The 72,089-nt window shown below is 39.5% G+C and overlaps 1 protein-coding gene across 3 annotated transcripts; it reads left to right on the forward strand.

The window, feature by feature from the left end:
• The first annotated feature begins 20,738 nt into the window (after nucleotides 1-20,738).
• On the forward strand, nucleotides 20,739-31,767 carry LOC147438121 (uncharacterized). Of its 3 annotated transcripts, none has more exons than XM_086487467.1 (5): nucleotides 20,739-20,889; nucleotides 20,962-21,103; nucleotides 21,377-21,653; nucleotides 31,087-31,333; nucleotides 31,418-31,767. In XM_086487467.1, the coding sequence occupies exons 1-3, from the start codon at nucleotides 20,822-20,824 to the stop codon at nucleotides 21,647-21,649; spliced, it is 483 nt and encodes a 160-aa protein (XP_086343593.1). In that variant the 5' UTR covers nucleotides 20,739-20,821; the 3' UTR covers nucleotides 21,650-21,653; nucleotides 31,087-31,333; nucleotides 31,418-31,767. The 3 variants fall into 3 exon arrangements, with proteins under 3 accessions (XP_086343593.1, XP_086343594.1, XP_086343595.1); XM_086487468.1 differs by having other exon boundaries at nucleotides 31,087-31,315; XM_086487469.1 differs by lacking the exon at nucleotides 21,377-21,653.
• Nucleotides 31,768-72,089: the final 40,322 nt, after the last annotated feature.

A 72,089-nucleotide genomic window follows, 5' to 3' on the forward strand; every position in this document is an offset into this window, starting at 1 on the left:
ACTAATACACTACTAATTGATGATACTCCTGAAAAGGGAGAACTTAATCCGCCGGGAACAACTATCTCACCACCTTCTTTCGAGGGGCGTTCCTTTGATTTTTACCTTGAAGACATTCTGATTCCATACTTACAAAAATTGTATCTCAGTCCATTGTTCACGGACGAGTTTGTACTTTCTAATGAATTAAGATGATTCTTCTATCATGTCTTTGTCTTGTCTAACATATATATATATCTATATATATATATATATATATATATATATAGAGAGAGAGAGAGAGAGAGAGATTTGACGTGGTAAAGAAATGTATTTCAAGCACACTTTTTCACAGGGCACAATTGAAAAATGAGATCAATAAACTTCATGTCTTGAAAGTCATTTGTATACACTTGGGTTCACAAGAATATCTGTTACATTGACACTACTTCAACCCGACCATCCAACTCTTTGCACAAAATATCTTTTTCCCTTCGCCGCATCACCTTACGGCCAGCTAAGAAAAAGGAAAAATCTGATAGGTCCTTGTCCATTGACTCTTCAATGATGTCATTTCGCAAATGCTGAAGACTGCATAGCTCCCTTATTGTAACCACCAATAGTAGGCCATGCTCTTTATCAATCACTTCCACATCCACAGTAGGATTATCTTCCAAACCTGCAGAAACCTGGTCCATAGGAATGTACTTACCATTTAGCATTTGTGATCGCATATACCAAAATGAGAGTAACAGTGATTGGCTTGCAATCATGTACTTGACAACTAGAGTATCAAGCGCGACCTCGCACCGTAAACCAATCTCTTCCTTTGCATACCATCCTTTGTCAAGAAGTTTGTCACAGGATGAATGCTGAAATGACTTGCACATGAACATAGTTTTTGTAACTCGGATGTTGTAGCTATGAAACAGCTCTATGAAGAGTGCAACAGGACAAAAGTTTGCAATTCTAACCAGTTTGGTAGGAATAGAGCTACGTAGAGACCTTTGTATATCCTTGTAGAGCTTACTTCGCATTGCCTCCACCATTGTTTCCTTGGGAACTGGCCAGTCCACAGTGTTCCAATCGGTTGGTAGAGCACTTTCACCAACATGCCATTCTTATTCCCTGAGCTGAGTTGGTAAAAGTGGTCATAAAAAAAGATTCCCTCATCAGCCAGTCTTTTGCTGCTCCTCTCTGAGTACTGTAGAGAACCAATGTGGGCATGAACAACATGAAAGAGGCCTATTATGCACTCCGCAGGTTCCCATTGCTCATAAGAAGAGGGATAAACATCTGCAATATATATAAGAAGAGTTAAACTAAGAGTATCAATAAGTACAAATGACATATCTAATGTAATTGAGCTGTGAAGAATGGAGACATTACTCATAACAAGCGGGAGAAACATTGCAAACATAACAAGCGGGAGAAACATTGCAAAATATATAAGAAAAGTTATAATGAGAGCATCAGTAAGTTCACATGTCAAGAGTACTTACAATTGCAACGTGGTTGATGTATATCTGATACATTTCCACCGTTTGCTATCACCTCTGGATGGGTAAACACATGCTGAACAAGAACTTCCTTTACAGATCTTTTGCCGATTTCAACTTTGAAATCCAACACCCTGGCCTTCCATGCTGAGCGGTAAACGTTGATACCACTAGACCTCTTGGGTCTTCTTGGTTGCATGAGGACCCATGAACCTTTGTTTATCCTTTGTCCAACCCATTGGTTCTCTGCACTTATTGAAGCTGGTATTGTAATTGAGGATATGCTACTACTTGGCCTTCTAGGCAAAGTGCAGTTGTTGGTTGTTGGTGTGAGAGACAGTAAACACCTGGAGGCTCTTGGGCGAGAAGACGTGGACGCCATAACTCTCAGAGAAAAGCTTTAGTGGAGGGAGATTCACTTTGAAAGCATTCTAATGGAGGGAAAGTGTTTTAGAATTCCAATATCTTGTGCGGGCTTAATGGTCACCCTCCAGTACGTTAATGACCATAAGAGAATATCAGAAGTGGGACCACATGCAAGCACCTAAAAGCTCGGTAAAAGGAAGGAAATTACTATGCTACAATCCTAGTTTCGTGAAAGTTTTATGCTATTTTCCTATTTTTTGAGTCTTTCCACGTACTTTCCTACGTAACGTAGCCTTCATGCTCATTGGACGCGCTCTATTTTTCTCTCTCTTCATATGGCCCTCCAAATGACCTCTGAAATTTCCTAATGGAGCATTGGATGCTCTATGTGGTGGACCATGGGAAGTAGATAAATAATGCCGCATGAGTAATGTCCAGAGCTGTGGCTTTGTCCTTGACCTGCTGATCCACTGTGGTTCCATGCAAGTGGACTTTGAAGATTTTTGCCGCATACAGTGTCTCTTTAAATGCAAGGTGTGTGGTACCTACATGCTTCACATGTGCCCATCTCCCTTCTCCCAGTTGTGGAGCATGTATGTTGAAGATTGCATTTTCTAGCAAAAGATGTAATACAGGGTGGAGATGAGATTGATCGAGAGCAAGAGTGGCACTAGCAGGAGACTCTATTCTAAGCGTAGTTTCTGGCTCTGTAGTAGCATCGAACGATCTGAATTCCAATCTCGTGCGCTTTGCTGCTCTTTCCAGCTTTCCCTTGCTCTTAGACTCAATATACAACTGTTGCACAAGTTGTATGCAAGTAGCTATGCCTAACAAAGTAATGATTTCAGGATTTTTTAGATCTTGAGAAATCTTTGCAATCTATCCAATAGACTGCTTGACCATCTTCAATAATAAACTTGATGTCATTAGAGATATGCCAAAAGCAGAAGGCGTAAATGCGTGATGAAGCTGCTCAAAGACATAGTTCACTAAGGCCTCTGTGAATTGGTAATAATGTTCCGAAGCAGAGGGGTTTAGGCAACACTGAAGCTCAGGCTCTGACTAACATAAACGTTGTCAGAGGAGAGGGAAAAATATCAAAATTGTGTTATGATCCTAATGCTTCACAATTTGACATAATTCATTGCAAATGATGATAAATTATGATTGTAATACATACATTATACAATAGAGATGAGAATACACAAAGAGAGAGATGGAGGGAGGTGAACACGCCACCAGGAGTGTGAGGTGCGCTCATCACAAGAACTGGACCCTATTATGTGTGTTACGTAATACACATAAATGACAGAGCATGAATGTGAACCAACCCAGCTTGTGTGAGGTATGCTCAACACAAGTCGTGGACATTGTTGTAATGTTAAATGATAGTTTAACTAATCTTTGATGAAGTGTGTGGAATGCACAACACAACCATCAACGGACAATTTAGAAATCTGAGATTGTGGTCAAACATTGTACATATTTACATCCAAGGCAACACCAAGTCATTTACTAATGAGTGGTGTATCTAAAGATCAAAAAGTACAAGGCGTGTCATGCTAAGATGAAGAGGGTATAGGTCTCTCCACTCTTAGGTAGACAAACGTATCCCTCATATTTCTATGTAGTAAGAACGATGTGACTTAATTCAATCCCTGATGAAGTGTGTGGAACTCACAACACAAACATCAGCGAACAACTTTACAATCTCAGATGCATGCCAAATATCATATGTATCTGCATCCAGGACAACACCAAGTCATCTAGTGATGAACAATGACGTGTCTTTGGAGTTTAAAACACAAGAGTAAATAGTGAATCACACAAAGATGAAGAGGGCATAAAGTATGCATCTCTCTACTCTCAATTTGACGAACAGAACTCTTGCATTTCTACGTGATACAAACGATAATTTGATTGATCTAAAATTCAGCAGCCTATAGGTCACTCTAAAGTGAGAGGTGTAGCATCATGCCTACTGAACTCCACAACTCGACCACCAAATTTGGCTACACAACACGAGAAAAGTGACTAGTTTCTACACACTTTTGGAGTGAGCCGCATGGCTACACACCACAAAGTGGCCTATAACCTGCAAGCCAACTCTGTGGTGAGAGAAAAAAAACTGCACCACACGAGTCTGGCACAACACACAAAAATGAGCTAGAAAAAAAGATGACACCTTTAATATTACATCTCAAGCTCCAAATATCCAGTGGTCTTCTCCTGCAGGTGCTGCTTTCGATCGAAACCGGTGACGGTTTCTATAACTATTTTTTCAATCGAAAAGACTTTCGATCGAAATATATTTTGATGGATTTACCTTTCGATCAAAAAGAAATAAAACGGCTATTCTGTGATTATTCGGGATTTTGGTGTATAATGACGTTCTATCCGTATGTTTTTCTTGGTACGGGCGTATAAATGCAATGCACATTGGGACAATACTTTGAAGGCGATGAATCCAATGCGACCATACCAATCACTACCAAGGGATTAACTGTGAAGGGAATACTTGATGGTGGCATTGGGGTTAGCATTGTAACTAAAAATTGATGGGAATCTATGGGAAGACCTCACCTTGGGACTACAAACATAGTGGTAAAGATAGCCAATGGACTATTGTTAAACCTATTGAAATGCTAGAAGATCTCAAAATCAATCCTTGGCATGCCTTCATTGTTATAGATTTTTCCAAGCACACTATGTCATTTGAGATGATATTAGGACGTCCTTTCATGAGGGAAGCAAAAATGGTGCATGACTGATCTAAAAACCATGTCTACTTATAATTCCAAGACTCTATCATTCGAGTTGATCTTGTGATTGGTTGGGCACATCCTCTAGGAAACATATTTTAATTGACCATCGATCTGACACCACAACTCACTCGGCCCCATTGCACTATTATTACATGTGTAAAAAGGACACTGATGTTGGAGAAGATTCCCCTTATATGGATGTTCTACCTAGAATGCCTGAGTCTGAGAATGTAGATTGGGTCCACCTAGCAGCAACCATAGATACTTTGGGAAATAGGGGGATGACCTGGGTAGCACCTGAGGGGGATGAAATGCCACAAGTTGTACCTTCAAATATGATAGGATCAATGCATATAGCTCGCGGGGACATACAAGGTGAAGGCTTGATTGACACTGAAACCAGTTGCATCTCAAAAGACTATAGCTCACATGATTTGGATTCTGGATCATTAGTTGGAATGGACTCTGAGGATGAAGGATGAATTGAGTATTGGGACAAATATGGAAACGAACCATACGGAGCCCAATCGTGCCCTAATTGACAATCTATCCAGGAGAGGAGAAGACACGAGTAGCGATTCATCTAGTGACTCTTCACTGGAGGAAGGTCGTAATATAAAATTAAACAAGAGAAGTAAGAGACATTAGAGGTGACGATATCAAGCAAATGTGCGTGCTAGGATAAAAATGAAAATAAATTTACCGTAGAAGGGCTTAATTATGTGGGGGCATGTGATACTCATCAAAAGTTGGTAAATAATTGGATTAAATATCTTCAAAATTTCATGTGGTGCAATTCACAGCCCATTGACATCGCACAGTTAGAAGCTACACATAAGCCAAAGTTGAGCCATACTGTAAGGAGACAACAAAATCGGGATCTACCTCAACAACAAAAGGAAGCAAAAGAGAAATTACAGTCCACATAACAACAAGACCCTGCATATTTACATCCTACACCTGAGCATTTCAAATCCTACACCATGGAGGAGCGTAAGGTTGTGTATACAAAGGCTCAGAGAACACCTATTGATGGAAGTCATGGAGTCTATGATGGTACAACAATAGTTAAGAAAATAGAGTTAGCAGACCCAGGTGAGGAGTCCAAACCTGTTTTCATTGCCCAAGATTTGACAGAGACTGAGGAATATGTACTTAAGGATCTTCTCAAGGAATTCAAGGAGATATTTTCTTGGACATATCATGATATCAAAGGTGTTCCACCTTCCATGGTTCAACACACAATTCCCATGAAAAGCATGGCTAAACCAGTCCAACAACGACCCTACCCAATGAATACTAAGTATGAAAAGATTGTTCAAGAAGAGATTGAATAGCTTGTCAGATGCGGATTCATATACCCTATTGAGCACTCAAAATGGGTGTCTCCAATATTTATTGTGCCAAAAAACAATGGAAAACACAAAGTGTGCGTGGATCTCAAGAAGGTCAATGCCGCCACTAGGAGAGACCATTATCCCTTGCCATATTTGAACATGTGCTTAAAAGAGTTGCAGGAAAGGCAGCTTATAACTTTTTAGATGGATACTCTCGCTACAATCAAATCACAATTGCACTAGAGGACCAAGCTAAAACTACTTTTATAACGAAATTTGGAGTGTTTGCATTGCGTGTTATGGATTTTGGCTTAACCAATTGTTAACTGAGTCAACGTCAGTTAACAAAAGCTGCTAAAGATTGAAGACGCACGATTGCACATCGAGGATGAATACCAAGAAGCAGTGAAGATTGGAACTACATATTTTTCACAATTTCCCAAAATGGTCACGTATTGTAAATTCCCGATCTGTCTCAAGCCATTGTAATATTCTTAATGTGTTCCAGGTTCAATGGGAGTTCCAAGTTGTAAAGAACAGGTGATTTAGTGTGTCTAGGTTCAATGGGAGTTCCAAGTTGTAAAGAACAGGTGATTTAGTGTGTCTAGGTAGCAGATTCAGTAAGTGGCGGAGTCCTAAAGGCCTTGGGTGCTCGGACATTGCATATTTTTACACTAGGTATATAAGGTAGTGTGTAAAAGAACTTAGGGTTTTCAAGCTCATTTGTTGAGAGCACTCTTTGGTGAGAGCTCTTGAGGTGTGTGGCTATGGAGTCCTAGAGCTTCTCCTTGCTCATGTGACTTGGTTAACACTAATCAATGTTTAATTCTCTTTCACTATGCCTCTCTCATGTTTCTTATGATTGCCTATGATGCTTTGATTAGCTAGATCTTAACTAATTAGTGGTTAATCCCTCTCTAATCTTGTGTGATTTTCCTCTTTTTCTTGTGTGTCCATGTAGGTTTGATTGGAATGTGGTGCTCAATAGATCTATGTGTGTGCTTGTGATTAGTGTGTTGCATGATAGGATTAGTGTTGTGTGGGTTTGCCAACCGTTAGTGTGTGTGATTGGGTTGATTGAAGGTGAAGGGAAGTGGATGTGGAGATGGCCAACCATTCTGGTTTAGCTCCTCCATAGGCCTAGAAGCTCACCTCATCAAGTCACCATCCATGTTGCCATGATTAGCTCACTAATTGTGTGAGTGTTTCCATGCCCTAGCCGGGTAGCTCATCCCCCCGGATTGATAATTTTGTTGGTCATTGGAGCTATGCAACAATGGAACCCCCTACATTTGGCACCGTTGCTGGGGACGATGGCCTACGCTAGTGTAATTGTGGCATAATCGGATGTATTTTCTAACTAATTTGTAAGGTTTCCAATCCCGCCGACACCAAAAACGGGATGGTACCATTGACAGGTCTCTAGGCCTACTAAAGTTAGAGTCCTTAAACAAGAAAAGTTCCAGGGAATTCACCCTTACCATTGACAATGGTTTAGGTTTATAGCCCTAGAAAGAGACCTACTCGTGTCTCGTAGTGGAAACGAGACCATAAAAAAAAATTTCCAGCCCTATAACTTCATCATTCAGATTATGGTTTCCTTAGCCAACGCTTTTTTTTCCCTAACATATGTGAGAGCACAGCCGTTGGTGGATTCCTCTTCCAAGTGAAGAAGTTTCTAAATGTTTTAGCACACCGGAATGGATAGTTACCTGACTTATCAGGTCCACCCGTCCATGACTAACAACCTTAATCAATCCCCACTTACCACCCCGCACTCACACATGATTTTTGTGTTGTTTAATTACTACCACATTCTTTTCACAATTAAAACAATGATTCCTTTTAACTTTCACAACTGCATTTCATTAAGACAACCTTTGAAAATAGTATTGAAGACATTCTTTCAGCAAACAAACATCTTTAGACTTAAGACAAAGTACTGTCATTCTGAAGTATCTCTGACGAGTACTGGCTTGTCTCAAGACCATCTATACAGGGGTGAAAAGACGGCACCCATTCCTTAAAACCGGGGTGGAAAAAGCCATCACCCAAAGTCCGGGCACCCATACGCCAACCGGCTGCCCATACAACCGGGCGGTTTCTCTAGGATAAACTTGAAAGTAATATCCACAAACACAAACAAGCACGGGGTAAAGACTCCACGCATGCTGAGGAAACCGACTCATCCATGATGGTATCGCCATCATTACTCATTACCTGGAGTAAAATATTTCCAAGGAATCAGAGGTGTCTTGAGACAAGCTGTCTTAAGGATGGTCAAACATTTCTTTCCTATTTACAATCATTCCTAGGTCAATCAGTCATAACCCAATCAGTTCTTTCCTATTTACAATCATTGCTCGTTGGTTTCGTGGAAGTTACCTTTCAGTTACAGCCAGTTTATCCTTCCTAACCATACGTATGCAGTGTTAACTTAAAATGAACTTAAAAAGATTTTAAGTGAACAAAATAGAAATCCACCTCAGACTGTTTGTCCATGCGCTGTGGGGCGGGAGCCCGTAGACTTTCCTCCGTTGGCCTATGGCTAGGCCCAGCCTCATGGTTATTAGTGGCTTTGTTTCTTTTGTTGCTAACATCCTCTTTCTCAGTAAGAGGATTTCCCCTGGTTCTCTTTGGAGCCATGTTGGCAGCCTTATAAAAAGACTTAATCGATTAGAAGTTTAATTGAATAATCTTCTTTTTCCTTTTTTCTACCCAAAAATAAAGATTTTTGGAGTAAGTAGGTATCTTTAATAGTCAATTTGATGAGATATTCCTCATGTAACTTATTTATGCTATAAGTAATTTCCCATAATTACCATTTAATTTGGGAAGCCCTTTTACTAGGTTTATCCTTAGTCTATATTCCATTTTAACCTTAGTAAATTATAAATTTATATCGGCTAATGGATTACTCCCCCTAAATTGTATTTGAATATGTTCTATCTTTAGGAATTTTCATAAATTTGATTTATAACCTTTCCCTCCTATACTTATGGTCTAATTTAGGCAGAGTTTTACTGATAGTAATTTATTATACCAAACATTTATGTTGAGCTAATTTTTCCACCCTTCAATAGTGATTTTGGACCTCAGGTACTTATTTGGTAATTAAATAAATTCATTTACTAATTTCCTTTCTTTATTTTATACGCAAAATCGGTTACTTTTATTGAAGATAAATACCTAAACTATTTATCTGAGGTTGGGGTATTTATCACGGCTTTCTCAAGATGTGTTCTACCTCTGATATTTATATCAAAGGTTTTTGGATTAATTTATTATATTCCCTCTTTTATTTTCTTCCTAAAAATAATATAATTTTCTAGAATAATTAGGTAAACTAATTATCTGAGGGTAATATAATTATCACGGGTTCTCTAAGGTGTAATTAACCTATGATAAATAACTCAAAGCATTTGGAATCAATTTGGTAATTTCTCCCTTTTAATTTTTCCTAAAAAGAGAGTAATTCTGCTAAAGTAATTAAGTAGATTAATTATCTGAGCTTGATATAATTATCATGATTTTCCTAACATATAATTAACCTCTAATAAATAACACAAAGCATTTTGAATCAATTTGTTATTGTCCTCTTTTAATTTGTCCTACAAACAGAGTAATTCTACTAAAGTAATTAATTAAATTAATTATCTGAGATTGAAATAATTATCACAGGTTTCTTAGCATATAATTAACCTTTGATAAATAACTCAAAGAATTTTGAATCAATTTACTAATTTCTCCCTTTTAATTTGTTCTAAAAACAGAGTAATTCTGCTAAAGTAATTAGGTAAATTATTTATCTGAGCTTGACATAATTATCACGGGTTTCCTAACATGTAAACAACCTTTGACAAATAACTTAAAGCAATTTGAATCAATTTACTAATTTTTCCTTTTTAATTTTGCTAAAGTGATTATGTAAATTAATTATTTGAGCTCGACATAATTATCACGGTTTTTCTAACATGTAATTAACCTCTAATAAATAACTCAAAGCAATTTGAATCAATTCGCTAACTAATCAGGTCCACCCGTCCATGATTGACAACCTTAGTCAATCCCTACTTACCACCCCGCACTCACACATGATTTCTGTGTTGTTTAATTACTACCACATTCTTTTCACAATTAAAATAATGATTTCTTTTAACTTTCACAACTGCATTTCATTAAGACAACCTTTGAAAACAATATTGAAGACATTCTTTCAGCAAACAAACATCTTTAGACTTAAGACAAGTACTGTCATTCTGAAGTATCTCTGACCAGTAATGGCTTGTCTCAAGACCACCTAGACAGGGGTGAAAAAACGGCACCCATTCCTTATTGATAAAAACCGTGGTGGAAAAAGCCATCACCCAAAGTCCGGGCGCCCATACGCCAACCGGTTGCCCATACAACCGGGCGGTTTCTCTAGGATAAACTTGAAAGTAATATCCACAAACACAAACAAGCACGGGGTAAAGACTCCACGCATGCTGAGGAAACCGACTCATCCATGATGGTATCGCCATCATTACTCATTACCTGGAGTAAAATATTTCCAAGGAATCAGAGGTGTCTTGAGACAATCTGTCTTAAGGATGGTCAAACATTTCTTTCCTAAGTCAATCAGTCATAACCCAATCATTTCTTTCCTATTTACAATCATTGCTCGTTGATTTCATGAAATTTACCTTCCATTTACAGCCAGTTTATCCTTCCTAACCTTACGTATGCAATGTTAACTTAAAATGAATATTAAAAGATTTTAAGTGAACAAAATAGAAATCCACCTGAGACTGCTCGCCCATGTGCTGTGGGGCGAGAGCCCGTAGACTTTCCTCCGTTGGCCTATGGCTAGGCCCAACCTCATGGTCATTAGTGGCCTTGTTTCTTTTGTTGCTAACATCCTCTTCCTCGGTAAGAAAATTTCCCCTGGTTCGCTTTGGAGCCATGTCGACAGCCTTATAAAAAGACTTAATCGATCAGAAGTTTAATTGAATAATCTTCTTTTTCCTTTTTATTATCAAAAAATAAAGATTTTTGGAGTAAGTAGGTTCTTTAATAGTCAATTTGATGAGATATTCCTCCTGTAACTTATTTATGCTATAAGTAACTTCTCATAATTACCATTTAATTTGGGAAGCCTTTTTACTAGGTTTATCCTTAGTCTTAGTAAATTATAAATTTCTATCGGCTAATGGACAACAACACATGGAGCTGGCGAGTTAGCCTGCTAGGTGGCACAACATGGTCCTTGGCTCACGAGAGTGTATACTTAACACATCCCACGATCTGGGGTCGAGGATTTTGCTCATGGAAAGGCTTGAAGAACTGAACTAGAGTTCTGGTGGAATCTGCGAAGATTCTACATTGAAAATTAGAAACCAATAAGTTGGTCTAATTTTGAGCAATTTCCAGCAAAATTAATTTGTAGCGAATTAGGAAAGGACACACAAGCAAAATTCCAAGAAAATTTTGTCTCTAAATTGAGGGGCCGGTTCATGTCCTTGCAGGGCACAAGATGATGAGCAGGCTGAGCTTCACCAGGCGCTTCACTTCACCAGGTCGTGGAAAGCAGAACTGGCTCAGGTTCGGATGTTTCACAACTGACGCTTAGCCTTTGTGTTCAATTTACCGATTCAGGTTCAATGAACTCAGGCATCTATCCGAAAGAAAGAAAGACCCATCTGTCCGAGAAAGACGAAACAGATCAGAAAGAGGAAAAGACTTGCCAGAGAAATTAGAAAAGGTGCTGGTGAACGAAAAAAAATTCCAAAGGAGAGGTCTTCAAAGTTATCGAGGTACAATATTATCACAGAGAGAGATTATGAAAATTATTCTGAAAATTGTAAGATAATGTTTATAGCTTAATGATTGTATGATGCAGTTTTGATAATTACCTCATCTTAATCTAAACTTAATTAATATATTTTCTATTAATTTATGGATAATTTGGATAATTTAAGCCCTAATATGATAGGATAACTAATTAGCTTAATATTCCCAAGCTTAATTATAACAATTAGCATAGAATATTTAATTAAGAGAGGATTTATGAGTATACATAGGTCTAATATTTAATTTATTAAGAAAATAGTTTAATCTAGCCTTGTTAATTAAGCAGGATTAGATTAATTACCGTTTAAGTTAATCAACTAGAGCTTAATCTCTAGTGATTTCCGCGTAGCGGTCTCTCTAGATGAGAGGGAGTGTGCCAAGGCTCCGAGTCTAAATTTTTATGAAGGGAAGGGGGTCTTTTTATAGTTTTTCTGGGCCCCGAGCTGTTCTTGGTAGGTTTTGACACCCCAAGCAAGCCCCCAGCTTGAAGATGGCACCAATTGCTGCTATATTAGTCTCTAGCAGGTTCCCCCCCAGCTCCACACTACCCCCATCCCTTCCAGAATCGATTTTGGTTGATTTTACTGATTTCTAATGATGAAAATTGGAATATCAGTTAATTCTAGAACCCTGGGATAAGAAAGTCTTTGTTAATAATTATTACTGAAACCATCCAATTTTTATTAACTAATTGAATTCCTAGTGTAACCTTCCAGGGCCTGTAACTTTTCCAGTTTTTATCGGATTCTGATTCTGAAAATTACTAACCATAGTAAACCTCTGCTTATGATTCCAAAAATACCAATATTAGCCATGATTGAATCCTTCAACAATGGTTTTCAAAGTTAATTTTATAAGGTTTGTACAATTTTTAAGGTTTCGGAAATTGGAAACCTTACATAATTTCACTACTAATTTCACTAGTGTGTTTATGGTTTTATGAATTCTGGATGTGTGTGCATGAAGCAATGTGTTCATTATTTTCTAATTTGTCACCGTATCTTGCCAATTGTGTGTTTACACACTCTAATTTCACATTAACCTCTTGCTAATTTCGCTAATTTGGCTAACTTACAACCTAATTTGTTTCTACGGATTGGAGCTTTCAACCGTTCAATCGATCTTTATTGGAAAGGTAATCAAGGTGGTATTCTCAACCTCCCTAAAATCTAAAGATGTGTAGAATTATAGAGACTCCACTATGATGCAATGTAATGTCAATGCAATGTTGTTGCAATGCAATGTTGATGCTATGAAATTTTTGGATTGTTTGTTTTCATGCCGTCGTAATGCCGAAATGTTCCAGATTTGGTGGCGTATGAAATTGACAATTTCAATTGCTAATTGGTGATTGTAGATTGCTAATTGGGTGTCTAATTGGTCTAATTGCAAGTGTGTGCGCATTCTAATTGAGTGTGTGTATGCCTAATTTTAGGTGTGTGTGCACTATTTTACCCTTGATTGTGCACCTAAAAATCAATGCGTACTTAATGATTTTTCAATTGTGATGATTGATGTGTGAAATCACATAGCAATTTCGACAAGATTTACCCTTTTGTGTGCGCACCAAAAGATTGGTAAAAACTGTCAATTATTAGTGTGTGTGCGCCTAAAAAGTGCTTAATGTGCATGATTAATTCAATTTTGATTGCATATTTGATGTGTGTAATGGTTAATTGCTGCATTTTTGAGCTCAAAACAGGGATTTACACACTCCAAATGCATCAAATTTTGACCTAATTTTGCCACTAATACGGTTTTGGGGATTAGTGGACCTACATTGCTAAGTGGAGGTTAGGGGGGTGTACCATTTTTGTTTTTTGATGAAAAATTGAACTACACTACTATGGGGGTCATTACTTTCTACGTTGCTTAATATGTCTTGGTGTTCCCAATTCACTGTGCTAGGCTCTACACCACAAAGGAAGAGTTTGGGGGACTATACTATGTGTAGCACTATAGTCTACTCCCCTTAGTGTAGATCTTGGAGGACTTTGCCTTGGCTTATGCCTAAACACACAAAGTGGTCTCCAAAGGGGTGTGATTGGCTAGACTGGTTCGATTGATGTCGAGTACCTACCACAAGCTGGTATTTGGACCCCTTTCAAATCTTGGGACATCAAGAGGTTCGAAGCAACTCTCATAAACACTAATGTCAAGGTATGTTGGGTGGACATGCTCGTTCTCAATGTGCTAAACTTTGTCCATAAGTGAGCGGGAGGATGGGTGGAGTGATCAATCCCTCACAGTTTGGATATTACCCTACTATATATTTTTAGATCATGTAAACATTTCATTTCAATTATGACTATACAGTTGCCTATTCATTCATAGAAAGGCCATTTACATTCCAAGATTGATCTCATGTGCCCACTTAAGCACACCATGCACTATTCTCTCTCTTCCCTCTTTCTCACATATACTTTACCATACACAATTGGCTTTCGCACATTGATATTGAAATGGATTTTTAATATGTGCAATGTATAAATGTTGAAATAATGTAATGTTTTATTTATTAGTTTCGCATAGATCCATGAGGGGGGATCTGTCAACTAATATTAGAGCCTAAAGTTGGTGGCAACCTTAGTAGTTCATACTATTATGGGTAGGAAAGTGCAATATGTAAAAATATTATAAGCATTGTGAATGCTAATTAGAGAAGAATGTCTTCTTATACTATCTTAAAGTGTGAGGATTGGCTGCAATGTTTGGGGTTTTCTTGCTCACAATTAAAGGCGGGATTCGTGCCAATTGTTTTTGGGGATGAAAGTAATATGCTTAGCGAAGTATTTGACCACTTAGCTCAAGGAGAAATTTTATGAGGAAATTGTAGAGAAACGTAACCCAACTATGCCATTTATACAAGCTTGGAGAATAGTCTTGAGTCACTCAAAAAGGGATCTGCCATCAAATCTAATATCTAACTATCCCAAATGATTTTGTCATACTGAATTGATCATTTAATGTGGAATTATGAATGGGATAGGAGTTACAATATAGATATGTGCTTTTAGATCTATCTCAACACGGGACCAAAAAGGAGAGAAGGCTACCTCTCAGAAAAGGCCCAAAAGGGAGATGATCTATCAAAGAGCAATGAGCAGATAATGGAGTTCAAAAAATCTTAGGGTTAGCTTCATTAAAGACCTCCAAATATTAGTGTTAAAAGTCCTTAGACGTAGGACCTTTATGTACTTTAGACCTTAGGCAAGCTAGGCATGTGCTTGAGGTGCTTGTCATGTTTGAGTTGACTAAGGTGCTTGGGATGCTTGTCGTGCTTGAGCTGACTAAGGTGCTTGAGGTGATTGTCATGCTTGATGACCAAGGTCCTTGAGGTGCTTGATGACTAAGACGCTTGAGGAGCTTGAAGTCAAAAAGGTGCCTACAAACGAAGGGGCGAGCCCAAGAAGTAGGAGAGGAGAGAGAACACACATGCACCCTCTCAAGGGTCACCCCTTCCACAAGAGGCATATAGGACACATATCAAACCCCTAGCAAGGTTGCCCTCATATTGTGGCTAAAGCCTATTGGATGACCTTTAGAGAGGTTCAATGAAAATTTAGGTTAATTAAATAATTATTTAAGCATTATTCAAGCCCTCTCTCTCAAAGGGGAAAGGAGAACACTTGTCCAAATGCTACCCTATTGCTTGAAATGACCATAGTTTGTAATTGGTCAGGCATGGCAAGGGCCAATAGTGATCAAGCATGAGTAAAGAGAGAGAGGTCGACCTAGGCAAGGAGGAGACTCATTTTGGTACATTCTCTACACTCACACACTCAAGTAGAGAACCTACACCAACACCTCTTGGATATGGAGTGCAAATCCAACCAATATCCATACTTCAAATCATTTCTTTTCATCTTCTTCATCTCCATTACTATGCTATGCTATGCTATGCTCTAAGAGTAATGATAAGTGAGAAGAATATTTCTTTCTCGTATGCTACTTCTTCTTCCTCTTCCCTTCCCTCACTTCCTGCTAGATCTCTCCACCTTTGAAGGTGTTTGAGGTCTTGAGATTGAGGCCAGTAACAATTTAATATTTTTGTAAGGTAGTTACGGGCATAATCTTTGTGCATGAAGCTTAGTACCGTCTTCATCGCACAAAAAGGTCTCAAGGAATACAAAGCATGTATTCTACCAAGTCTCTCTTCATGGGAGAATCTATAATACAAAAGCCTTTTGGAGGGGGGACCAGCTCCAAGTAAATCTTGTCCTGAACTATTGTCAATTTCTCTAACTCTCTCTCTCTCTCTCTCTCTCTCTTCTCTATCTATCTCTCTCTCTCTCTCTCTCTCTTACAAGTATTGTTCAGGCCAAGCTAACTAGGTAATATGGTTGATTTGATATCTCCAATCAAGTACTCTTCTTATGCTCATGATAAATTCTCTTAAAGAAATCCTCACTACACTCATCTTAATTCCACTACTTTTAATGTTATTTCTCCAATTCTGTTACATTGATAGCAGAGCTATTGGTTTCTCTTTTCTTGCTTAAGAAGAGAGGCCCTTAAGTGCCTTGACAAATATAGTAGGGTGCCATAAACAAACTTCATGTATAGGTGATATGTAGCTCTAGGCACCAATCTCAGTGAGACGATCAAGTTGGTCTAGCTAGACTCAAAGGGTGCCTCCATTTTGCACGGTGGGTCAAGAGAAGAAGATGATTTTTTGACACAAGTGAGAGCTACGTACAACTAACTTGGCAGATCGTCTCTCCAAGCAACCTGCCAGCCATGTTGCATGAATATAGGATGTAGGAGATTCATAGAATTTGTTGGGTAGAGATGGCCAAACCTAAGAGTTGATCTTGTGCAAGATTTCAATGGAAGCTCTTATGTAAGACTGTATTTGAATCTTTTACTTCAAACTGAAATTACTCCAAGTAAAATTCACTTGAAGACAATGATGTACCGCGCATCTCCTAATTCTCAGAGAGGAAATCAAAGTGCAAGGGAGACCCGGAGTTGCTCCAAGAGTGTGAATAGGAGCGGACTTCAAGTATGTGTCATAGGTCTTTCCACTTAAGCCCTAGCTGCATGACTTTTGTGGTTTCTCATGGCTTCACAAGACATTTTTGACACGTTCCCATTGTCCCACTTGATTCTGGGAATGTTGAGTATGACAAGAGCATGAGCCCTCGATGGAGGGAATTCTTGACCAGGTATAAATGGGGGTGGGTAGGAGATTGTTGGGATAGGGTAGGCAGGGATGACAACTGCCCTTTGGTCCCAACTGCATACAGCTAGATTAACACCTTTGGGGAAAAAAATGGGAAATAATTTTTTTCCTACATGGAAAACTAGCAAAAACTCTTTGACATGCCGACTGCCATGTTGTTGAGAGGAAAGAGATAATTTGGTATGAGCATGAAATATCATGTTGACGTTATCCCGATTAGTGGGGCATGGGATTTTGCAACAGTAGTACGCTTGTCCATGTTGTACTCGAATTCATCTGAGATTTTTTTTGCTTTTACCTTGCATTGATTGGGCAATGGATAACGTGTTAAAAAAAACATTTCTTCAATTTTACAGTCTAGGCATGTTCATCCAATCACATTGTAAAAGAAATTTCCATATTATCATTATTTGGTGAAGTTCCCATATGTCAAGGAAAAAGATTTGAAAAACAAAATCACTTCATATTGACTCATACATGCTAAGTTGGAACTGTTTTTGAAACTATCATCAAGGCCACTATAAAATATTTCTTATCAAATAGTATGTAGGCTACACAAATCTTGGCTCTTTGATCTCAATGAGCTTCGTTTTAGTAGAACTGTGTTGTGCTTCGTTTTAGTAGAATTGTGTCTCAAAGGGAGCAACTTGTGTTGAATTGACAACTTGAACATATCATGCCCGATACAAACTTCACACCTTAAGCACTAACCTAAGATGTTGCTACTCCTTACTTTCTAGACAGTATTAGCTTTGCAAGAATTCTCAAAAGAAAAACAAGAAGTGATCAATGGGCATGAAAGCAACAATTTATACTAAAGCAAAATTATCAACATCCAACTTTCAAATATTTTATCTCTCATGATGCATGAAAATGTTTCCTTCTAATTGTCAAAAAAAGATTTCTAGAGTGAGCCCTACACTTCCTTAGCCTTTAAGCACTCACAACTTGAGAATCTTGTCCTTTGGAAAATAGTACTTATCATACTACACACATACATCATTGATGGTCATGCACTTGCACTGTGCCATCTGCCACCACCCATCATCTCAAGGAGGATGCTTTGCTCCATTTTCAAGCCAAGGAGTTTATTGGCCGTATAAGAGCACAAAGTAACCCTTTCTAAAGGATCCAAGGGACACCATTGCATTATCATGAGATGCATGTATGGAGACAAGCTTTATAACCTTATCAATCATGTCAATAAGGAAATTTCTAAAAAAGATTTTTTTTTCCAAATTACAGTAATGTTTTACTAGATTAACTTGATCTTAATCAAGAGAGAGAGAGAGAGAGAGAGAGAGAGAGAGAGAGAGAGAGAGAGAGAGAGAGAGAGAGAGCATGTTAACGTCTACCAAAGGACAATCTGATTATGAGACAAAAGCTAGTACACCTGATCATATCTTTGAGCAAGCTCTCGCAATGACACATCAAAAATCATGGGTCTTCCGAGTAATCCATGAAATAATTGTAAAAAATTTTCAAAGCTTTAAATTTCTCCGCCATAAATAAAGCATCTAAACGATTTTTTTAGTGCTTCTTGGTTTTCTAGTTTCTTTGCATAAGCTATGGGTGTCTACCTTGTGCCCAAGCATGCCACAACCACCTGATGCTTTACCACATCCTCATGAAACACAGAAAGTCCTTGAAGAGCTTCTTGTTCAGGATGCCATCGTCTGCTTATAGATGGCAAGGTAGCCCTAGGGTGTTTTCAACAGTGTGGGTTGAAGGACTCAATCTTAGTGAAGGTGGTGAGTGATGAAAGAGGAAAAGGGGGACCTGACAAGGAACAACAAGCCGTGAGGAGAGGAGACGAAAGGGGAATCTTAATGGAATCCTCGAAAGAATACATTTTCTCAAGAAGTTGAGCAAATAGGCAATAGGGCCAATGATTTTTATTATTAAAATGTAGGGAATCTACATGAGGTCCTCCTCGAAAGAAAGAAGTTCCTTGCTCTTGATGTTGCTGGTCATGGCGCTCAACATGCCTTGTGATTATTTGACACAACCCTTGTCAAGTGGGATCAATGGTCCCTATTAATTGGGGGCGACGGGATTGGTTTTGCGTCGTGCAATGGAAGATTAGTTCCCAAGTGATCACACTTAAAGTGATCCCCATGTGAACTCAATGTGAACATCAAGTGATCGCCCAAGGATCCTCGTGTGAATCCCAACTAGTATGTGATCACCTTCTAAACCAACTTATTCAAAAGTGATCACGCAGAACCATCCCAAAGTGACCTCCAAGTGAACACCATGTGATCCCCACCCCGTCATTTTTACCATATTATTTCACGTTCACACCTCCATTTCAAGTGATGTGCGATAGCTTAACGAGAGAGTCGTAGCCTCTGGTGTGGTAGGTGGTGGGCTCAAGGAGCGGGGGCACAAACCGGCTTGAATCTTTTTATTCATTGAGAATAAGTGGATGGTCCACATCATCCAAAAATCGTGGACCGTCGTTCCCACCTGAAAAGGGCGGTGTCAAATAGTCCTGAGGCTTAACATGATGCCAATGCATAGCAGCAAGGCCGTGGGTAGAGCAAGCTGGTAGACGACAGGATGGCCACCGATAGTGTGACTACACACCTCCGATCGACCGATGGAAAATTGACATATCTTGAATATTTTAGCATAAAACTATCAGTTTGAACCTTTCCCATCGAGTGAAGCAGATTGTGTCGACTTCAGGTGCTTGGTCTCAAAATTCTAGCTAAAGGGACCCTGCCAATTCTAACTATAGCAAACCAGTAATGCTTGGCATTCTTGCTACGCAGCAGGGATTGCTTCTACTTTTGATGGTTTCCTTGCATGTGCTCAAGAGACTCCGAGCCACGAAGTCCGACCAACTTGCCCTTCATCAGTTGGACCTCGCCGGTTGAGTGCATGTGCGCAACAGAAGAGAGGAAACCTGATGCATCGATTTATACCCAATATGGTGATGCGCGCGTTTGTGGGACATGCTCTCGATCGATTGTGGGCGGTAAGGGCCGGAGTTGGCATCAAACAGACTTTGCTATCTTTTCTTATATGAATTGAACGTGAGTCGAGGCAGCCCGATGCCATTGATAGTCAGAGACGGAGATTGATCCCTGCCATGAAGGTTTTGCAGTCACAGTGGCTCCCAGAGTTTCATAAAAAGGATTCAAAAACCTGGCGAGGAATCTCAAATCTCATAGAGTATGTATGCGGGTAAGATTTCAGAAAATGTCGCTTTAGAGGGTACATTAGCGAGATGCCGTGTAGTTAGATGAGTGGACAAAATTCATTATGAGCCTAGTAGCCATGCACACGGAATCTTAAAAAAAAGAATTTATTTAGGCATGTTCCTATAACTTTGAGAAATGATTTTATTAGAGAAAATCTCGGCAGAAACTGGCTTTGGGATTGAAAAGAGAAGGACGTTGTGGCAGGTAACAAAGGGAGGCGACACGGGAGTCTACCTTCCAAAGGGGATGTGACGTGGACAGGTGGCAAGCGAAGTCTACACCTCGCAAGGCAGGGTAGCCAGGGCTGCGTCTTTAGGGGCAAGCAAGCGACAACAACACATGGAGCTGGCGAGTTAGCCTGCTAGGTGGCACAACATGGTCCTTGGCTCACGAGAGTGTATACTTAACACGTCCCAGGATCTGGGGTCGAGGATTTTGCTCATGGAAAGGCTTGAAGAACTGAACTAGAGTTCTGGTGGAATCTGCGAAGATTCTACATTGAAAATTAGAAACCAATAAGTTGGTCTAATTTTGAGCAATTTCCAGCAAAATCAATTTGTAGCGAATTAGGAAAGGACACGTAAGCAAAATTCCAAGAACATTCCGTCTCTAAATTGAGGGGCCGGTTCACGTCCTTGCAGGGCACGAGATGATGAGCAGGCTTCACTTCACCAGGCGCTTCACTTCACCAGGTCGTGGCAAGCGGAACTGGCTCAGGTTCGGATGTTTCACAACTGACGCTTATTTAGCTTTGTGTTCAATTTACCGATTCAGGTTCAATGAACTCAGGCATCTGTCCGAAAGAAAGAAAAACCCATCTGTCCGAGAAAGACGAAACAGATCAGAAAGAGGAAAAGACTTGCCAGAGAAATTAGAAAAGGTGCTGGTGAACGAAAAAAAATTCCAAGGAGAGGTCTTCAAAGTTATCGAGGTACAAGATTATCACACACACACACACACACACACAGAGAGAGAGAGAGAGAGAGAGAGAGAGAGAGAGAGAGAGAGAGAGAGAGAGAGAGAGATTGCATCAACGATGGTATCTGAAGAGACCGCCCTATGCGCCTTTGCATCAACGATGGTATCGGAAGAGACTTCCCTATGCTCCACTTGGGAGGTAGGGGCTTGCCTGAGAGAGAGAGAGAGAGAGAGAGAGAGAGAGAGAGAGAGAGAGAGAGAGAGAGAGAGAGTGACTCTGTTCTAGGGAGACTTCAAGGGCTGGACAGTTTTCAAGCCAACTCTTGAATCAATACCAACCTCTCTACCAGAACCTCCCTACTTTCACCGGACAAAAGTTATGCAGGATGAGGATTGGAACGAATGGAATGATTTTTTCGTGAAGAACAGGGAGGCGTGGTGGAAGAAGGGCTTTCTCAATGTATATATTGAAGGAGATGTGCCTGATCCAGCTGACACCTCCGCTTATGTGAAGTTTAAGTGCTATGATTTGACAGAGGAACGAATAGGATTTTGTTAACCATGTAAGTTTTTCTCTTATATTTTGGTTCTTGTGTTCGTGTTCTTGTTAAGCTGTTAAATGGCTGCTCTTTTTTATTGGTGGTACAGCACTCTCTTAACTCAGAAAGAAATTAGTTTTGTGCACTCTAGGGACAAGTAGAAACAGGATGGGCTAGAGCTAGTACTATCTATGGGAACATGGGTTGGCACTCCCGCTTTTTGCTATCTAGGCACAGTTGTATAGCAGGCATGGTGCGCTCCATCAAGGCAATTTTATGTGAACACTGAAGGGCTCAGCCCTCTGCGATAGTCTGAAAGAGTGCCTTCTCTAGAGCAAAGCATGGGGCATCAGAAAACTCTGCTATAATGTACTGATGGGCGGATGGTTTGCTGCAAATCATTCTTGACAGCATGAGGATAAGGGTTTTCTTAGGATTCGTGGAGGAGGATCTGATAAATTATGGGGTTTTCTGGAGGATTTGGGAAGCCATCCATATGTTTGTCCTAAATGCGCATAAATTAGGGGGTTTCCGGTAACCATTCATGTCACCAATGTGTGACTACTATCTATCCTTTTTGTTGATTTCTTTCTTATTATCTATTTACTTTCAGTTCTTGGAAACACCCCTCGGGAAATCTAACTGCCTTGCATTGCATAGCTAGTGTGGAACTGTCCAGAGGGAGTCCAGGCCTGAGGGCAAGAGAGCACTAAGGTTGGACAAGGACTATGGTTAGCCAAGTGGGGTCATTGACTAGCCAAAGTGGAATCCTTTGCTACAGAGGCTACATTTCAGTTCTGGATGTGGCCGCAGTGTACAAAGAGGGTCGGATGACCTAGAAAGATACAATGGCAGCATCTCCTAAATTTTAGGGAACTGCTATTTTGGGACCTGAAAATGTGTTTAATGTCGTTATCTCCGGAATGACAAGGGGAACATTTTCTTACTCTGCCGTGAAGTCAACTGGGCAACCGGTTGGGATATTTTTAGACGGCAACCCCGAAACAGGAAAATGCTTGTAAATGTGCCAAGTGGCACCTTCTGGTGCACTTGCCTCATGCAACAAGAAGTGGCGCTGAATTTAGGAGGGGGAGAGCCTCATTTTTAGATTTGTCGCAGGTTAAGAGCTATGGAGTGCTTGCTTTCCCTCTTATGCACAGTGCGGTGCCAGGAGTGATGCCCTGCACGCTACGCACTGCCCTCTCTCTCCCCTTTGGCAGTATGTTATGCCCCTCTAGTGGGCTCTTCATTTGACCAATGTACAGTTGTGTGGGTTCATGCCGAGGCAAGAGCCTCTTGCACAGGTACTGGATTAGCTAGCGGCTAATCCCCCCGTAGGTACAGGTGAATTCGGAGAGGTTTCACGCCAGAAATCTCGTCCGATTCAAAGGGCAAGTAGCCCTACAGGTGCGGGAGCTCGAGGACTTGCTACGGATGCGACTGGCACGCGAAACGGAGCCCGAAACAGTAAATTACAGCCTGCTGTGTATTTTTGCAGGTTTAGGGTTTTGGCCCTAAACGGACCCTAATACCCCCAGGAGGTTCGGGGTCGCAAGGGGACCGCTGTACAGGTGATCTGGCGCATTTTCGGGGCTGAAAACAGAGAATTCAGTGTGCTGCAGATCCTCGCCAGGTTTTGCAAAGTGCCCGTATGCGTCGGGAAAGTCAGCCAATGCGTGGGAATACTGACCGTGAAGGGTTCTAGTACAGTTATGCTGCCGAAATAGGGCTGGAACAGTGGAAATTCAGCCGAGTTTGTGCGGGGCAGCTTGTAGGGAACCACAACGTTTATTTCCCTCTTTTGAACAATAAAGAAATACCGAAAGGGGCGCCTAAGTTAGGGGCCAATCTGGTGTCCGTCTACTCATACAGGTGCAATCTAGCAGCCTGTATCCCTCTCCCCTTTGTTGTGTCTTGAAAGTACAGGTAAAATAGACGACTAATAATGGGTGAAAGCTAAATCAAGGTTTGAAGTAAAGTCTACCGCCCTTTTTGGATTGAACAGGCCGGTTTCATGGTTCCATCGACGGGATTAAATGACTTTTTCCCATAGAAGTGAGGCTTGGTCAGTTTTGGGCTTGAAGACACAGGGGATCATAGACCAGACACAGGGAATTGTAATTATGGCTGACAGACCAGATGATGTGACTGAAGAGGTCTCCTCTTCACAGGGTCAACAGACACATGAAGTGGGTGAGTCCTCAAGACCACCACAGACAGATGACGATATATTCAGGACCCAGTTGGCTACTGCTGTGGCTATGTTCACACAAGTAATGCAGAACCCGAGGTTTTTAGCCTTTCTACAACCTCCTGTTCCGTCTCAGCAAGTTGGGTCACTGGATCATATTCAAAAGCCTGTTAAGGCTCGAGCACAGGTGATTTATACTGCACAGTCAATGGAAACACCTGTACACTTGACGGAGAACATGCAGTCTCCACAACCTATGCCTAAGGTGCAAGAACAGGTGGCTGAGATGCCAGTCTTTTAAGCTGTACCAGTTCAGCCCGCCACCTTTCAGCAGCCTATAGTTGGTTCTAATGGGCAGGGAAGCAACCTACAGGCTATGCAACAGGTCTTCCCACCACCTTCAGTACACCCTGGCTATTTTGGAGGTGGATCCGTATTCCAGAGCATGGCTGGTCATGCACCTGGAAATCAGTTTTACACGCCAGGAACAGTGTTTGGGGGTGCTCAAACGATGATGCCTAACCCCATGTATAGTGTCATGGGTATGCAATCAGGGTTTCAGAGCACTCAGGGCCAATTTGGGATGCCACAGGCAAATTTTGGTATGGCTGGAATTACAAATCAGTAGCCAAATATGGCGTTTCCAAGTCAAGTTAATAGCAGCCAAGGAACAGAGATGAACCCTAATAGTGTTCCCATGTTTCAGTCACTTCCATATGACAATTTGACGCCGCTAGAGAGGCCAACTCCATATAAAGAAGGTGGCAAAGGTGTGTCATTCACGACCTTTACAGGGTTTGATGACAGGAAGAAGGTTCTCTCATTCCTCCAGCAGTTTGACAAGGCCTATGCAGGGGGAAACTTTACAGAGGCTTCAAAGGTCCGCAAGGCAACCACTTTCTTGACAGGGAATGCGGGACAATGGTGGACAACTTTATTGCTTCAAGGGCAAGCTCCGTCCACATGGATTTACTTCAAGCAGATTTTTGCAGCAGCATGGTTATCTGATGACTATGAAGCAGATGTCATGACAGAATGGCACCAGCTTAATGCTGCCACTTGTAGAAATCTGGATGATTACAATCGGAAGTTTTAGAAAGCTCTACTTCCAGTAACTTCCTATAGGTTTGTGCCATTGACAGAACAGATTGAAAAATACTGTTGTGGCCTACCTAAAGGATTGAGAAAGTATTGTACGAAGACCAAAGTCACTACTTTGACGCAGCTCATCGAGGTAGCAAACACTGGCAATGGTTTGCTCAAGGGAGAAGATTGTGAATTTAACACTGGCGTCAAGGTAGGATCAGGCAAGAAAAATTCAGCCAAGAAGCACGTTCCCAATGAGGCTCCTAAAGGGACTCAGGAGTCAGCCAACGCAGGGAAAGATAAAGCTATGGCTGAATCAGAAAAGGGACCAGCGAAGCAATGGAAAAGACGTTTTCCTCGCAAGTCAGAAGAGCAAAAGAAGGTCCTGAGAACAGAAAACAAATGCTTTATATGTGAGCAGCCTGGCCACATTGCTTACAATTGTCCTACAAAGAAAAGGCCAGCTGATTCTGATGACAAGGAAGACAAGAAAGGAAAGAAGCCCATGGCTGGTCTAGTGCCAGATATGGTGGGCGACAAGCCAAATTCAGATGCAAGTGAGCTTTGCAGAGCATGGGGAAAGGTCAGGGATCAAACAGTGCTTATCTTCTTTGATCCAAGTGCCAAAGCCAACTTCATTTCCCCAGAATTGGCTTCAAAGTTGGGAATCAGACCTGAAGAGATGGGGTATACAGCAGAGGCAGGTTTGGCATGTCCTGGCCATACAGAGGCTGTGACACCCATCATTGGAAAGTTGCGTCTACATATCCAGTCCTATGTAGATGCTGAAGAATTTTACATCATGCCACTGGACGGATGTGATGTGTTGTTAGGTATTCCTTGGTTGTTTCGTGTACAGGGAATCATGGATGCCTACAACAAAAAGATCACTGTACAGAGCAGGGGAAAGACTCACATTCTGGATGTAAAGCTTAAAGGGGAGTCTATTCCTACTGTATCAGCTTCTGCTATTACTTCTGTAATGAAAAAGCATCTTTCTGCGTACTTGGTTTTTGCACGTGAAGTGTCAGATTGTGATGAATCAAATTTATCTATGCTAGATAAAGAAAGGTCAATGTTTTTACAACAGTATAGTGACTGTTTTTCCGATTCATTACCGTATCAATTACCGCCAGAGAGACCCGAGGACCATGCGATAGATTTGGTGCCAGGCAGTAGCCCACCAAATAAGCCTCCGTACAGGGTTAGTGCGGCTCAGCAGAAAGAGATAATGGGCCAAGTACAGGAGTTGTTAGAAAAGGGGCTGATTCAGCCCAATTCATCTCCATTCTGTTCTCCAGTGTTGTTGGTGCAGAAAAAGGATGGCTCATGGCGTATGTGCATCGACTACCGTGCACTGAACAAGAATACCATCAAGAATAGGTTCCCTATACCTAGAATTGATGATATTATGGACAAATTAAAAGGAGCAGCTATCTTTAGCAGGATAGATCTAAAGAGTGGGTACCATCAGATCCGCATTAGATCAGAGGATGTGCACAAGACTGCTTTTAGAACGACGTTTGGCCTTTACGAATTTTTAGTGATGCCCTTTGGTCTCACAAATGCTCCTGCTACGTTCAATAGGATGATGGACAAAATTTTCCGTCCACACCAGCAGTTTGTTGGTACATTCTTTGATGACATGATAGTCTACTCAAAGAATGAAGAGGAGCATAGGTATCACTTGGCCATTGTGTTCAAAGAGCTACGCAGTCATAGGTTGCTTATCAATGCAAAGAAAAGTGAGTTTTTTCTGGAAGAGATTCACTTTCTGGGACACATTGTCTCAAAGGATGGTGTCAGAATGGATCCTGCAAAAGTTGAAGCGATCAAGTCATGGCCAAATTTGAAGACGGTGCATGATGTCCGAAGCTTTTTGGGACTATGCTCCTATTACAGAAGGTTTATCCGAAATTTCGTTGAGATTGCTTCACCTTTACATGCTCTTCAAAAGAAGGCAGTCACCTTTAGATGGACACAGAAAGAGATTTCAGCTTTTAATCTCTTAAAAGAAAAGATGACTTCAGATCCAGTCATTGTGTTGCCAGATCTTAGGAAGTCATTTGTGGTCCAGTGTGATGCCTGCGGTAGTAGCATTGGCGCTGTGCTAATGCAAGATGGCAGGGTAGTAGCCTATGAGAGCAAAATTTTGCAAGGGCCAGAGATGACCATGCAGGTCTATGAGAAAGAGTTACTGGCTGTGATTCATACGCTCTTAAGTTGGAAACACTACCTGCTAGGTGCAGATTTCGTTGTTCAAACGGACCATCAGACCTTGCGATACTTCTTGACACAAACAAAGTTATTTGAGAAGCATATGCGATGGGCAAATATCTTGTCCATGTTCCATTTTCAGATTGTGCATGTGGAAGGCAAGAAGAACGTTGTGGCTGATGCCTTGTCAAGGAAGCCACAAATTTCAGCTGTGTCGATTCCTTATCATCATGAACTTGATGATATGAGAGAACAGTATGAAAATGATGAAGATTTTGCAAGGGTCTTCGAGCAACTAATGCAAGGACAACGTCATGAACACTATCTTCTTAAAGACGGGTTCATGATGATGCATGGCAGATTGTGTGTCACAAAGCCATTGCGACGCAAAGTTATGGAAGAGAGTCATGTCCCACCGTATGCAGGGCATCGTGGTATCGATGTTACAATTAAAGCGGTTGAGACATTCTTCTATTGGCCTACATTGAGAAGGGATGTGGATGCCTTTGTGCGAGAATGCCTAATATGCCAAAAGGTCAAGTTTGACAGGCAAAAGGCACCAGGGTTATTGCAACCACTACCTATTCCAGATAAACCATGGGAAAGTATTGCTATGGATTTTATCTTTGATCTTCCGAGAACGCAGACAGGAAACGATGTTATTTGGACCATTATTTGCAGATTCAGCAAACATGCTCATTTCATTCCTGTCAGGAAGAAGATAAAGCCAGATCAGATGGCACGTTTGTTTATGAGCAATATTTTCAAGTATCATGGCATGCCACAGTCGATTGTTAGCGACCGTGATCCACGCATGACAAGTTTGTTCTGGAGAGGCTTGTTTGAGAATATGGGCACAACACTCAAATTCTCTTCGTCATTTCATCCTCAAACAGATGGGCAGTCAGAAGAGGCAAATTCTACTGTCCTAGATTTGCTGAAGTGTTATGTGTCAGAGCATAAAGGAAAGTGGGAGCAGTATTTGCCATTGGTGGAGTATGCATACAATAATACAGTGCATTCATCAACTGGCAAGGCACCCTTTGAGATAGTTGAAGGTGGCAAGAAAGTTCCTCCCATACTGCATACAAAGGACAAGATATTTGAAGCAGATAAGTATGTTCAGGACATGGATGAAATGTACAAGAAGGTCAAAGTGGCCTTGGAAAAGACTCAGGCAAAGCAAAAGAAAGCAGCTGATCGTCACCGTCGTGAAGTGGTATATTCACTTGGTGATTGGGTGCTTTTACGCTTTGAAAAGGCAAGGTTAAAGAAGATGAAGGGCAAGGAAAGACTGTTTCCAAAGCTCAGCATGCGTTACTATGGGCCTTTTCAAGTATGCGACATAATCAGTGATGTTGCATATAGGCTGAAATTGCTTGACAGTTGGAAGATTCACAATGCGTTTCATGTGAGTCTTCTCAGACCCTATGTGGGTGATGTGCCAGAAGATATGCCAGCTGAAGATCAGCCGGAAGTCGAGGAACTTGACGAGATCTTGGTCCCGGAACAGATTTTGGCACACAAAGAAAGAAAAGTGAAAGGCAAGGTTGCTAGGCGTTACTTGGTAAAGTTCAGAAACTATCCACCAATGGATGCTAAGTGGATGGAAGAAGGTGAACTTGCAGAGTCACCAACTGTGTTATCACTTTACCTGGAAGCCTTCGATTTGCAACCTACCTTGACCCCTTGAGTTTCACAGCTACATGGATTGTCAGTGTGACAATGGCTTCTGAAACAAGTGATGTACATGGTATTTAAAGTGAGCTCAAATGAAATACCTGTTACATGAATGTTAGAGCTGTACAGATTGTCAGTTTGGCAATTGCTCTTATGGAATGTCCAAAAGTTTGGTTAGTGCTATAGAAGTGAGTATTTCTTGTCAGTTTGTCAAGGATACAGTGATTGCTTCTATTGAAGAGTACATGTGTAACTGCATTCTTAAACTGTCGGTTTGGGTATGCTCGAAAGTGTTACGGGATCCAACGTGTACTATAAGACAGTGGCAAAATGTGCAGCTACCATTTTGTCATTGGAAAGTTAGTGACTCAAAGCAATGGTAGAGTGCGAAGCTACCACTATGTCATTGGGACAGAGTTCACACGCAGGCAATACATGAGTCGACGAGGTGTTGAATACACCAGGGTTGACGATGAGCATGTATCTGTCGTATATGTGTCGACAGGTGTTGAATACATCAGTGTTGACAGTAAGCATGTACGACATAGCTGCAAACGAGGACGTTTGAGATTTCAAGAGGGGGGTATGTCACCAATGTGTGACTACTATCTATCCTTTTTGTTGATTTCTTTCTTTTTATCTATTTACTTTCACTTCTTGGAAACACCCCTCGGGAAATCTAACTGCCCTGTATTGCATAGCTAGTGTGGAACTGTACAGAGGGAGTCCAGGCCTGAGGGCAAGAGAGCACTAAGGTTGAACAAGGACTATGGTTAGCCAAGTGGGGTCATTGACTAGCCAAAGTGGAATCCTTTGCTACAGAGGCTACATTTCAGTTCTGGATGTGGCCGCAGTGTACAAAGAGGGTCGGATGACCTAGAAAGATACAATGGCAGCATCTCCTAAATTTTAGGGAACTGCTATTTTGGGACCTGAAAATGTGTTGACGTCATTATCTCCGGAATGACAAGGGGAACATTTTCTTACTCTGCCGTGAAGTCAACTAGGCAACCGGTTGGGATATTTTTAGACGGCAACCCCGAAACGGGAAAATGCTTGTAAATGTGCCAAGTGGCACCTTCTGGTGCACTTGCCTCATGCAACAAGAAGTGGCGCTGAATTTAGGAGGGGGAGAGCCTCATTTTCAGATTTGTCGCAGGTTAAGAGCTATGGAGTGCTTGCTTTCCCTCTTATGCAGAGTGCGGTGCCAGGAGTGATGCCCTGCACGCTACGCACTGCCCTCTCTCTCCCCTTTGGCAGTATGTTATGCCCCTCTAGTGGGCTCTTCATTTGACCAATGTACAGTTGTGTGGGTTCATGCCGAGGCAAGAGCCTCTTGCACAGGTACTGGATTAGCTAGCGGCTAATCCCCCCGTAGGTACAGGTGAATTCGGAGAGGTTTCACGCCAGAAATCTCGTCCGATTCAAAGGGCAAGTAGCCCTACAGGTGCGGGAGCTCGAGGACTTGCTACGGATGCGACCGGCACGCGAAACGGAGCCCGAAACAGTAAATTACAGCCTGCTGTGTATTTTTGCAGGTTTAGGGTTTTGGCCCTAAACGGACCCTAATACCCCTAGGAGGTTCGGGGTCGCAAGGGGACCGCTGTACAGGTGATCTGGCGCATTTTCGGGGCTGAAAACAGAGAATTCAGCGTGCTGCAGATCCTCGCCAGGTTTTGCAAAGTGCCCGTATGCGTCGGGAAAGTCAGCCAATGCGTGGGAATACTGACCGTGAAGGGTTCTAGTACAGTTATGTTGCCGAAATCGGGCTGGAACAGTGGAAATTCAGCCGAGTTTGTGCGAGGCAGCTTGTAGGGAACCACAGCGTTTATTTCCCTCTTTTGAACAATAAAGAAATACCAAAAGGGGCGCCTAAGTTAGGGGCCAATCTGGTGTCCGTCTACTCATACAGGTGCAATCTAGCAGCCTGTATCCCTCTCCCCTTTGTTGTGTCTTGAAAGTACAGGTAAAATAGACGACTAATAATGGGTGAAAGCTAAATCAAGGTTTGAAGTAAAGTCTACCGCCCTTTTTGGATTGAATAGGCCGGTTTCAATTCACCCTGCAAGACATGCTTTTTTTTCTCTACTATCATTTCAAGATCCATACCTGGTGGGTGGGGTATTGCATTGTGAGAATGGAATATGTGTGAATTATAGGCAGCAGCAGCAAGCTAAGAGTCACTTGTGCGATAAAAGAAGCTACTTCACATTGGTTATAGCACATATTGTTTGTTGATGTGTATTGTGCTTCATTCTAATTTCCAACTTTGTCTATGTGCAGGGGATGTTGGTGAGATTGGATTACAAATAGGTGGAGATCAAAAGCACAAGCTAGATTACGTCTACATGTTTAGAAGAAGCGAGCTAGGCCAAGAGTCAAGCTTGTACATGTTTGGTGTACAAAGTGTTGTAGAAGAAGCGAGCTAGGCCAAGAGTCAAGCACTACACGCAACAGTGTGAAGCACCTGCTTACTTTGTTTAGTTCAAATTGAGCAGCTTAGGATTTCACAGTATGTGCGTGCCTAAGGGTATCAATTTTCTCTCTTCTTTGCTTGTGATTACTATAGAGATTTTGCAACTTCGTTCAATGATGCAACTTTGTCTATGTGCAGGGGATGTTGGTGACATTGGATTACAAATAGGTGGAGATCAAAAGCACAAGCTAGATTACGTCTACATGTTTATTTTTTATGCTAAGTTATGTCAGTTTAAGATGCTCTTGTGTGGTTATTCTGGCTACATTAAGGCTTTGTTTAGGGAAAACGGTTCTGAGTTAGTACACAACCATCGTGAAGACTTTGTATTAGCCCTGAAGGCAATTTTGTTGTCTTTCCATGTGATGTGGAGAACACTAGTATATTGTAGGGAATGGTTGTTACAGAATATCGCCACCATAACTTAGTCAAGAGTTCTTTGTAAGCAAGAATTGCAGTTCTCTTCAATTAAAGTGTGTGTTGTGGAAGGTTGTGGAGAGTTCTATTGTTTGCAGAAACTGATTTTAGGAAATGCCAGTTGCTTTTCAATGTTCTTTTTGCATCTACGATTGTTGTGTTGTTTATTCAGCTGAGTGGTGGTACTTCTCCATGGAGCGACGCTACTAATCAAGGAGGTGGAAGCACTCATGGTTGTGGAGTTTGGGCTTTTGATAAAATGTTGCTGCTGTTGGTCTGTGCACACGTTGTGTGCGTGCGTGTGCGTGCAAAGTGAGTGTCATTGTCATTGACCTCACAATAGCTTATATCCTACTATCGCATGTTGCAATTTTGCATTAAGAATTTTTTTAAAGCATGTTAACTTAGCCCTCATCCCCCCATGCTCATGGAAAGAAACTCATTCATAGATGTAAAGTTCTTGTTGGCAAGTCTAGATAATGAAATATCTGCTGAATGTCACATGTTCTATGACCCCTTAAAATAGCGGTGCAATTGTTGATAAGAGTGTCATAAAATTCCACTTTCATCACACAATTGTTTATGCTCCAAAACCACACTCCCTCTCAAAGCAAACACAAGGGGGTAAATACCAAATTGCCTTCTTTTCAGAAGTATGGTATCGAGCCTGTTTCTTAGATGGTAATGTTAGGTTTGACTCTTGTTTGTTAAATTGAAAGTTTTTAATGGAATCAAAGTTGCAAAATCTCTATAGTAATCACAAGCGAAGAAGAGAGAAAATTGATACCCTTAGGCAGGCACATCGCCGGCATGCTCCACATGCACACACGATTTAGAAATTCACACAATGGTACTTTATGGTAGTTAATGAGGGTATACCAAAACTTTGGGGAGAATAGAGAGCAATACTAGGGAGGGGAAACAAATTTGTGAGGATTTGATGGAGTAAGGCAAAATTAGGTGAGAAGAAGTTAAGAGAGAGAGTGGAAGATAGGTACCAACCACTACTTCCCCTATGAGCAAGACCATCATAGAGGGCCGCTACATCAAAGGTTAGGGTGTTCATCGGGGTGGTGCAAGCCATGCACAAGAATTTTATGGATGCTGGGCCCCAAGGTCCAACAAATGGTGGGTCTAAGTAGGTGTGAGAGTGTGGGGTTGCACTGGCAAACCCTAGCAATGGGGTTACTGATACAGCGAGAGGGTGATAACCTTCTTGTGAAAGGCGTAAAAGGTAGCTTGAAGGTTATGGGGGGTGTTTTTTTAAGTCGGAGTGATGGTTCCAAGAGGGAGGTACGGTTCTGATAGGTGACTTTGTTGAACACATTATGCAGAAACCCTTGTGGGTAGCTTTTTGTCCTAAGGCGTTTGTAGAAGAGGCTGCGGATAATGAGGAAGCCATCCAAGGAGCTTTCTCTAATGATATATCTATTGAGTTCATTGATGATGAAGAACACTTTTTGATGCATAGGGTGCCAAGAGCTCCAAGGGATGTAGTTATAAGCGTTTAAGGGTTTTTGGTGGCAATGGGAGTCCAACAGGCTTGAGGAGGCAAACTTGGTACCTTTATAAAATTCTATGTCGAGGATAGTGGCGTGATAGGGAGAGATGTGGCTTGAGATTCTAATGTGTTCTTGAAGTGGGTTCCCATAATCATTCAAAAGAGAGGTGAGGGAAGTCAAAGAGCCAACTCATAAACCAAAGGCATCGTCTACATAGCGCTTGAAGTAAAGAAGGTTGGGATTGTGCAAAAGAGAGGAAGAGGCTTCTAAATGGCAAAGAAAAAAGCATGCATACACTACGGCAAAATTGGAACCCATAGCCGTGCCCTTAACTTGCTTCCAAAACTTTCCTTTGAAGGTAATGTACTGGTGTGATAAGATGAGAGCCGCAAGAGAGAGGATAAAGCGAGTTTTAGGAGGGTCAAAATGGGTAGCTATGGAGGCTTTGAGTGCTAAGAGTCCTTGGTTGATAGGGATACTGGGATATAGAGTCTCAACATCAAAAGTGAAAAGGAGGGTATTGGGTGGGAGGGGAGATTGTTAAGGTCTTGGATGAGGGTGAGAGAGTTTTTAAGATTTTGCTTATACGTGAGGGAAAAGTACAAAGTGAAGCCATATGGAGCCTTTTTCAAAAATATAGCCTTTGTAGGAGCAAATAGGCCGTGTGACAAGGGAGGGTTTGTGGAGTTTTGGGATGAAGTAGATGGGGCATGTTTTAAGCTGCTTGTCAAGGGGTGAGAGGATGAAGTTACGCTCTAATGCCGGTAATGCCGAAAATTGGATGGAAAGGGAGGAGAGGAGGGAGGCAATAAAGGGAAAGGGGATGGTAGAGCAAGGCTAATAGGTAGAGGTATCATTGAGGTGGGTGAGGGCATTACTTTCATACCAATCCAAGGGTAAGATGGCCAAGCCTAAGTTCTTGTCCGCGGGTTTTATCACAATTGAAGGGTCCCATTTGAGGTTACATAAGGCTTGTGCGACAAAACGGGGAGGCTTTGAAGGTGGGAAGAAATTAGAGTAGAGAAGGCGGCTAAGGTTATGAAAGTTATTGTGTAAGATTAGATTGAGAGCGGGGTTTTCCAAGGGGGTTTTTCAAAAAGGATTTGGTATCTTGAAAGGGGAAGGTAGAGGGGTTGGATGATTTTTGAAAAAAAGTTTTAGGTTGAGAATTCTTGCCATGATGCCATGTGCATTAAGAAGTGAAGAGGGTGAAGGATTAGGAGGGGGGGGGGGGGGGGGGGGGGGGGGGGGGGGGGGGGGGGGGGCGGGAGAGTATCTTAGGCGTAAGGTTGTGCGCTTAAAATTAGAAACCCCATTATCAAATGAGAAGGGTAAGTGCTATGATTTGACAGACGATGAACGAACAGGATTTTGTCCTCTACAATATTGCTAACCATGTAAGTTTTTCTCTTATATTTTGGTTCTTGTGTTCGTGTTCTTGTTAAGCTGTTAAATGGCTGCTCTTTTTTATTGGTGGTACATCACTCTCTTAACTCAGAAAGAAATTAGTTTTGTGCACTCTAGGAACAAGTAGAAACAGGATGGGCTAGAGCTAGTACTATCTATGGGAACATGGGTTGGCACTCCCGCTTTTTGCTATCTAGGCACAGTTGTATAGCAAGCATGGTGCGCTCCATCAAGGCAATTTTATGTGAACACTGAATGGCTCAGCCCTCTGCGATAGTCTGAAAGAGTGCCTTCTCTAGAGCAAAGCATGGGGCATCAGCAAACTGTGCTATAATGTACTGATGGGCGGATGGTTTGCTGCAAATCATTCTTGACAGCATGAGGATAAGGGTTTTCTTAGGATTCGTGGAGGAGGATCTGATAAATTCTGGGGTTTCCTGGAGGATTTGGGAAGCCATCTATATGTTTGTCCTAAATGCGCATAAATTAGGGGGTTTCCGGTAACATTCACCCTACGAGACATGCTTGTTCAAATTTTTTTCTCTACTATCATTTCAAGATCCATACCTGGTGGGTGGGGTATTGCATTGTGAGAATGGAATATGTGTGAATTATAGGCAGTAGCAACAAGCTAAGAGTTGCTTGTGCGATAAAAGAAGCTACTTCACATTGGTTATAGCACATATTGGATTACAAATAGCACATATTGTTTATAGCTACTTCACATTGGTTATAGCACATATTGTTTGTTGATGTGTATTGTGCTTCATTCTAATTTCCAACTTTGTCTATGTGCAGGGGATGTTGGTGAGATTGGATTACAAATAGGTGGAGATCAAAAGCACAAGCTAGATTACGTCTACATGTTTAGAAGAAGCGAGCTAGGCCAAGAGTCAAGCTTGTACATGTTTGGTGTACAAAGTGTTGTAGAAGAAGCGAGCTAGGCCAAGAGTCAAGCACTACACGCAACAGTGTGAAGCACCTGCTTACTTTGTTTAGTTCACATTGAGCAGCTTAGGATTTCATAGTATGTGAGTGCCTAAGGGTATCAATTTTCTCTCTTCTTTGCTTGTGATTACTATAGAGATTTTGCAACTTCGTTCAATGATGCAACTGTTGAAAGACTCTCTCTCTCTCTCTCTCTCTCTCTCTCTCTCTCTCTCTCTCTCTCTCTCTCTCTCTCTCTCTCTCTCTCTCTCTCTCTCCCCCTTGCAGAAACACTCTTACGGTGGGGGTGTGCTGCTTGTTGCCCTCATGAAAGAACAAAGAATACTTGAGGAGCATTTTTAAAGGGTGTCTTCACTATCGATTTGAGAGATCACAAGGGGGTAGTTTGAGAAGAGTAGTTGGATCACGGGTCTAAAAAGATTCTATAGAATCTTACAAAGATCTCTTACATGAATAAAGTAACATTACTAATTTTGAAGTCACATGGCTATCAATAAAACAATGCAACGGTGTATTACGAGGTATCTAACTCAATACGGTTTTGGGGATTAGTGGACCTACATTGCTAAGTGGAGGTTAGGGGGGTGTACCATTTTTGTTTTTTGATGAAAAATTGAACTACACTACTATGGGGGTCATTACTTTCTACGTTGCTTAGTATGTCTTGGTGTTTGTAATTCACTGTGCTAGGCTCTACACCACCAAGGAAGAGTTTGGGGGACTGTACTATGTGTAGCACTATAGTCTACTCCCCTTGGTGTAGCTCTTGGGGGACTTGGCCTTGGCTTATGCCTAAACACACAAAGTGGTCTCCAAAGGGGTGTAATTGGCTAGACTGGTTCGATTGATGTCGAGTACCTACCACAAGCTGGTATTTGGACCCCTTTCAAATCTTGGACATCAAGAGGATCGAAGAAACTCTCATAAACACTATGTCAAGGTATGTTGGGTGGACATGCTCGTTCTCAATGTTCTAAACTTTGTCCATAAGTGAGCGGGAGGATGGGTGGAGTGGTCAATCCCTCACAATTTGGATATTACCCTACTATATATTTTTAGATCATGTAAACATTTCATTTCAATTATGTCTATACAGTCGCCTATTCATTCATAGAAAGGCCATTTACATTACAAGATTGATCTCATGTGCCCACTTAAGCACACCATGCACTATTCTCTCTCTTCCCTCTTTCTCACATATACTTTACCATACACATTTGGCTTTCGCACATTGATATTGAAATGGATTTTTAATATGTGCAATGTATAAATGTTGAAATAATGTAATGTTTTATTTATTAGTTTCGCAAGATCCGTGAGGGGGGATCTATCAACTGATATTACAACCTAAAGTTGGTGGCAACCTTAGTAGTTCATACTAGTAGGTAGCCAAAATGACTTTTTCAGAAACGCATTAATTAGTTTAGGGGGGGGGGGGGGGGGGGGGGGGGGGGTTGTATTGTTTTTCTTAATGGCTTAAAGGGACCTCAGAGAACATTACAGACATATAGTCTAGTGGTTAAGGTTGAGTTTCATACTATGTACGTGATGAGTTCAATTCCTACTCATTAAGATTGGTTTTAAATGGTGACCTGCATGGACATGCTAATTGGAGATGCTAAAGCATCTTGGGGAGATTCTATGTAATGAAAAATAAAAGTAGAGCCATTAGGACACTAATAAAGGGGTAGGAAAGTGCAATATGTAAAAATATTGTAAGCATTGTGAATGCTAATTAGAGAAGAATGTCTTCTTATACTATCTTAAAGTGTGAGGATTGGCTGCAATGTTTGGGATTTTCTTGCTCACAATTAAAGATGGGATTCGTGCCAATTGTTTTGGGGATGAAAGTAAAATGCTTAGCGAAGTATTTGACCACTTAGCTCAAGGAGAAATTTTATGAGGAAATTGTAGAGAAACTTAACCCAACTATGCCATTTATACAAGCTTGGAGAATGGTCTTGAGTCACTCAAAAAGGGAACTGTCATCAAATCTAATATCTAACTATCCCAAATGATTTTCTCATACTAAATTGATCATTTAATGTGGAATTATGAATGGGACAGAAGTTACAATATAGATATGTGCTTTTCGATCTATCTCAACACGGGACCAAAAAGGAGAGAAGGCTATCTCTCAGAAAAGGTCCAAAAGGGAGAGTATCTATCAAAGAACAATGAGCAGATAATGGAGCTCAAAAAACCTTAGGGTTAGCTTCATTAAATACTTCCAAAGGATAGTGTTAAAAGTCCTTAGACATAGGACCTTTATGTACTTTAGACCTTAGGCAAGCTAGGCTTGTGCTTGAGGTGCTTGTCATGTTTGAGTTGACTAAGGTGCTTGGGATGCTTGTCTTGCTTGAGCTGACTAAGGTACTTGAGGTGATTGTCATGCTTGATGACCAAGGTCCTTGAGGTGCTTGATGACTAAGACGCTTGAGGAGCTTGAAGTAAAAAAGGTGCCTACAAACTAAGGGGCGAGCCCAAGAAGTAGGAGAGGAGAGAGAACACACATGCACCCTCTCAAGGGTCACCCCTTCCACAAGAGGCATATAGGACACATATCAAACCCCTAGCAAGGTTGCCCTCATATTGTGGCTAAAGCCTATTGGATGACCTTTAGAGAGGATCAATGAAAATTTAGGTCAATTAAATAATTATTTAAGCATTATTCAAGCCCTCTCTCTCAAAGGGGAAAGGAGAACACTTGTCCAAATGCTACCCTATTGCTTGAAATGACCATAGTTTGTAATTGGTCAGGCTTGGCAAGGGCCAATAGTGATCAAGCATGAGTAAAGAGAGAGAGAGAGGTCGACCTAGGCAAGGAGGAGACTCATTTTGGTACATTCTCTACACTCACACACTCTTTCATTGTGTTGAGCAAGAACTCTGTTTCCTTCTTTAAACTTGAGAAGTAGAGAACCTACACCAACACCTCTTGGATATGGAGTGAAAATCCAACCAATATCCATACTTCAAATCATTTCTTTTCATCTTCTTCATCTCCATTACTATGCTATGCTATGCTATGCTCTAAGAGTAATGATAAGTGAGAAGACTATTTCTTTCTCGTATGCTACTTCTTCTTCCTCTTCCCTTCCCTCACTTCCTTCTAGATCTCTCCACCTTTGAAGGTGTTTGAGGTCTTGAGATTGAGGCCAGTAACAATTTAATATTTTTGTAAGGTAGTTACGGGCATAATCTTTGTGCATGAAGCTTAGTACCGTCTTCATCGCACAAAAAGGTCTCAAGGAATACAAAGCATGTATTCTACCAAGTCTCTCTTCATGGGAGAATCTATAATACAAAAGCCTTTTGGAGGGGGGACCAGCTCCAAGTAAATCTTGTCCTGAACTATTGTCAATTTCTCTAACTCTCTCTCTCTCTCTCTCTTCTCTATCTATCTATCTCTCTCTCTCTCTCTCTCTTACAAGTATTGTTCAGGCCAAGCTAACTAGGTAATATGGTTGTTTTGCTATCTCCAATCAAGTACTCTTCTTATGCTCATGATAAATTCTCTTAAAGAAATCCTCACTACACTCATCTTAATTCCACTACTTTTAATGTAATTTGTCCAATTCTGTTACATTGATAGCAGAGCTATTGGTTTCTCTTTTCTGGCTTAAGAAGAGAGGCCCTTAGGTTGTTCATCAAAGGTTGGACCTGTTCATTGCAAGAGGATAAGTGGGATATGGAACTATTATTCTCGTTGAAAAGAACTTAGTTTGAGCTACACTGTTGGGAACTATAGACTTAATAATGGAGTGTTTCGGGGATTTCCTTTTGCTTTGAGCTACTAGCAAGCTTAACAGGAACCATAATAACCGAGCCACTACTCTTTGTAATCAACTGTCTCTATACCACGGGTGTTGCTGCTTTAGAGCTAATAAAAGTAAAGAAGAGTAGCAACTAAAGTTTTGAGTTGTCAAAGCACAAAGTAGCATATACATAAGATTAGTTAGCATGATTGACAATAATATAGAGAGTAGAATGAATATTGATGACTCTAATTTTTCATATGAAGGTTCTACTAATGATGCCCCCATGTTTGTGAACTATCTTGTTACTAGGTTGTAATGGAAATGACCTATGAACATTGAGGATAGCGAAATCAAGAGAACTATATGAGACTTCTTTGAGAACATAGAGGGTGAAATTAACTAGCAACATAACCATTAGACTTAATTAACTTGGCATGAACAATAATTTTGCAAGAGAGATAATTAGAGAACTTGACAATAGTTGAGAACTGAATTTATGCAAAGCCGATCCCCCCACCAAAAGGCTTTTTTTAATTCACTTACCGACACCCTATCACCTTTGACGGATGCCTTATCACTTTATTTGGGTCATGGACCGGGCTTGTCGGTCCTATAGGTGCGTAGGTGATTGTCGATGAGAGGCTCACCACTTATCTCATTTTTACATTATTTTTGCTATGACCGGTCACTGTGGGTGTCCATGTGTCAATGGTCAGATTCATATAAAGGTCCATTTTGACCTAAAATATTCATTTTGGAGGTGTATGCTAAAGAAGTGCTCTTGCTCTACCTCTACCTTCTTCTCCATCGTGTGCTTGAGAGTGTGTGTGTATGCTTGAGTGAGAGAGAGAGAGAGAGAGAGAGAGAGAGAGAGAGAGAGAGAGAGAGAGAGAGAGAAAGAGAGAGCATTGCGTCAGCATCAGTGGTTGAGCGCGGCAACGATGGCTCCCTCTTCTTTGCGGCATAGAATCATTCAGGATGGGAAGCATAGAGCAGTGAGTGACACACCATTGCCCCCTTTGAGCTTACTAGGACAATCTAGTTGTGTGATTACAGCTATTCGTGGCTTGCACACAGTGTTTGGTAAGTCCCCAACCTCCAACACGTGCGATAGAAGCGTACATTTTTTGCGCTGTTGCTCGGGGATTACCCTGCACCAAGCTCAAGGAGCACTCAGTGTTGCCTCGTGAAGCCATTCATTTCTGTCCTTTTCGGGTTTTTGGAGTTTTGATTAGATTTGTTAATGCTGCAAGGTGCACTTTGTGCACGTTTGGTTAGGTTTGTTTAAGCTTTGTAATGTGCCGGTTTGAACATGTGTGTTAGTGTTAGTAGCTATATAATGTGTAGGTTTTTTGCAGTGGACAGTGAGCAGGTTGTTAGTTCTGTTAGTGTTGCAGTGTGCAGTGTTATTTAGTTCTAGTTTTGACAAAACTGCAAGTTGTAGTTGCACGCATAGGCAGGCTCTCTGCGTGTGAGCTCGACGTCCAAGACGCTTGTTTTGAGCTATCACACGCCATATTTTATGGCTTGGTTAGAAAAAAGGACAAACAAAAATTTGAGAGTAAATTTGGATTACAAAATACTCAAAAAACTAGGTGATCAGCCTTCATGGACACTAACCAACACTTCTAGGGTGTGGAGGTCACATGCACCTATGCTCTGGTTGTGTACTAGAGGAAGATCATATAGAGAGTGTCTCTTTTTACGCGGGCATCCATTATTCATCCACATTAGGCTCTAGGCCCTCAACGGGAACTCAATGTAGTACCACTCAAGACCCACATATTGCATCTAGTGAATCTTTATTTGAGTATGACTTCATAGAAGGTTCCTGGATGCCCAATCCCGATAGTTCAAGTCAAGACATGCATGCCATGGACCCATGGTCCATGTCGAGCGTGTTTAGCCGCTTGAAAGAGACTTTTAGAGAGCCACTCACTTTGAACATGGAGGTAGTGATGTAAATGAAGGGGATGGGGAAGTAAATTCACCATTCATGACCAATGTAGACCCCATGCTCCTGAAGAGTGTGCATGTGAATACTCCATTCATTTCTCTTGAGAGCTATTCCCCTCCGAGGTAATATTACCTAATGGTAGAAGCCTTGCCTAAGTGCAAGAGGTTTGAGTGATATATCCATGTAGCTAGGGAAAAGGAAATCAAAAGCTTACACAAGGCAGATCAATGGAGAGAGATAAAGGCGAAGCCCCTATATCAACATCCATGCTAGTCAAGCAATCAAGTGCTCCTAAATTAGAGTCAAACCATAGAGATCCACATTGTATCTAGTTTAATGGACACCCCTAGAACCTCAATCTTAGATGGAGCATTTCTGAATGAAAATTGGGAGTATGAACTACAAACGGAGACTTTAACCAACCTATACACAAGTCACACCTATCACGTGGGTTAGATATTGTGCAATCCACATTGTGTGCTACTAGGATAGAGGAGAAACAACAAAGAGTTTGTGATGTCATCCATAGGGTTATTGAGCTGGAGAGGCAGAACAAAGGGATGCACATGCCTTCAACGGGTCTCATGAGATTCTTGGATACAGGGAAGGCTAAGCAACCAACTTCATCACAAATAGAGACTCCCTCAATAAGCCCAATGGATCCTCCATATGTTGTTTCACCAGGGGTCTCAGTATAATCTAAGCTCACAAATGATAGATTTACCTTTTCAAGTTTATCTCATCTTTCTCTTGATGAAACCACGGCTACCATGCCTACCCTAGTGATGGGCATGACAAAAAACACGCCATGGAACTCATTTTTTAGTAAAGCGCCGCTACATGGTGGCCTGATGCCTACAATAGTACCTACAAGTGTGTATCAATCATATGTACCTATGGGCCTTGGTGCTCATGTAGATCCTACCCTCCCATTGTTTCAAAAACTTATGCTCCACGATCACAACATCTGAGACCTTATTTCAATGAGACCATACCAGCTAGCATTAGCATGTAACATCCTATGTCTGCTATGCCCAGGGCCACACATATGAGCTTTGGGCCACCACATGGCACAACATCATACCAGCTTGGGACCTGAGGATCACCCGTATGCCTAACCTGATGCCAACCCCCATTCCACATGCAAAAATATGTGTAGCACACCTGATAGAGAGCGTCAAAGTAAGGCAATATAAATAGCCAAGCTCACACAAAAATTTACTGGAGACAGGGATGTGAGAAAGCATATCAAAGTATTTGAACAAATATGAGATTCCCTAGGAGAACACAATGAGCTGCATAAGAGTAATGCTTTAAGCCTGACCTTGAGTGAGAAGGTTGGGGATTGGTATAAGACTCTAAGGGTGGAAGAGAAAACAATTTACCCTACTCTTAGGAGAGTGTTCTTGAAAGAGTACATACAAGAGGGAGTGCTTTGGGGTGTAGCCTCTCAGCTCCAAAAAGCCCAATGAGAGGAAGCACAGTCCGTGAGAGACTTTATTAGTAGCTTGAAGCATTTGAATTATCGTTTTATCCAAATGAGTGCTTCAATAATAACCAATTGATTGATAGATTCATTTGGGGACTACGACATGACGATATCTACAATGGCCTAGTCATTAGAGGTATCACCACTTGGGAATCAGTCACCACCAATGCAATCCAATTGGAAAATAATTTAATAATTCAAATAGAAAGAGTGTTTGTTGAGCCTAAATCTACGAACTTGCAAGCATTGGGGCATGAACCAATGACCATAAAACGTATTGCTAAAGAGCCAAATATATCTGAGATAACTTTAGCAGATCTCACCAAAGCCATTCAAGAAAGTCTTAGAGACAATGGTGCTCCACAAAACAATCATATGTATCCCAATAGGGAGCATTAATGGTGCTCAAAAGAGTGTTTGTTGAGCCTAAATCTACTAACTTGCAAGCATTGGGGCATGAACCAACGACCATAAAACGTATTGCTAAAGAGACAAATATATATGAGATAACTTTATCAGATCTCACCAAGGCCATTCAAGAAAGTCTTAGAGACAATGGTGCTCCACAAAACAATCATATGTATCCCAATAGGGAGAATTAATGGTGCTCAGTTTGATTTGGTCCACATAGTGCCAATGGATGCCCTACGTTTAGAGTAAAACTTGATGGGAAATGCAATGCATATGGAGGTATGGTCATCAATGCAAGGCTTGCATAGTATTTAAACATGCAATGGACAATAGACCAACTTTAGCATAGGTAGATACACCTCAAATTCCTGCATTGATTCCAGCCCCACCTCTTGAACAACCATCACACGACCTATGGCCCAAAATGTTGGTCAAACAACACCATTACCACCTCCAGTGCTAGGACCACAACCCCCGCATTTGAGAATCACTTCTATGAATCAAGTGGATTGTGAGTCATCTATTGCTTGTGTGGATTGTGAGGATAAGTTAGACCCTAATATTGCATATGGGATTGATGCATTTGAAGAAACTTCACAACATTACATGGAGGACTATTGGGGACAAGTCAAACCTATCTATCAAGTAGTTGCTCTTGTGACAAGAGGCCAAAATATCAATTTCACTGCCAAGAGACCACCTCTTGAATGCTACAAGTGTGGGGGTCTACACCGTGTAGCCGAATGTCCTATTAGACTACAAAATAATGCCACACTAATGCAAACCAATCAAGAGAGTACAACTACAATGCCGATACTCATGTGTAATCGATGTGGCATAGATCATTTGATTGCCCAGTGTCCTAATAATCCAAATTTGCCAAAGATCACCTCATTGAACTTAATTGAGGTTACCAAGGAGCCATCACAAAGTAAACATGTGGTACTAGTAAATGTAATCACACAATCGATGCTCCAAAACCAAAATTATATTCTTGAAGAAAGAGACACAACATCGATTGCCCAATCTCAGAAGAAGAAGAAACACGAAGGAAAAGATCACAAAAAGCAGCGAAGTTGGACCCCAGTTCAAAGACCACCATAGGGACTGGTGACAACCCCATGTATATGAACAACGTTAAAGAGAATTCTGATTTGAATGAATGAGACCATGGTGACTAAAATGGTCACTAGGAAAGAAACAACCAAGGAAGATCAACATGAGCCACAATGGCTAGGACCCAAGAAGAAGATAGGAACTTACCCAAACCCTAAAGAGGAGATCAAGCGAGTCAAGCAATTAATGAGTTTGGTATAAGAGACCCAAAGGGATCTAGAGTGAGCACCTAGGCAGATCCTAATTATAGACACAGTGTTCCCTACGTGAAATCAACCTCACAAAGACCATAGACCACTAGACATATGTAGTGTCATCTGGCAAGAAGAAAGTGACTTTAAGTCATTGGGAAGTGGATGTACTCTCTTCTTGTTGGAGAGAATGTTTACAAAGGGATTACCTGACCCTATTGAAGAAATGGAGATCCCATCTTCCCCATGTCAAGGGACTGAAGCCCAAAAAATACCGTTAAATATTACCAAATTGATGGATTTCATGGCTTCAAAAGTTAGAACCACCATCATGTCTAGACTATATGGAGATCCCGAGCTATTTTTAGCTCTTTGAGCTTTCCTCAATGGAGAACTGAAAGTCGGACTACCACAATTTGCACAGATGCATGGAGCTAGGGAGATGCCAATAGAGGACGAACACTTAGATCCAAAAACCAACCTAGATGAGAAATTTGTTGTTGAAATACCTGTTAACAAGTTGGGACCTAAGTTGCATTATACGTTATACGAGAAACATATACCACGTCAGCAAAAATGGGTAACATAATTTTTTCCTAGTTTTTTGATCGAAAAAACTTCGATAAAAAATTCTTTCGATCGAAAGATATGTAGGAGAAAAAAAATTTCATCGAAAAATGTAATGATCGAAAAAAAAGTATATATATCAGCAACACGCTTTGTTGAGACTAGTGTTCCTCACGAAAGGTACTCGATGTCAACTATAGACAAAAGCAATAAATTTTCTTATAATTTAAAAATAAAAAATTAAAAAAGTTTTTAAATCTTTTGATTAAAACTAATTTAATGTTTTGTTAGAATTTGATTAATTATTTGTTTCAAAATCAAATTATGTAAGCTTTATATGTTGTGTAGAGCTCAAACTCTCACTCATACAAGGTGTTTATTTTTTAGGAGTCACTTGCTATGTGCTCAGTTTACTGACATGTGGAAGTGAATAAGGGATATAATTTAGAGATTTCCGTTGTGTGTACTCTCACATGAGGTTATCTGTCACTGTTAGCAAAATATAATAGAATAGAGGTTAGTTTATTTAGGTAGGTTCGATTTTGACGTGCAAATACTTTCTCACCTCAAAATGAACATACATAGATTTTTTTTTGTCTTGTGTAGAGCCATCACACTATGCTCTCACTGGAATCAAAATTTAGGAATTTCATGTGCAAATACATTGATATTACATTATCTTTATTTGGATTGCTACGTCTATCATATTCTGTGATCGCACAAGTGCATCAAATACAACTAGATAAGCTTTCAAAGATCTACCATGGAGTATGAGAAAGCCATGTTCGCACTTCAGATGGATATGACAATCGTCAAGGATTGCAATTAATCCTCATGTTCCAATGAAAATCAATTGCAAGATTTGATCAATATTATTGATTATCCTAATGTGTGAAAACTTTAAGCTTGCACTTTAGATAAATTGATATAGTGCAACGAGATGATGAGTTTTGTTTGTATTGTTGCAAATAAGTGATTATAATTATTGATTATCCTAATGTGTGAAAGCCAAAAGATTGCACTTAAATGAATCAATATAGTGCAATGTGATTGAAATGTTTTGTTTGAAGTGATGAAGTTATTTAGTGCATCAAAATATAATTTGATTGAAGAATGCAAATACTATTATTGGCATTGTTAATTGATAATGTAGCACAAGACTAATTGATAATTTGGATAGATTATGATCACTATATTTATTGATAGAGCATTGCTTGTGTATTTTGTTGCTTTAAATTAATTTTGAGCTTGAAATTAACAAGTGGATTTGTTGATCTGGTAGTTTAAAGTTATTTGTCAGCATAATGAAAGGACATGAGTAGAGTTACGTCCACGAGCTACATGCTAGAAAGAATATATCTTGATTGAAATGCAAGACCGATGGACATGTGTTCAATGGTAATGCGACCAGAATCAAAGAGCATTTGTTTAAAGGCTATAGTAATAGGACTGGCATGTTCCATGATCCATGGCATATAGATGCCATTGCACACATAAATTGCACCTCTATGATAGAAAGAGTATGGTCGAGAGAAAGTGGAGATGAAACACATTTTTGTTAGGGTTCTATCTATTGCAACATCAAGTGGAAGCTGTGAGAGGAACTGGTCGGCTTTTGACTTTATGCATACTAAGAAACAGAACCGGCTTCATCCTAAACGTGTTGCTGATTTGGTTTATGTTTTTTGCAACATGAGACTTATTCATAAGCTGGTGAACACTGCGACAAGAGCAGCACAAAAGCACTATGGTGTTTTTCAAACCCATGAAGCTATAGCTGCGAAAGTAGACAATGACGATGATATGGAATGGTAGATAGCTTCAGAATGCTATGATATGGATGAAACAGATGATATGATTGGTGTGTTTGATAGAGACGTATGACTAAAGATCTATAAGTTTTGCTCGCTGTGAGTATGTGAAAATTATGACACATTGCCATTTTAAACTACAACATGTTCACCTCTCTCTCTCTCTCTCTATATATATATATATATATATATATATCTATCTCTCTCCCCATCCCAAGTTACTTTTGCAATAACAGTCATAATAACAACTAGATACAATACAATACAAAACAATTTGTTTAATCAAGAATACAAAAATGGACAGCTGAGGGGATAAATGACGAGCTGTGATTACAAAAACTGTAGCCCTTTGCCAAAATAGATAGAGGTAAAGTGAGCGAAGTGCTCAAACCAAAGATTGAGTTAGCTCATTGAGTAGTTTGTCTATGCCAAACTCAGTACTTTCAGGCGCAAGAGATGGGCCTGCAGGTCCTTGTTACGAAGGACCAACTTGATATGGAAATGATACATAGAGTGTTGCATACTGTTGCACCTTGGCTTGGGCCTCTGATAGCTCTATCTCAAGCTCAAGGATTCTATCGTGCAAAATATCAGGTGTTTCTCCTTGGCTTAGAAGATCTTGCCCTTGGCTTGCCAATGCAACGAGTGTCTCTGATTATTCAGGAAGCAAAACTATGGGACGCTTGCGTGAAGGCATTGGATTTTGGCATGACTTGCTGCCACTTTCTATGCAATCCGACCATGCCCAATTCCAAAGTTCTTGGGACGGTTTGACCAATCCACATGTCTCCCAAGGATGTCATAAACATAGCATTGCTATATAAACTAGAGTGCCATGTGGTTGTTGTTTGGCATAACTCTCTCTCGACGTATGAATCTTTGTAGCAATACTCGTGCGAGTCTTTTGTGTTGCAAATATGATAGCTTTACAGGAGCTGATCCCTTGGCATTGCCGCTGATTCAAAATAAATGTTGGCACACAAAGTGACTTGGACATAGCTTCCTGCACTCCTTAAGGCTGAGAGGCTCGCCTTGCAACCCGAACTCGTTCTCTTTGATTTGTGCAATAGCTTCGAGGCCTTTCTCTTGGCCATAACGCTCTCTCACTTATTCCATATTTGTCAATCAAGAGAACATGTCATCATGAGGAATATTTTTTGTAAAGTTAACAGGCTATCACTTTCAAATCTTCAAAGGAATAGACATGATAACTATATCTTCTAGCAAGAAAGAGAGATAATATTTATCACCATGTCATTGGAAAGAGACAAGATAACTTGATCAATTATATAATTTACAAGTGCAACTAAAGAGGATAATAAATATTTCATTACTTCAATCATCATCTGGTTGTAGATAAAAAATCATTACAATGTCATAGCCCACACTATGGGCACCGTTTAGACATAGAGAAAGATCAAAAGCATTAGGTCGGGTTGATGGATTGTTTTGCTTGCCACTCTCAAGGTGGGTAAGTACATTGCTTAAAAAAACCATTTTATTTTGCTCTTGTGGCATTGACATGCACTTCAAGAGTCGTTTACAAGTATGACACATGTAGATATCCATGGACTCTCTCACTCTACTTTCTAGTTTCTATTTGCAAGTTTTAGAGAGGAGGAAAGCATGTCGTTGTCATGGTCTTTGTACATGATCCCCAATCCACAATGCCTACATAGAGCCCCTTTTGTCCGAAGTGAAGCATCATGTTGTGGGAGTGAAGGTCATTGTGGAGATAGTCGTGCGCATGTAGATACTTCAGGGTCTGAAGAAGAGCTTGAATTATCTGCAAAATGTTATTTTGGAATAACTATATTGTTCCTTCTATGGTTACATAATCGCAAATGATAGGTTGGATGCCATCTGCAATGCACTCTCTTATCCACTACTCTACATGACTGCCATTCCAAAAACGTGAAATGAGCATTGGATGCTCTATGTGGTGGACCATGGGAAGTAGATAAATAATGCTCTATGTAGTCGTGCGCATGTAGATACTTCAGGGTCTGAAGAAGAGCATGTATTATCTGCAAAATGTTATTTTGGAATAACTATATTGTTCCTTCTATGGTTACATAATCGCAAATGATAGGTTGGCTGCCATCTGCAATGCACTCTCTTATCCACTACTCTACATGGCCGCCATTCCAAAAACGTGAAATGAGCATTGAATTCTCTATGTGGTGGACCATGGGAAGTAGATAAATAATGCCGCATGAGCAATGTCCAAAGCGGTGGCTTTGTCCTTGACCTGCTGATCCACTGTGGTTCCATGCAAGTGGACTTTGAAGATTTTTTCCGCATACAATGTCTCTTTAAATGCAAGGTGTGTGGCACCTACATGCTTCACATGTGCCCATCTCCCTTCTCCCAATTGTGGAGCATGTATGTTGAAGATTGCATTTTCTAGCAAAAGATGTAATACAGGGTGGAGATGAGATTGATCGAGAGCAAGAGTGGCACTAGCAGGAGACTCTATTCTAAGCGTAGTTTCTGGCTCTGTAGTAGCATCGAACGATATAAATTCCAATCTCGTGCGCTTTGCTGCTCTTTCCAGCTTTCCCTTGCTCTTAGACTCAATATACAACTATTGCATAAGTTGTATGCAAGTAGCTATGCCTAACAAAGTAATGATTTCAGGATTTTTTAGATCTTGAGAAATCTTTGCAATCTATCCAATAGACTGCTTGACCATCTTCAATAATAAACTTGATGTCATTAGAGATATGCCAAAAGTAGAAGGCATAAATGCGTGATGAAGCTGCTCAAAGACATAGTTCACTAAGGCCTCTGTGAATTGGTAATAATGTTCCGGAGCAGAGGGGTTTAGGCAACATTGAAGCTCAGGCTCTGACTAACATAAACGTTGTCAGAGGAGAGGGAAAAATATCAAAATTGTTTTATGATCCTAATGCTTCACAATTTGACATAATTCATAGCAAATGACGATAAATTATGATTGTAATACATACTTTATACAATAGCGATGAGAATACACAAAGAGAGAGATGGAGGGAGGTGAACACGTCACTAGGAGTGTGAGGTACGCTCATCACAAGAACTGGACCCTATTATGTGTGTTACGTAATACACATAAATGATAGAGCATGAATGTGAACCAACCCAGCTTGTGTGAGGTATGCTCAACACAAGTCCTGGACATTTTTGTAATGTTAAATGATAGTTTAATCAGTCTAATCCCTGATGAAGTGTGTGGAATGCACAACACAACCATCAATGGACAATTTAGAAATCTGAGATTGTGGTCAAACATCGTACATATTTACATCCAAGGCAACACCAAGTCATTTACTGATGAGTGGTGTATCTAAAGATAAAAAAGTACAAGGCGTGTCATGCTAAGATGAAGAAGGTATAGGTCTCTCCACTCTTAGGTAGACAAACGTATCCCTCATATTTCTATGTAGTAAGAACGATGTTACTTAATTCAATCCCTGATGAAGTGTGTGGACCTCACAACACAAACATCAGCGAACAACTTTACAATCTCTGATGCATGCCAAATATCATATGTATCTGCATCCAAGACAACATCAAGTCATCTAGTGATGAACAATGACGTGTCTTTGGAGTTTAAAACACAAGAGTAAATAGTGCATCACACAAAGATGAAGAGGGCATAAAGTATGCATCTCTCTACTCTCAATTTGACGAACAGAACTCTTGCATTTCTACGTGATACAAACGATAATTTGATTGATCTAAAATTCAGCAGCCTATAGGTCACTCTAAAGTGAGAGGTGTAGCATCATGCCTACTGAACTCCACAACTCGACCACCAAATTTGGCTACACAACACAAGAAAAGTGACTAGTTTCTACACACTTTTGGAGTGAGCCGCATGGCTACACACCATGAAGTGGCCTATAACCTGCAAGCCAACTCTGTGGTGAGAGAAAAAAAATTGCACCACACGAGTCTGGCACAACACACAAAAACGAGCTAGAAAAAACGATGACAACTTTAATATTACATCTCAAACTCCAAATATCCAGTGGTCTTCTCCTGCAGGTGCTGCTTTCGATCGAAACCGGTGATGGTTTCTATAACTATTTTTTCAATCGAAAAGACTTTCGATCAAAATATATTTTGATCGATTTACCTTTCGATCAAAAAGAAATAAAACGGCTATTCTGTGATTATTCGGGATTTTGGTGTATAATGACGTTCTATCCGTATGTTTTTCTTGGTACGGGCAATGGACTATTGTTAAACCTATTGAAATGCTAGAAGATCTCAAGATCAATCCTTGGCATGCCTTCATTGTTATAGATTTTTCCAAGCACACTATGTCATCTGAGATGATATTAGGACGTCCTTTCAGGAGGGAAGCAAAATTGGTGCATGACTGATCTAAAAACCATGTCTACTTATAGTTCCAAGACTCTATCATTCGAGTTGATCTTGTGATTGGTTGGGCACATCCTCTAGGAAAAATATTTTAATTGACCATCGATCTGACACCACAACTCACTCGGCCCCATTGCACTATTATTACATGTGTAAAAAGGACACTGATGTTGGAGAAGATTCCCCTTATATGGATGTTCTACCTGGAATGCCTGAGTATGAGAATGTAGATTGGGTCCACCTAGCAGCAACCATAGATATTTTGGGAAATAGGGGGATGACCTGGGTAGCACCTGAGGGGGATGAAATGCCACAACTTGTACCTTCAAATATGATAGGAGCAATGCATATAGCTCGCGGGGACCTACAAGGTGAAGGCTTGATTGACACTGAAACCAGTAGCATCTCAAAAGACTATAGCTCACATGATTTGGATTCTGAATCATTAGTTAGAATTGACTCTGAGGATGAAGGATGAATTGAGTATTGGCACAAATATGGAAACAAACCATACGGAGCCTAACCGTGCCCTAATTGACAATCTATCCGGGAGAGGAGAAGACAATAGTAGCGATTCATCTAGTGACTCTTCACTGGAGGAAGGTCGTAATATAAAATTAAACAAGAGAAGTAAGAGACATAAGAGGCGAAGATATCAAGCAAATGTGCATGCTAGGATAAATGAAAATACATCTACCGCAGAAGGGCTTAATTATGTGGGGGCATGTGATACTCATCAAAAGTTGGTAAATAATTGGATTAAATATCTTCAAAATTTACTGTGGTGCAGTTCACAACCCATTGACATCTCACAGTTAGAAGCTACACATAAGCCAAAGTAGAGCCATACTGTAAGGAGACGACAAAATCGGGATCTAGCTCAACAACAAAAGGAAGCAAAAGAGAAATTACAGTCCACATAACAACAAGACCCTACATATTTACATCCTACACCTGAGCATTTCAAATCCTACACCATGGAGGAGCGTAAGGTTGTGTATACAAAGGCTCGGAGAACACCTATTGATGGAATTCATGGAGTCTATGATGGTCCAACAATAGTTAAGGAAATAGAGTTAGTAGACCCAGGTGAGGAGTCCAAACCTGTTTTCATTGCCCAAGATTTGACAGAGACTGAGGAATATGTACTTAAGGAGCTTCTCAAGGAATTCAAGGAGATATTTTATTGGACATATCATGATATCAAAGGTGTTCCACCTTCCATGGGTCAACACACAATTCCCATGAAAAGCATGGCTAAACCAGTCCAACAACGACCCTACCCAATGAATCCTAAGTATGAAAAGATTGTTCAAGAAGAGATTGAAAAGCTTGTCAGATGCGGATTCATATACCCTATTGAGCACTCAAAATGGGTGTCTCCAATATTTATTGTGCCAAAAAACAATGGAAAACACAAAGTGTGCGTGGATCTCAAGAAGGTCAATGCCGCCACTAGGAGAGACCATTATCCCTTGCCATATTTGGAACATTTGCTTAAAAGAGTTGCAGGAAAGGCAGCTTATAACTTTTTAGATGGATACTCTCGCTACAATCAAATAACAATTGCACTAGAGGACCAAGCTAAAACTACTTTTATAACGAAATTTGGAGTGTTTGCATTGCGTGTTATGGATTTTGGCTTAACCAATTGTTAACTGAGTCAATGTCAGTTAACAAAAACTGCTAAAGATTGAAGACGCACGAATGCACATCGAGGATGAATACAAAGAAGCAGTGAAGATTGGAACTACATATTTTTCACAATTTCCCAAAATGGTTAGGTATTGTAAATTCCCGATCTGTCTCAAGCCATTGTAATATTCTTAATGTGTTACAGGTTCAATGGGAGTTCCAAGCTGTAAAGAACAGGTGATTTAGTGTGCCTAGGTAGCAGATTCAGTAAGTGGCCTTGGGTGCTCGGACATTGCATATTTTTACCCTAGGTATATAAGGTAGTGTGTAAAAGAACTTAGGGTTTTCAAGCTCATTTGTTGAGAGCACTCTTTGGTGAGAGCTCTTGAGGTGTGTGGCTATGGAGTCCTAGAGCTTCTCCTTGCTCATGTGAGTTGGTTAACACTAATCAATGTTTAATTCTTTTTCACTATGCCTCTCTCATGTTTCTTATGATTGCCTATGATGCTTTGATTAGCTAGATCTTAACTAATTAGTGGTTAATCCCTCTCTAATCTTGTGTGATTTCCCTCTTTTTCTTGTGTGTCCATGTAGGTTTGATTGGAATGTGGTGCTCAATAGATCTATGTGTGTGCTTGTGATTAGTGTGTTGCATGATAGGATTAGTGTTGTGTGCGTTTGCCAACCGTTAGTGTGTGTGATTGGGTTGATTGAAGGTGAAGGGAAGTGGATGTGGAGATGGCCTACCATTCTCGTTTAGCTCCTCCATAGGCCTAGAAGCTCACCTCATCGAGTCACCATCCATGTTTCCATGATTAGCTCACTAATTGTGTGAGTGTTTCCATGCCCTAGCCCGGTAGCTCATCCCCCCGGATTGATAATTTTGTTGGTCATTGGAGCTATGCAACAATGGAACCCCCAACATTTGGCACCGTTGTTGGGGACGATGGTCTACGCTAGTGTAATTGTGGCATAATCGGATGTGTTTTCTAACTAATTTGTAAGGTCCCCAATCCCGTCGACACCAAAAATGGGATGGTATCATTGACAAGTCTCTAGGCGTATTAAAGTCAGAGTCCTTAAACAAGAAAAGTTCCAGGGAATTCACCCTTACCATTGACAATGGTTTAGGTTTATAGCCCTAGAAAGAGACCTACTCGTGTCTCGCAGTGGAAACGAGACAATAAAAAAAAATTTCCGGCCCTATAACTTCATCATACAGATTATGGTTTCCTTAGCCAACGCTTTTCCTCCCCTAACATATGTGAGGGCACAGCCGTTGGTGGATTCCTCTTCCAAGTGAAGAAGTTTCTAAACGTTTTAGCGTGCAAGAATGGATAGTTACTTGACTAATCAGGTCCACTTGTCCATGATTGAAAACCTTAGTCAATCCCTACTTACCACCTCGCACTCACACATGATTTCTGTGTTTTTTAATTACTACCACATTCTTTTCACAATTAAAATAATGATTCCTTTTAACTTTCACAATTGCATTTCATTAAGACAACCTTTGAAAATAGTATTGAAGACATTCTTTCAGCAAACAAACATCTTTAGACTTAAGACAAGGTACTGTCATTCTGAAGTATCTCTGACTAGTACTGGCTTGTCTCAAGACCACCTATACAGGGGTGAGAAAACGACACCCATTCGTTATTTATAAAAATCGGGGTGGAAAAAGCCATCACCCAAAGTCCGGGCGCCCATACGCCAACCGACTGCCCATACAACTGGGCAGTTCCTCTAGGATAAACTTGAAAGTAATATCCACAAACACAAACAAGCACGGGTAAAAGACTCCACGCGTGCTGAGAAAACCGACTCATCCATGATGGTATCGCCATCATTACTCATTACCTGGAGTAAAATATTTCCAAGGAATCAGAGGTGTCTTGAGACAAGCTGTCTTAAGGATGGTCAAACATTTCTTTCCTAGGTCAATCAGTCATAACCCAATCATTTCTTTCCTATTTACAATCATTGCTCGTTGGTTTCGTGGAAGTTACCTTCCATTTACAGCCAATTTATCCTTCCTAACCTTACGTATGCAGTGTTAACTTAAAATGAACTTTAAAAGATTTTAAGTGAACAAAATAGAAATCCACCTCGGACTGTTCGTCCATGTGCTGTGGGGCGAAAGCCCGTAGACTTTCCTCCGTTGGCCTATGGCTAGGCCCAGCCTCATGGTTATTAGTGGCCTTGTTTCTTTTGTTGCTAATATCCTCTTCCTCAGTAAGAGGATTTCCCCTGGTTCTCTTTGGAGCCATGTCGACAGCTTTATAAAAAGACTTAATCGATTAGAAGTTTAATTGAATAATCTTCTTTTTGCTTTTTTTTACCCAAAAATAAGGATTTTTGGAGTAAGTAGGTATCTTTAATAGTCAATTTGATGAGATATTCCTCATGTAAATTATTTATTCTATAAGTAATTTCCCATAATTACCATTTAATTTGGGAAGCCCTTTTATTAGGTTTATCCTTAGTCTATATTCCATTACAGCCTTAATAAATTATAAATTTCTATTAGCTAATGGTTACTCACCCTAAATTGTATTTGAATATGTTCTATCTTTTGGAATTTTCATAAATTTGATTTATAACCTTTCCCTCCTATACTTATGGTCTAATTTAGGCAGAGTTTTACTGATATTAATTGATTTTACCAACCATTTATGTTGAGCTAATTTTTCCACCCTTCAATAGTGATTTTGGACCTCGGGTACTTATTTGGTAATTAAATAAATTCATTTACTAATTTTCTTTCTTTATTTTATACGCAAAATCGGTTACTTTTATTGAAGATAAATACCTAAACTATTTATCTGAAGTTGGGGTATTTATCACGGCTTCCTCAAGATGTGTTCTACATCTGATATTTATATCAAAGGTTTTTGGATTAATTTACTATATTTCCTCTTTTATTTTTTCCTAAAAATAATGTAATTTTCTAGAATAATTAGGTAAACTAATTATCTGAGGGTAACATAATTATCACGGGTTGTCTAAGATGTAATTAACCTATGATACATAACTCAAAGCATTTGGAATCAATTTGGTAATTTCTCCCTTTTAATTTGTCCTAAAAAGAGAGTAATTCTGCTAAAGTAATTAAGTAAATTAATTATCTAAGCTTGATATGATTATCACAATTTCCCTAACATATAATTAACCTCTAATAAATAACACAAAGCATTTTGAATCAATTTGTTATTGCCATCTTTTAATTTGTCCTAAAAACAGAGTAATTCTACTAAAGTAATTAATTAAATTAATTATCTGAGGTTGAAATAATTATCACAAGTTTCTTAGCATATAATGAACCTTTGATAAATAACTCAAAGCATTTTGAATCAATTTACTAATTTCTCCCTTTTAATTTGTTTTGAAAACAGAGTAATTTTGCTAAAGTAATTAGGTAAATTATTTATCTGAGCTTGACATAATTATCACGGGTTTCCTAACATGAAAAAAACCTTTGATAAATAGCTTAAAGCAATTTGAATCAATTTACTAATTTCTCCCTTTTAATTTTGCTAAAGTAATTATGTAAATTAATTATTTGAGCTCGACATAATTAACACGATTTTTCTGACATGTAATTAACCTCTATGAAATAACTCAAAGCAATTTGAATCAATTTGCTAATTTCCCCCGTTAAATTCTTCTTAAAAATAGAGTAATTCTGCTAGAATAATTAGGTAAATTAATTATCTGAGCTTGACATGATTATCACGGGTTTCCTAACATGTAATGAACCTTTGATAAAATCAAAGAATTTTGAATCAATATACTAATTGCCCTCTTTTAATTTGTCCTAAAAACAGAGTAATTTTGCTAAAGTAATTAGGTAAACTAATTATCTAAGCTTGACATAATTATCACGGGGTTCCTCACATGTAATTAACCTCTAATAAATAACTCAAAGCAAATGAAACACACTTAATAAGTTTCCCTATTTAATTTGTCCTAAAAATAGAGTAATTCTCATAAAGTAATTAGGTAAATTAATTATCTAACCTTGATATAATTATCACGGGTTTCGTAACATGTAAATAGCCTGTGATAAATAACTCAAAACATTTTGAATCAATTTGATTATTTTCCCCTTTAATTTTCTCTAAAAAACAATGTAATTTTGCCTAATTAATTATGAAAATTACTCAAAAGATTATAAGATAATTTTCCTAGTTTAATGACTGTATAATGAATCTCTGATAATTACCTCAACTTAATGTAAACTTAATTAATATATTTTTCATTAATTTATGGTTAATTTGGATAATTTCAGTCCTAATATGATAGGATAACTAATTAGCTTAATATTCCCAAGCTTAATTACAACAATCAGCAGACAATATTTAATTAAGAGAGGATTTATGAGTATACATAGGCTTAATATTTAATTTATTAAGAAAATAGATTAATCTAGCCTTGCTAATTAAAAAGAATTAGGCTAATTAAGTTAATCAACTAGAGCTTAATCTCTAGTGATTTTTGCATAGCGGTCTCTCTAGATGAGAGAGAGTGTGTCAAGTCTCCAAGTCTAAATTTTTATGAAGGGAAGGGAGTCTTTTTATAGTTTTTCTGGGCCCCGGGTTGTTCCCGACAGGTTTTGACACCCCAAGCAGGCCCCCAACTTGAAGATGGCGCCAACTGCTGCTATATTAGTCTCTGGCAGGTTCCCCCCAGCTCCACACTGCCCCCATACCTTCCAGAATTGATTTTGGTTGATTTTACTGATTTATAATGATGAAAATTGGAATATCAGTTAATTCTAGAACCTTAGGATAAGAAAGTCTTTGTTAATAATTATTACTGAAACCATCCAATTTTTATTAACTAATTGAATTCCTAGTGTAACCTTCCAGGGCCTGTAACTTTTCCAGTTTTTATCGGATTCTAATTCTAAAAATTACTAACCATAGTAAAGCTGTGCTTATGATTCCAAAAATAAAAATATTAGCCATGATTGAATCCTTCAACAATGGTTTTCAAGTTAATTTTACAAGCTTTGTATAATTTTTAAGGTTTCGAAAACTGGAAACCTTACAATCAACCCAACTTAAGGAATTGAGATGTCCTCATCTCAACCGAAATTGAAAAAATCTTTGCAAAGTGATACTTCATCCTCCGAGGTGGCGTCTTCAGGGGGGTAGTCCTTTCATTTTACTAAATGTTCTCTGATAACTCTGTTTCTTAGACTCCTTCCCCTAGTGTCGAGAATACAATCTGGTTGGAGTTCAAGAATTCCCTGCTTCTGCATCACAATCTGTTTGTCATCTAGAGTGTGATTTGGATTTGGGATGTAGGGTTTTAGAAGACTGATATGGAATACATTATGGACCTTGAGGTGCTCAGGCAATTTTAGTTTGTAAGCTTGATCATTGATTACTTTAATCACTTCATAAGGTCCACAATATCTGGGGCTTAGTTTTTTGTATTTCCCCAAGGATAAAGTGCTTCTCTTTGGCCGTACCCTTAGGAATACTTTATCCCCTTGTTTGAAAACCCGATCAGACCGTTTTTTATCAGCATATTGTTTTTGGCGGTCCTTGACTGCCTGAATGTCTTGTCTTATGGCTTTGGTTTGGGCATCCATCTCCTCCAACATTTGCTTTGAAGCTTCTACTCTTGTAGTAGGGTCAGAAAATTTTAGGGGTGATATACATTCATGCCCATAAAGAGCGTTAAATGGTGACATCTCAATGCTTTTATGAAAGGATGAGTTATAGAAGAATTTCACCAGAGGAAGAAAGTGGATCCATTTCTAGGGTTCTCTACTACAATAGGCTCTAAGGATGTCTTCAATAACTTGATTCACTCTTTCTGTCTGGCCGTTTGTCTGAGGGTGATAGGATGTACTGAAACATAGCTGAGTTCCTAAGGATTCAAATAAATCTTTCTAGACTTTTGAAGTGAATTTTGCATCTCTATCACTGACTATTCTCTTGGGAAGTCCGTGTAATCTGAAGATCTCTTTGATAAAGAGACGGCTTATGTCTGATGTAGTGTAAGTTGTTTTTACAAGCATCAAATGGGATACTTTAGTCAGCATATCCACTACCACCATAATGGAGTCGTAACCCCCTTGAACAGTGGGAAGGCCTGTTACAAAGTCCATGCTAATGAGTTCCCACTTCATTTGAAGAATGTCCCGAGGTTGAAGTTTCCCTAGCATCATTACTCGCTCAGCCTTAATCCTTTGACAGGAAAGACATTGTCTGATGTAGCGAAGTATATCTCCTTTCATTCCTGGCCAAAAATAGATTTTCCTTATGGAATTAAGGGTCTTTGCATAACCAGGATGGCCGGAAACTGGAGTGTTGTGTCCTTCATAAAGGATTAACTCCTTTAATGTTGGCTTCTTAGGAATGTAAAGCCGATACTTATAATAGAGAAGCCCATCCTCAAGTGAATAATCCTTGATTCTGTCTTTCTTTTTCTCTTTTAGGTCCTGTTGATTGATAACCTGTAGAAGTTTTTGATAATCCTTATCTTCCAGGGAAGATTCCTTAACCTTGTTTAGGATTGGATTGTCGACTGTGGAAATAGCCCCAAGAAAAACCTTACGGCTAAGAGCGTCAGCAACCACATTCTCTTTCCCTGGTTTATATTTTATTTCAAAGTCATATTCCTGTAAGAGTTCTATCCATCTTCTCTGCCTCATGTTGAGTGTTGCTTGTGAGAAAATGCATTTTAAACTCTGATGATCGTTGATTAACTGGAACTTCCCACCTAGAAGATAGTGCCTCCAGAATTTTAGAGCATGGATGATATCTAGGAGTTCCAGATCATGAGTTTGAGGAAACAATCCTCCTGTTCTTTTTCCCATGTAAGTTTGGCTGTCTTTTTAAGTAGCTGCGTCAAGGGTGCGACGATAACTGCATAATCTTTGATGAAGATTCTATACCATCCTGTAATGCCCAAAAATCCTCGAATCTCACTGACCGTTTTGGGTTGTGGCCAGTCTATTATATCTTGAATCTTTGCGGGGTCTACTGAAATTCCTTCAGGGTTTATTATAAAACCAAGATAACTAACTTCAGGCGTGAAAAACACACATTTACTCATCTTGGCATATAACTGATGTTGGCGTAGAAGATGAAGTACTTTACGTACATGGCCTTCATGCTCTTTTTCATCCTTGTAATATACCAGGATATCGTCGAAAAACACCAACACAAAATCATCCAGATATTCTTTGAATATATCTTGCATGAGACAATTAAAAGTAGCTGGAACATTCGTAAGACCAAAAGGCATCACGATGAACTCATAATGCCCATACCGGGTGTTGAAAGCATTTTTGTAAATATCTCCCTCCTTAATCCGGATTTGATGGTAACCTGATTTGAAGTCAATTTTTGTGAATACCTTGGCTCCATGTAATCTATCAAGCAATTCATCGATGCGAGGAATAGGGTACTTATTCTTTACCGATACCTGGTTAAGTCCCCTATAATCGATGCAGAGACGTAAAGATCCATCCTTCTTCTTTTGGAATAGAACAGACACTTCCTAAGGTGAAATGCTTGGTCTTATGAATCCCTGTTTAATAAGCTGACGAAACTGTTCTTTTAATTCAATAGCTTCAGGGAGGGACATTTTGTAGGGTCTTTTTGAAATTGGTTCACTACCTGGAAAGGTTTCTATTTCGTGGTCTATATCCCTTGGAGGAGGTAAATTTGAGAGATCTTTCGGAAATATATCTGAAAATTCCTTAAGCCATTCTAGAGTTGTGTCATCCCTTGAATCATCTGCCTTATTAAGTTTTACTACAAAAATCTGTTGCCCCTTACGTAACCCCTTCAGAAGTCGACTAGCCTTAACTAAATGAGCCTTAGGCTTTCCGTTTGATCCTTGTACTAATGTTTCTTCACCTAAGTGATTTTTGAAGGTTAAGTTCCCTTGAGCAGAGTGAATTGGGCTTGATTTTTTATTAACCAATCCATTCCTAGAATACCATCATATATTCCTACTAGTAGAGTCCGAAAGTAAAATGAAGTCAGGGTTCCCCCTAGTTCAAACTCAACTTCCCCATCTGTAAATTGAGATAGAACCTCTTTCCCATTTGCTAGTTCTACCACTAGTTTCTTGGTGGGATATTGGTTTAATTTAAGTTTTCCTAAACATTTAGGGGAGAGAAAAGAGTGTGTGCTGCCACAATCTATAAGTAGTTCAAAATTTTCACCTTCTCTGTTTGCAGTGGTTTGGATGACAGCATACTATTGCCGAGATCCAGGGTTATCAATGGCGGAAAACAGAGTAGCTCTTTCATCTTCCTCATCCAGCAAGGTAGGCTCTCCTACTGCGGCATAAGCTCAGGCTCCTCTACCTCTTCCTCTACCTCGTCCTCTATTGCCTCTACCTCTTTGATTATTTCCTTGTCCTATTTGAGTCTGAGGAGTAGTTCCGATAGCAACTCGGGGATTTTTCCCCTCAGGACATTGACTCCTGTAGTGTCTCATTCTATTGCATCCATATCATCTAATGTTTGGAAAAGTCTGCTCTATAGTGGCTGCAGCTGACACTGCCCTTCGTTGGTTTCCTTGGTTATAGTTTCCTCTTGCTCTTCCTCTAAAGTTATTGTAGTTGTAATAGCTCCTAGCAGGGGGGGGGGGGGGGGGGGGGGGTTCCTTCAGCTGCAAGTGGTTTAGCTCTTAGAAGAGCATCTTGAATAGAGATGGGTCTCATAGCTTCCAAGCGAGTACTTAAAGGTTTATTTAGACCCTGGTAGGAAAGAGCAATCTATTGTTCCATAGTCATTGGTGGTGCGTAACGTCGTAAAGACACATATTTGGTGTAGTACTCTTCCAAAGTAAGCCCTAACTGTTTGAGGGCAAATAATTCATTCATTTTAATAGCTTGGTGAGCTGGAGGAAAATATCTTTCTTTCACTGCCTGCTTCATTCTTTCCCAAGAGGGACTAATGAAAGGGTTATCTCTACAGTATTGTTCCCACCAGAGTTTGGCATCTTCGGTGAGTCGAAACATTCCTAACATCGCCTGATTTTCTGAAGCAGTTCCTGCTGCCAAGAAATAATCATCATGGCGTCGAGCCAGGCTTCGGCATCACGTTCTAAGTTGGTTCCTTCTCCCTTGAAAGTTGGGAGTTGAACTTGTTTTAACAGTAGTTTCTTTTCCTGGGTGGGAGTATAGAGACTTTTTGCATTTCCCTGGGTTTGTAATTAATGAAAATCTTTTAGTGATTACACTACTTTTGTTTTGTCATGCAAGTTTTCTAATCTATATACTTTTAAAACAATGAAAATAGAAATTTGACAATCATTATCACCATCTCAATTAAACTCCACAAGCGTGTCATAAAACCATGGTATATACAATGGTTAATACAACACTGACTCATACTATGTACAAGATGGACTCATACTATATACAAGATGGACTCATGCTATATACAATGTGTAACTCTCTAAATCAACATCCTCGTTACTACTGGTGGGTCTGACAGGGGATCAAAAAATATGACATCTTTTGGTTCCCTAAACTTTAGGGCCTACCCTCATAGGCCTGATCCTACCTGGGTATATTACTTTGTCTACCTGATCATATACCCACTGATTCTGTGACACTTCTACACCATCTATAATAATGGTCTGATCTGGATCTTCAGTCCCACTGAAAAAGAAAACTTCGATGGTCTGAAGTGTTTCTGTCCACTTGAGTCTTTTCAGATTGAGTGCCAACCCTTCTAACTGTTCCGCATCAATCAGGAAAATTCCGCCAAACTGTGACTAGCTGATTCCCCATGTAGGAGGAGGGGAAAACATTACATCTAACAATTGCATGATGCTCTTGCGAAGTACAAAGTTCTTGGAGCTGCAAGCAGCCTCAAACATGATGTTGAAAATCACAAACTTTTGGTAAGCTTGGCGGATATTTTCCTGTATTGATAGGAAAATTTTCATTTCACAATATACCATAATTAAAAATGCCGTATAACTTGTGCATATTTTTTCAACTTTTACCATCCTAAGGTCAGGACCTTATTAAACCAGGCTCTGACACCACTTGTAAGGTCCCCAATCCCGCCGACACCAAAAACGGGATGGTACCATTGACAGGTCTCTAGGCCTACTAAAGTCAGAGTCCTTAAACAAGAAAATTTATAGGGAATTCACCCTTACCATTGACAATGGTTTAGGTTTATAGCCCTAGAAAGAGACCTACTCGTGTCTCGCAATGGAAACGAGACCATAAAAAAAAAATTCGGCCCTATAACTTCATCATTCAGATTATGGTTTCCTTAGCCAACACTTTTTCCCCCCTAACATATGTGAGGGCACAGCCGTTGGTGGATTCCTCTTCCAAGTGAAGAAGTTTCTAAACGTTTTAGCGTGCAAGAATGGATAGTTACTTGACTAATCAGGTCCACTTGTCCATGATTGAAAACCTTAGTCAATCCCTACTTACCACCTCGCACTCACACATGATTTCTGTGTTTTTTAATTACTACCACATTCTTTTCACAATTAAAATAATGATTCCTTTTAACTTTCACAATTGCATTTCATTAAGACAACCTTTGAAAATAGTATTGAAGACATTCTTTCGGCAAACAAACATCTTTAGACTTAAGACAAGGTACTGTCATTCTGAAGTATCTCTGACTAGTACTGGCTTGTCTCAAGACCACCTATACAGGGGTGAGAAAACGACACCCATTCGTTATTTATAAAAATCGGGGTGGAAAAAGCCATCACCCAAAGTCCGGGCGCCCATACGCCAACCGACTGCCCATACAACTGGGCAGTTCCTCTAGGATAAACTTGAAAGTAATATCCACAAACACAAACAAGCACGGGTAAAAGACTCCACGCGTGCTGAGAAAACCGACTCATCCATGATGGTATCGCCATCATTACTCATTACCTGGAGTAAAATATTTCCAAGGAATCAGAGGTGTCTTGAGACAAGCTGTCTTAAGGATGGTCAAACATTTCTTTCCTAGGTCAATCAGTCATAACCCAATCATTTCTTTCCTATTTACAATCATTGCTCGTTGGTTTCGTGGAAGTTACCTTCCATTTACAGCCAATTTATCCTTCCTAACCTTACGTATGCAGTGTTAACTTAAAATGAACTTTAAAAGATTTTAAGTGAACAAAATAGAAATCCACCTCGGACTGTTCGTCCATGTGCTGTGGGGCGAGAGCCCGTAGACTTTCCTCCGTTGGCCTATGGCTAGGCCCAGTCTCATGGTCATTAGTGGCTTTGTTTCTTTTGTTGCTAACATCCTCTTCCTTGGTAAGAGGATTTCCCCTGGTTCTCTTTGGAGCCATGTCGACAGCCTTATAAAAAGACTTAATCGATCAGAAGTTTAATTAAATAATCTTCTTTTTCCTTTTTTTTAACGAAAAAATAAGGATTTTTGGAGTAAGTAGGTATCTTTAATAGTCAATTTGATGAGATATTCCTCCTGTAACTTATTTATGCTATAAATAGCTTCCCATAATTACCATTTAATTTGGGAAGCCCTTTTACTAGGTTTATCCTTAGTCTATATTCCATTTTAGACTTAGTAAATTATAAATTGCTATCGGCTAATGGAGTACTCACCCTAAATTCTAATTGAATATGTTCTATCTTTAGGAATTTTCATAAATTTGATTTATAACCTTTCCTTCTTATACTTATGGTCTAATTTACGGAGAGTTTTACTGATAGTAATTTATTATACCAACCATTTATGCTGAGATAATTTTCCACCCTTCAATAGTGATTTTGGACCTTAGGTATTTTTGATAATTAAATAAATTCATTTACTAATTTTCTTTCTTTATTTTATATGCAAAATTGGTTACTTTTATTGAAGATAAATAACTAAACTATTTATTTGAGGTTGGGGTATTTATCATGGGTTTCTCAAGGTGTTTTCTACCTCTAATATTTATATCAAAGGTTTTTGAAATAGTTTACTATATTCCCTCTTTTATTTTCCCCTAAAAATAATATAATTTTTTTAAAATAATTAGGTAAACTAATTATCTAAGGATAAAAAAATGATCACGAGTTTTCTAAGGTGTAATTAATCTCTAATAAATAACTCAAAGCATTTTGAGTCAATTTGCGAATTTCCCCTTTTTAATTTATCCTAAAAACAGAGTAATTTTGCTAAAGTAATTAGGTAAATTAATTATCTGAGCTTGACATAATTATCACAGGTTTTCTCACTTGTAATTAAGCTCTGATAAATAACTCAAAGCAATTAGAATCCGTTTACTAATTTTCCCTATTTATTTTGTCCTAAAAATAGAGTATTTTTGCTAAAGTAATTAGGTAAATTAATTGTCTGAGCTTGACATAACTATCACGGGTTTCCTAACATTTAATTAACCTCTAGTAAATAACTTGAAACATTTTGAATCAATTTGATTATTTTTTTCTTTAATTTTCTCTAAAAAAATAGTGTAATTTTGCCTAATTAATTATGAAAATTATTCTAAAAATTATAAGATAATTTTCATAGCTTAATGATTGTATAATGCAATTCTAATAATTACCTCATCTTAATCTAAACTTAATTAACATATTTTCCATTAATTTATGGATAATTTGGATAATTTAAGCCCTAATATGATAGAATAACTAATTAGCTTAATATTCCCGAGCTTAATTAAAACAATCAACAGAGAATATTTAATTAAGAGAGGATTTATGAGTATACATAGACGTAATATTTAATTTATTAAGAAAATAGATTAATCTAGCCTTGCTAATTAAGAAGGATTAGACTAATTACCGTTTAAGTTAATCAACTAGAGCTTAATCTCTAGTGATTTCTACGTAGCAGTCTCTCTAGATGAGAGGGAGTGTGCCAAGGCTCCGAGTCTAAATTTTTATGAAGGGAAGGGGTTCTTTTTATAGTTTTTCTGGGCCCCGAGCTGTTCCTAGTAGGTTTTGACACCCCAAGCAGGCCTCCAGCTTGAAGATGGCACCAATTGATTCTATATTAGTCTCTGGCAGGTTCCCCCCAGCTCCACACTACCCCCATCCCTTCCAGAATTGATTTTGGTTGATTTTGATGATTTCTAATGATGAAAATTGGAATATCAGTTAATTCTAGAACCCTGGGATAAGAAAGTCTTTGTTACTAATTATTACTGAAACCATCCAATTTTTATTAACTAATTGAATTCCTAGTGTAACCTTCCAGGGCCTGTAACTTTTCCAGTTTTTATCGGATTCTGACTCTGAAAATTACTAATCATAGTAAAGCTCTGCTTATGATTCCAAAAATACCAATATTAGCCATGATTGAATCCTTCAACAATGGTTTTCAAAGTTAATTTTACAAGCTTTGTACAATTTTTAAGGTTTCGAAAATTGGAAACCTTACATAATTTCACTACTAATTTCACTAGTGTGTTTATGGTTTTGTGAATTCTGGATGTGTGTGCATGAAGCAATGTGTTCATTATTTTCTAATTTGTCACCGTATCTTCCCAATTGTGTGTTTACACACTCTAATTTCACATTAACCCCTTGCTAATTTCGCTAATTTGGCTAACTTACACACTAATTTGTTTCTACGGATTGGAGCTTTCAATCGTTCAATCGATCTTCATTGGAAAGGTAATCAAGGTGGTATTCTCAACCTCCCTAAAATCTAAAGATGTGTAGAATTGTATAGAGACTCCACTATGATGCAATGTAATGTCAATGCCATGTTGTTGCAATGCAATGTTGATGCTATGAAATTTTTGGATTGTTTGTTTTCATGCCGTCGTAATGCCGAAATGTTTCAGATTTGGTGGCGTATGAAATTGACAAGTTCAATTGTTAATTGGGTGTCTAATTGGTCTAATTGCAAGTGTGTGCGCATTCTAATTGAGTGTGTGTATACCTAATTTTAGGTTTGTGTACACTATTTTATCCTTGATTGTGCACCTAAAAATCAATGCGTACTTAATGATTTTTCAATTGTGATGATTGATGTGTGAAATCACATTGCAATTTCGACAAGATTTACCATTTTGTGTGCGCACCTAAAGATTGGTAAAAACTGTCAATTATTAGTGTGTGTGCGCCTAAAAAGTGCTTTATGTGCATGATTAATTCAATTTTGATTGCATATTTGATGTGTGTAATGGTTAATTGCTGCATTTTTGAGCTCAAAACAGGGATTTACACACTCCAAAGCCATCAAATTTTGACCTAATTTTGCCACTGATTTTGTCGATTTAATTGCCTAGTTTGGATTTTATTGATTAAATTATTTGGCAATCGAATTGATGTGGTTTTTATGATTTTATTTGGCTGTACTAATCCCCTAGTGTGGAGAATTTTTTTTAAAAAAGAGTATTTTTTGAATAATTTTATTAAATTTTTTGCTAGCTTTTTTGCTTAATTCCATAAAAATTTGATATCTTGCAATCTTTATGAGCTGTTTTGAATGTGTATTTATGGCTGGATTTTGAGTGCATATGGACTTTTGCTCGTCAAATTTTGAGCGTTTTGCTATTTTGGAGGGCCAGGTTGACGATTTTGAATTTGGCTTTTTCGGTAAAAGCTGCTGTTTTTGATATGCTTTTGCGTGTCAAAAATGTACGATTGTGATTGTCGATGATTTTCTCAGATTTCTAGAGTTTTTCAAGAATCTTTTGGATTTTTCTTGGCGATTTTTTGGATTTTTGGGTGATTTTTAACGTTTTGGCTCAGTTTCGGCCTAATTTTGGCACTTTTAAACGTTGGAACAAAAAAACGGATTTGGAGTTTCGGTGTGGATCGACGAGATTTATGGAACCTTGGCGTGCGGTCCAGTCCGATGTCAAAGGTCGTGGCAAGTAAGTTTTGATATTTTTATGCTCGCGGTGTGAACGGCTCCTTGCATTGATAAGGTTTAGTTTTTTCAAAAATAAAAAAAATAAAAACCTCTCCCCCTCCCAAAAGTCCGATTATTAACCTTCTCTCTCCTCCCCACTCTCTTCTCTTACTCTCTCTCTTCCCCTGCTCCTAAGCGGTCATTATCTCTCTCTCTCCCCTTTCCTAACGATTGTTAACCCTATCTGTCATCCCCCTCACTCTCTCTCCTCCCCTCCCTAACTAGCCGCTTCCCTTCTCTCTCTCTCTCTCTCTCTCTCTCTCTCTCTCTCTCTCTCTCTCTCTCCCACTTTTTCTCTCTCCTACCCGCTCTGTCGTGTACTCCCCAGGGCCTGCTGCCCCACATTCGATGCTGTCGTACCGAATCTTTCTCTCTTTGTCTCATATCGCGTACACCATTAAGGTCACCCCTGCAGCGCCGAGCCCGATACCCAACCCTCTCTCTCTCTCTCTCTCTCTCTCTCTCTCTCTCTCTCTCTCTCTCTCTCTCTCTCTCTCTCTCCCCAACGCGTCATATTGTCTCTCTCTGTCTCTCTCTTCCACGCCTACCCACAGGCTGTCATCCTCTCTCGTACTCTCTCTCATTGACTCGCGTGCACCAAGCCTACTCTCTCTGGCTTCTCTTTGTGCCTCGATCGTGCGTTGGACTACTTGCTCTCTCTCTCTCTCTCTCTCTCTCTCTCTCTCTCTCTCTCTTCTCGTATTTTGCACCACTGCGCTAGGGCCCAGGTCCTCTCTCTCATCTCCTCCGCTGAGCCCCACACGTGCTTGCTGCTATCATGCCTCTCGAACTGAGCCACGCCAGCCCTTGCACGTCAACGGTCAACTCGCTGCAGAGCACGCGCTGCATGTAAAGTTTTCTTTTTGTACTCAATTTCAATAAATAGTTTATTTAATTAATATTTAAAAAACAATTTAAATAATAATAATAATAGAAATAAAAAAATAATTTAAAAAAGGAAAAAAAACATCACAAGAAACAATAAGAAGAAGAAAATCACAAGAAAACCCATTTAAAAATTATTAAAAAACAACAAAACAATTAAAAATCATAAAAATTATTAAAAAACAACAAAACAATTAAAAATCATAAAAGTCGTCGAAAAAGCCAGAAAGAATTAAAAAAGTTGAAAAAAAAGCAACGTTGGGGAAATCACACACGAGCAAACGACGCAAAAGCGAAAAGTAAAAAAAAGCAAAATCGAGAAGTGGACCGCAAAAGCGAACCAGAGATCAATCAAAAAAACGAGCAAAAAGATCAACTTGAAGTAGTAGTGCGATAGATAAATTTCAAATTTTTGCATGCTAAAAATATTAAGTGCAAGAAATTGCATTAAAAACTAGCTTCCACTCGGACGAATAGGGACACCAATCACGGTGTATTGCAGATTAGGCCAGCAAAAGATACATTTAGTGAATATGATTAGGATCATTGTACATGGATTATAGTGGTCAGATCTATAGTCAAGAACCAGAAATGGAAGATCCAACAAATCAACCAATAGAAGCTAGTTTAATTGGAGAATCAAACCAAAGATAATATAAAGGTCAAGATGGAGCCTTCTACAACTTGATGCTTAGTGTTTTAAAGGAAAATGCCGACAACTTGGCAAGCATAGAAACAAAAGCTCCTCAGGTAGAGCTTGACATGACAGAACCAAATGAAATATCACCAGTCATGGCGTATTGCTCAGATTGTGGATGAAAAGGTGGACATTTTTTTGAAGATTGTCCAAGAAATCCAGTCAACAAGGACACATCAACTGCTAAGCAAGGCACATAGAAAATTGGAAATGCGAATCTCAATGTAAGTGCATCTAACTCGTCACCCTAATGCAATTAGATGATTATGCATTAATGTTAGAAGCACCAATAAAAGCACTGCAAATTCAAAATCAACATAAAGATGCATAGGCTCCTGAAAAGATTAAAATTGATTCTTTGAACAACAATTTCATGCATGAATTTAGTCAAGGTGTTCAGATATCACAAAATGTTGAAAAGACTGTTAGGTTTGCAAATAATTTTGCATCCATTGACAAAAGTGTGCAATCATTTACGAATCTAAGGGACACATCAAACATAATGATGTTAGCTTTGTATGGTACACATAATTCATATGCACACTATGTAGACCAAAAAGGGCAACTGTACAAAAAGGATCAACCAGTGTTTGAACGTCCCACATACCAGCTCATAGAATTGTGCCCAGTGATAGATCAGAAAGAATGGTTCATTTCAGAAGATAGAATCTGCTATAGTCCATCCTCTCTAGAACTGAAGGATATTACTCGAGTGAACCCAGAAATCTATTCAGAGCCAAACTCTCATCCATCAAAAATCAAGCTTCAATGTTGTAACCCAACGAGCATAGACTTTGACCAAAACAGTCTTAGATATAGACGAGATTCTAGCATCTATGATGTCTTGCGTCCTAAAAACACAGAAGCTCATATCATAGGAGACCCATGGGATAGACAATATCAGGGCAAAGATAATGCTATCTATAGCTTGATTGGGGGAATAATTTGTCATGTTTCAAGGAGATACATAGGAAACTATGAAAAAAGTTCACAGATGCCAAACATCAATAGTGCTACCCAAAGTGTACCTTCATAGTTCAAAAGGTGAGACTAAATCAGAGCCAAACAATTTTGAACTCTTATAATGGAGCAGACTATAGTGATCACCCTAGGAACGGGGGAGCTGAAAATCCATCAAGCTCAGCTTATGTACCAGGAAATATTACATCAGTTAGAAGCCCTAGAGCCTTTAACTTAAAAACCCCTTCAAAGCAAAAACCATTGAAAGATCATATGGTTGTTGGAAGTTTCCAATTGATCCAGATTCCATCAGAGTCTACAGATAAATTCTTCTATGAAGATCATCAGGGATAAAAGTTTTAGCTGATCTCCATAAGTCAGAGTCAAAAGCCGAGAAATCCAATAGTGTTCAAACAATTACATGTGATCAAGCTCACATATGCATATCAAGATGCACATGGTAATGAATATCAGCAAGATCATGACCTTGTACAAACCCATATGGATGGCCCGACTGAATTCAAAGACTATCTAAAGATGATGCAAAGCCTCAAGCTTCCAGAACATGTGATATAATATTCAAAATCAATGAAAGATAAAGTCCAAAAAGCTACACAAATATCACAACCAAAATCTCCACCGAAGAGACAGATTCTGCCAAACAGTACAATGGATCTTCTAAAATCAAAGGTTCCTCAGATGCAGGCAGATAATGCTCAACAATTACAAGCAAAAAGTGCAATATTACAACCAACGGAGTCAACATCAATTGAAGCAGGTGGTTAAAGCAAAGAAAATACATATAAATCTCAACCAAAGGACACAACCACTCCTGAGACAATCAAGTGCAACATTGTTGGTGAGAATAAAGAAAAACTCAAGCAAAGTAAAGCTAGATTTTGAGTTAGATAAGAACCTGATGTCTTTTCACACTTGGAAAAGATGTGGCAAACCAGAGCTAGAAGATGCTCTTGAATTGGTGAGCATATCAGGAAAAAAACGAGCAGAATGATGGGGAATCAACTCCACCACCATTGAAGTAAGTTAACAAATCATCATAGCTCAATTCCACGTGATCACAACAAAGGATATGCCAGATGACATCATAATGGGAATGCCAATGGCCCATAAGATGTAAGAGATATAGAATGCAAACTTGACAAAGTCATCATAGACAACCAAGAATGAAGACTAAGAATGGTCACCCACGGATGACAACACAAGGTCCTCAAGCACAGTTCAAATGGACACTTATATCAAAGCAGATCTTATTGAAGATGATTCATCTCCATCAATAAAAATTTTAGAAGATCTTGAAGCAAATCAAGAAATAACAAGTGCAAATCAAACAGAGAAAAGGGTAACCACAATAGGTAGTGACTAAACAATGCCACCAAAGCTAGAAGTTAAGAAGAACAGAGTTGCAGACGACCATGAAGCAATAGGAAGTCCAAAGATCCAGACATTGCCAGCTGAATTAGCCAATGTAAGTCAGATTGGAAAACATAGTCTCAAGCTACCCTCCATAGAGACACATTTAGATCATGATGAGACCATGACAAAAGCAGGACAGAAATCTTCAATAGAGACAACAATGAGAATAGCTATAGTTCTTAGAAGTACAAAAGGAGCAAGTGTCAGATGCAATGCTCAATTGGATAAAGAAGCAAAGTGCAATATGGTTGCAGAAAACATCCAGAGCATTCCAGAGATTACTCCATGCAAACATGATAGCAAAAAAATGCTAGGTATGCATACAGGTCAAGAAGAAATGGTTGCTACCGTTAGCATCCAAAATCATGAAGAGCAAGTAAAGTTTCAGGTGAAGCCTTCAAAG

Source organism: Adiantum capillus-veneris, chromosome 17, assembly GCF_014529385.1.
Source record: "Adiantum capillus-veneris isolate H3 chromosome 17, ASM1452938v2, whole genome shotgun sequence".
NCBI lineage: Eukaryota > Viridiplantae > Streptophyta > Polypodiopsida > Polypodiales > Pteridaceae > Adiantum > Adiantum capillus-veneris.

Excerpts from the sequence above, each read along its gene's own strand:
- LOC147438121 (XM_086487467.1), top strand. The coding sequence starts at position 20,822 with ATGATGAGCAGGCTTCACTTCACCAGGCGCTTCACTTCACCAGGTCGT. Across the intron at positions 20,890-20,961 it reads GGCAAGCGGAACTGGCTCAG|GCATCTGTCCGAAAGAAAGA; the intron begins GTTCGGATGTTT and ends CAATGAACTCAG. Across the intron at positions 21,104-21,376 it reads AGGTCTTCAAAGTTATCGAG|GGAGACTTCAAGGGCTGGAC; the intron begins GTACAAGATTAT and ends ACTCTGTTCTAG.